Source organism: Heteronotia binoei, chromosome 7, assembly GCF_032191835.1.
Source record: "Heteronotia binoei isolate CCM8104 ecotype False Entrance Well chromosome 7, APGP_CSIRO_Hbin_v1, whole genome shotgun sequence".
Lineage (NCBI taxonomy): Eukaryota > Metazoa > Chordata > Lepidosauria > Squamata > Gekkonidae > Heteronotia > Heteronotia binoei.
In genome coordinates this window covers 49,413,949-49,486,037 of record NC_083229.1, presented here as the reverse complement: position 1 = coordinate 49,486,037, position 72,089 = coordinate 49,413,949, and the positions used below count along the sequence as shown (strand labels likewise).

The following is a 72,089-nucleotide window of genomic DNA, read 5'->3' as shown; positions in this document are numbered from 1 at the left end:
CTTCATTCAGAGTCTCTGAGAGGCTTACACACTTCCCCTCCCCACAACAGACACCTTGTGAGGTTGGTGGGGCTGAGAGAGCTCTTTTGAGAATGCTCTCAAGAGAACAGCTCTGAGAGAACTTGTGACTGACCCAAGCTCACACCAGCAGCTTTATAGGGTCACCACAATTTGACTATGACTTGATGGCACTTTACACACACAATGTGTAGAAGGACGCTTAAGGTCCTTGTGTGGAGGAGAAACTGTGAGGACTGTAACATGGGGGAAAGTATGGTGCAGAAAGAGATGCTGGTTGTTTACAGGCAGATGTTGGTATGAAGAGTGTATTTTGGGAGGAGGGACAACTGTTCTTTAAAATCCCCCTACTTTCACAGCTTTTTTAATGCATATTCAATTCAGTCCACTCCAGTTGCTTTCCCTTCTCCTGAACAGCCAATCACAGATGATTTACAGAAAGTGACAATGTAAAATAATGTCAAGACAGAGTGGAATCTTGATGCACCCTACTGAATAATTCATATGAGAAGCAGCAGCAGATATAATCTAACAGATTTGATGTCTTGACTACATCAGTAAAGCAAACAAAGCTAATTCATAATGAGGGAAACACTTTAGGTACCACATTGTTCTCATTCTGAATTGGTAGGGTAGGGCACTTGGAGAATGAATTGGTGCTGGAGAATGAGCTTGTCTGTTACAGGATACCCACCCACATCTCTTCCTTCTTCACCCTCACCCTTGTCTTCTATGTAATAGTCTCAACTGCACAATGGGCAATGTTTTTATTCCTGTAGAATTCATCACAATTCCCACTCTTCTTAGCTTGTGAACAGGGCTCTAAGATGAGGGCAAGTTTTCAAGTCATCCCTGGTATTAAGTGGCAAAGTGGAACCAATATGCTGTGGATGCAAAGTGGCAAAATGCACTCCATGATGCACTTCATGAAATGCATTGGTTTCCCAAGCAACCACAGGAAACAAAATGAAGAAATGTGATGCTAGCTGTTTAACGAAAATGTTTGTTTCACCAACAAGCCTGTATATTATAAGAGCCAAAACAACAAGATGTACATGTTGTCTATTCCTGTGCAGATCAATAATATTCAGGATGTTGTGGATTGTATTGTCAGAGGCATTCTAAGACATCTTGCCCAAGGACTAGCTGCTGCCATGATGTTATTCTGTTAATATCTAGCTGCCAGCATCCCTTTTGCATGAAAGGACTCCAGTGGTCACTATCCTGCTAAACAGGGGCATAACCAGGATTTTAAAAGTCAGGAAGCTCTTTAAAAAGTCAAGGGAGCACCCTTTCCCATCCACTGGTACTTCTCACAAGCTTTCTCTGGCAAAAAAAGGGAAAAGGCAGGCCACACCCCAAAGAGCCCTCTTGGAGTCAGGGGCCCCACAGATCCCCCTGTGGCTACAGGCCTGCTGCTAAAACCCATGGCCTTTTTATTTATTTATTCCTACCTTCCTAAATATGTCCATATGTATAGTCATATCAGTCATGCTTTGCAAGAAGCTCCATTAACTGTAGCCCTTCGTCTGCTACTCACTACTATTTCATTTTTATCGTGCATTTTTGAAATAAAAATACATTGCACAGATCATAAATAAAGAGAAAAATAGCCTAAATTAAGCCTGTTAATTTAAATATGTAAGGAAATTTATTATCAGCATTCTTCGCCCATTCATAAATTAATTTATCTATATAGCTGGCATATATTTATCCATGCACCTCTCTAGGATTACATAAGGAGTCTTCCTCCAATTTAAGTGGCTCTTCCTCCAATGAATTGGATTGGAAAAAGGCTTCAGCCAAAAGGAAAAGATGGAGTCAAATATTTTAATTAATAAATCAGTTTTACTCAGTAGAGAGGTAGGATGGGGGTAGAATCCACCCAGTGTATTCCTTAGTGAGTCCATAAAAACCAGTGAGATCCTATGTAGATTTATTCTAGTCTCAGAATAACTCTGCAAAAGATTACATTGAAGGATAAACTCTTTTTAGGCAAACTGGCCGGTAGAAGTTAGCAGAATAGTGTTTTAAAGGTTATTTCAGTTCCTTGTCTAACTCTGGACAGGGAGAACCTTCAAGCAGAATACTCACTAAAATATTTGGATGTATAGAACAAAATTGCAGGTTTTGCATAAGAAATCAGACTTTAAGACCAGTATTTTGACATAATGGGAGTGCTTAAAGGAGAATTAGGGCCAAAATATTTCAATAGTATAGAAACTGAAAGAGGGTTTTTTCCTCCTTCCTTGCATAGAAACCATGGTTATGAAATAGCTTTTAAATTAAAATGCCAATAATATAACAGAAAGAATATATGTAAAGGAACTGCAAACATATACTTAGTTTCAGTCAAGCTATTTATGTTAAACAGTCATAGAAAATGAAATTCAAAGGACTGCCATAATCAGCTATAAACAATTAAAGTCATGTTAAAATATAACAACAAAAAGAGAGTTGGAACAATTGTATAAATATCAGGAGATGCCTGACTTATATTTTCCTACTTTTCAATAGGAAGCATAAGGAAGCATCCCTAGAAAATGGAATACCCCACATCAGCCTCATAAAATCAGCCATGCAAAGTAGGATCATAGTACTTCCTTACAAACCTTTTGGATAAGCATAGGAATCCCAGTCCATTTAGCATGTGCAGAATGGATGCATTCAGTAAAGGCATCTGATTACTACAATAAGCCACAAAGCTGACTCAGCCCCAGGCCCGGCGCGTGGGAGTAGGCCAAGTAGGCAGCCACCTCGGGTGCCACTTGGCTTAGGGGTGGCATGAGGCGCCCCCTCTCCCTGCACCCACTGCCATCCCCTCCCCGCGGCTACCTACCGCCATCCGCCTCCTCACTGTTCATCCACTGCCTGCTGCCATCCCCTCCCTGCCATCCCCTGCTGTTCACCTCCCCACCCCCCACTACCGTCTCCTGCCTGCTGCTGCGATCCCTTCCCCACTGTCCCCTCCCCACAGCTGCCATTTGCCTCCTCACTGTTCACCTTTTCGCCATTTGTCCCCTGCCTACTGCCACCATCCCCTCCCTGTGTCTGCCATTCATTTCCTCACCATTCGCCTCCTCACCGTTTGTCCCCTGCCTGCTGACATCATCCCCTCCCTGCCCCCACAATCCCCTCCCCTCAGTCACCATTCACTGCCCCGCCCTCTGCCACCATCCCCTGCCTGGTGCCGCCGTCCTTTCCCCTCTCCTCCTGCACTGGCTGCTGGCTCAGCTCAGCAGTCGGGGGGGGGGGGGAGGTGGTGTGTGGCAGTGACATCATTATGATGTCATCGGGGTGCATGAGGAAGACATTGGGAGGGGTCGCAGGTAAGCCATCTGGACGAACCCCCCCTCCAAAAAAAGTTGACTTAGCCCAGCCAGGCAGATCAGAGGGAAGAATCTCTCCCCATGGTTCACCTGCCAACCTTTCCCACAGCCTCTCCACATCGTGCCTGATTCACCAGGCTGAGGGGGAGGAACTATGGCCACTCTGCTGGGCACAAATAGCTTGGCCACACATATCACACTCTTCCCCGCCCCCACAGGCCTGTGTGAACTGAATCACTAGGAAAAGAAAATGCATATTGGAACAAATGGAGCAAGATAAATGCACTATAAAGATTTCAAAGGAAAAAAATGAAATTATGCAATGCTGAGGCAGGCAATAAAACAACAGTACTATTTGAATATTTTAAAATGCCGTTTACTGACAGCCTAGTAATTAACGTAATTATTAGAAGGGACATTGTTAATTGACAATAGCCTAGAAATAACAGTGACTAACCATAAAACTACAAATTATAGCATGAACTCTTGGGATTAGAAAAAACTAGATCATTGGGGGGCTGAGTTATTCAATTATTATTAAATATTAATGGAATAGACAAAAAAAGTCTTCCCAACCTAATGGAACAATTCTATCTGAAGCAGATCAATACACATAGTTCTGTGGGCCTCCAGATCTTATCTTATTCTGATACAAACAACCCCTCATCCCAGCAAAAACATACAAATCTATGTTCTTTGTGTTCATGTCTCTTGTCTTTCTGTTCTGAATTGTCACAAGCTGTGCAATAAGTTAATATCACTCCTGAGATAATGAGGAATAGTTTCATGGGGAAAGCACATTTATTTTGATTTTCTACAGTGCCTAGCACAATGGGATCTCCCCCCCACAGTTAATTTTAAAGAATAAAATTCAGTCATTATTGTGGTCCGACTCTCATTATCCTGCCCAGTTATTTGAAGTTTTTGATTATCCACATTGACTCATGTATTAACATATAATGTAAATCTGTGTATTTAATGTAGCTGTTTCTCTGCTCCTATTTTTATCTGAACATACTGGGAATGTCTCAGAACATGGATACAGGCATATGGGGATGTTTTTTTCCACTGTACTTTACAATCAGTATATTTGTTTTGATGTTATTTTGTTCACTATACTGAGTAAATTATTGTAGAAATGCAGCTAAACAACTGAATAACTAAATAAGGGAAACCTATGCTGAATCAAATCAAGAGTCCACCTGATCCTGCATTCTGTCTCCAAAGTGATAAAGCAGATGTTCAATACTTTCAGCTCCCCCCCTTCACTGAATGAACCATAGGATTTGAACCCAGAATCCCAAGGTTGAAAGCAATTCTAAACCTGATCCACATATCTTGTGGAGAGGCAGTGTAATGTAGTGGTTAAGAGCAGCAGATTCTAATATGGAGAACCAGGTTTGTTTCCCCACTCTTCCATATAAAACTTGCTGGGGAACCTTGGGTCAGTCACAGTTCTCTCAGAACTCTCTCAGCCCCAAGGTACCTGTTGTGGGGAGAGGAAGGGAATATGGTTGTAAGCTGCTTTGAGACTCCTTCGGGTAAAGAAAAGCAGAATATAGAAACTGGCTCTTCATCATCATCTTCTGTATTAACTATATTACTACATGACCATTGAATTTGTTTCAGCCCTGTCAACCAAATGCTTCTGGTTTTCTGAACTTCTTACTTTCTATAAACTAATACTAACAAATACAAAGAGACATTCAAGGTAGTAAAGTAGATGATTAGATTCTTCAGTTCTATGATTTCTTTGACTGAAGAATGCAATACATACAATGTGTACCACACTTGTCAGCTTAAGTGTACTGATGAAGCATTTGGTGAGTTGAAGGCCATAACATATCGCTCCATTTGAAAAACATTTTTTAAAAGATATATTTCTATAAACATCAGCAACATACACAAAACCAGAGACATACATACCTGTACTTTAACACCCAAACAGATTAGTGCAGTCCTTCACCTCTTGGGAATCCTTGGCAAGGAATATGATAAAAGAGGCAATGGTAACATCCCATTCTGAAGTTTCATCTCTTTTTTGTGTACAAATTCACAGTTCAATACATGTGGGCCAAAGTGTTCCAAAGAGCGCCTGATAACTGCTCCCTGTAAAGAAATGGCTTGCCAAAGCTTTGACATGACATTGATTGTCATGTAATTTCTTGGAGCCCAGTTTTTGGTGATGGAAATTTCTGTGGCACTTAGACTACTTCTTCCACGCTCTCTCTAGAGACAGGTTGCTTCTTATGTGCCTGACAACTTAATGAGGTGCTCTGGAATTCTGCTGCATTTTCATTTCAAATTCATGGCAATTCAAGATCTGTGCAGCACCCCACAGAGAAAGCAACCCTCCCTTTTAAAGCTCAAATTTCCTTTTCTATTCCTTGAAGAGAAGTCTCATGGAAAAAAGGGGACGGTATATAATGCATATGTCTGACCTGAATAGCTCAGTCTCATCAGATCTCGGAAGCTAAGCAAGGTTGCTACTGGCTCGTATTTGAATGGAAGACCACCAATGAATATCAGGGTCACCACACAGAGGTAGGCAATAGCAAACCACCTCTGAATGTCTCTTGCCTTGAAAATCGACAAAGTCACTATTGTTTGTTTGTTTATGTGATTTCTTTCCCACCGTTCCCACCAAGGTGGACTCAGGGTAGGGTAGAGCATAAAATCATAATAGGAATACATAATCTAATAAATTATCTCAAAAAATCTAAAATTACATCAATTTAAAACTGGTAAGTAGCATTAAGAAGGCAAACATTCATTCTTTGGGTCTGGTCAAATGTTTATTAAAGTCAGTTCAGTAGTGGTTTAAGCAAACAATTTAGATAGACAGACTAAGGCAGTTTGAGAGGAGGCTGAAGTTGGTTCCTTATTTGCAGATCCTTATTCATTCCTTATTTGTGAATTCAACCAAAAACACTGAAGAAAGTTTGAAAGATCAGAACCCCAAAATAAGGTCTGGACCCCCATATATCACACACACCCTTGTTCAGGGGACTCTGCCCTTCGAGAAGACATGTGTTGCCTCATGGTCCAATGAGCGGTTCTTGTGCCACCTGATCCAAAGCAAGGTGCCCCCAGGACATTCAAACAGGCAGACACTGGCACCAGGCTGTCCCCCAAAACAATATTTGGATTACCCCAAGTGACACATCCCCACGCTCAGGACACTGTCCCCTGCAAGAAGGCATGCAGTACTGCCCGGTCCAAACTCTGGTTCTGGCACCACAAGCTTCTATTTGGAGTGCCACCTAGAAGCTTGTCTTTCATTGGAGATTTGAATAAGGAACTATTTTGATTGCTTGCCATCTACACCCCAAAAAGCAATATGGAACACCACATGCCATACACCCCCACGTTCAGGGGACTCTGCCCTTTGAGAGGACATGTGCTGGTTCCTGATCCAAAGAATGGTTCTCGTGCCAGATGCCAGCCACTCCAGAGCAAGGTGCCCCGAGGATACTCAGAAGCAGACACTGGGGCCAGGCTGTACAATGTTTGGACCACCTCAAGTGACACATCCCCACACTCGGGACACTGTCCTCTTCAAGAAGACATCCTGAGATACCTGGTCCACACATATGTTCTGGTGCCAAAAGCTTCTAATTGGGGTGCCACCTAAAAGGACAAACCCTCCGCCAAAGGATAAATGGACACGGATCTGACATCAGGAATTACAGAACTGAGAAATCTGTGGGGGAACACTTTAACCTTCCAATGCATTCAATGGGTGACCTCAAAGTAGCTGTTTTACAGCAAAAGAACTTCAAGAACAGAATGGAGAGAGAAATTGCTGAATTACAAATTATTATGAATCTTGGAGCAAACACCTCCCCAGAACTGAACAGGGATATTGGGTTTTTTATCTCATCACAGATGCTAAACCCACTCTCACATATAGCTGTGCATCCACAGTGTTCCAATGTATTTCTCTTTTAGAACAGTGTATCAGAATAATTATTTCATGGAATCATAGAGTTGGAAGGGACCTCTAGGGTCATCTAGTCCAACCCCCTACACAATGCAGGAAACTCACAAACAACTCCCCCTAAATTCACAGGATCTTCATTCAGATGGCCATCTAGCCTGTTTAAAAACCTCCAAGGAAGGAGAGCCCACCACCTCCCAAGAAAGCCTGTTCCACTGAGGAATCGCTCTAACAGTCAGGAAGTTCTTCCTAATGTTGAGCCGGAAACTCTTTTGATTTAATTTTAACCCACTGGTTCTGCTCCTACCTTCTGGGGCAACAGAAAACAATTCCACACCATCCTCTATATGATAGCCCTTCAAGTATTTGAAGATGGTGATCATATCACCTCTCAGCCGCCTCCTCTCCAGGCTAAACATCCCCAGCTCCTTCAACCTTTCCTCATAGGACTTGGTCTCCAGACCCCTCAACATCTTTGTGGCCCTCCTCTGGACCCGTTCCAACTTGTCTATATCATTCTTTAAATGTGGTGCCCAAAACTGAACACAATACTCCAGGTGAGGTTTTACCAGAGCAGAGTAAAGCGATACCATCACATCACGTGATCTGAACACTATGCTTCTGTTGATAAAGCCCAAAATTGTATTTGCCTTTTTAGTCACTGCATCACACTGTTGACTCATGTTCAGCATATGATCCACTAAGACCCCTAGATCCTTTTCGCACATACTACTGCTAAGACAAGTCTCCCCCATTCTATAACCATGCATTGGATTTTTCCTACCTAAATGCAGAACTTTACATTTATCCCTGTTAAAATTCATTTTATTGGTTTTAGCCCAGTTTTCCAGCCTGTCAAGGTCATCCTGTATCCTGTTTCTGTCTTCTTCTGTGTTTGCAACCCCACCCAATTTAGTATCATCTGCAAATTTAATAAGCATTCTCTCTATTCCTTCATCCAAATCATTGATAAAGATGTTGAACAAAACAGGTCCCAGGACAGATTCTTGAGGCACTCCACTTGTCACTCCTCTCCAAGAGGATGAGGAACCATTCACAAGCACTCTTTGGGTGCAATCTGTCAACCAGTTACAGATCCACCTAACAGTAATAGGCTCCAAACCACATTTTAGCAACTTGTCAACAAGGATAGTATGTGGAACCTTAACAAAAGCCTTACTGAAATCAAGATAAACGATGTCTACAGCATTCCCCCAATCTAGCAAGGTAGTCACTTTCTCAATAAAAGAGATCAGGTTAGTCTGACATGACTTGTTCTTGAGAAAACCATGCTGGCTCTTAGTTATCACATCCATTCTTTGTCAATATTCCAGGACCAACTGTTTGATGATTTTTTCTAATACTTTTCCAGGTATAGACGTCAAGCTGACGGGTCGGTAGTTACCCGGATCATCTTTTTCCCCCTTCTTGAAGATGGGGACAACATTTGCCCACCTCCAATCTTCCGGCACCTCTCCTATTCTCCAAGAATTTTCAAAAATAATAGCCAGAGGCTCAGAAATTACATCCGCAAGCTCTTTTAGAACCCTTGGATGCAATTCATCTGGCCCTGAGTGTCATGCCTGCCCCTGCTGACTCAGAGCAGGTGCCTGCTTCTGACCCCGCCCCTGCTGTGCAGATGCCTCTACCAACGTCGGACGTAAGTCCTGAAGGAGCAAGCCAGCAGCAGGGGCCACCTGAAACCGATCAGGCCACACCAGGCACTAGCTCATCGCCTCCAGAATCACCACCACCTGCAGAACGGCTACGCGAGAGGAGACGGCTAGAGTTCAGAAACAGGCATAGAGAAGCACGCAGGCGTGCTAGGAGAGATCTGAGCCCAGAGTTCTAACAAGCCAATTAGCCGGCACACTATATCTGGGATCCTGGCCTCAGGCCAAATTGTGCTGGCAACGAATGATCACCCTCCGACGTGACCGCGCCCTGCACCCCCTTGCCTGCTGAACGAACCTGTCTGCTTCCCGACCCGGCTTGACTTTGGACTGGAAACTGGACTCTGCTTTGGCTAAGTACTTTGTATACATTCGGCTTGCTTTCCCTGGTTGATGACCCTTCTGCATTCCTGAGACTCCGCGCTTCGCTACTCCCTTCGGCTGGCCTGATTTATGGTGCAGACCAATTAAGGACTGTAAAGATAACGCTCGTGCTGCCTTTGGAAACACCCCAGCCGACAGCCAGCGTCCTGGCCGATTGCCAGGGCAACAGAAGCTGCCCGTCGTTGTCTGCAGGTCTGGGTCCTGACACTGAGGACTTAGTTTCATTTAAAGAAACTAGGCGTTTATGTACTACCCCTACGCTGATCCTAGGTTGGAACTTCATACCCTCCTTATATGTTCTGTTTTTGCCATGTTGAGCACCGTTCCCCTCAGAAGAGAAGACTGAGGAAAAGTAGGAATTGAGAAGTTCAGCCCTCTCTTCATTACCTGTTACAATTTCACTTTCTTGCCCTCGCAGCTTGTACTGGCATAATCAAAATAGGGATATTGGCTGTTTATCTTATTACATATACTTAACCCATTTTCACCATATTTTATTGTATTTTTTCCTATGGCAAACTAGAATTATGTTTATATGTTAAAAAGTAAATTAGATGGCAAGAACATCACTATCCAATGTATTCCCCTTTTAGCTGTATTGACATACTCAAATAGGGATGTTGGATTTTTTTCCCATTACATATATTGAACCCATCTCCCACTCTATTTTAATGTATTTTTCTCCTATTGGCAAACTAAATGTATGTTACATGTTAAAAGGTATATTAGTTGGATGGGAAAGCTCCTGAGATAGAAATGCCTTCCTTTTGGCCCAGGAACAGACGTTCTCACATTTTAACATATTACTGTTTTATTGCTTCCACATGTTCATGCTACTCAGATCAAAGCTTTGCTCAATTTGTGAATTTTACTATTCTGTCATTGTATCTTAAATATCTACCATTTTGCACTCTGAGCCAATGCCTACCAGCTCTGTGTGACTCTGCTCACTGCACCGGATTCCTTGTTTGATATGCAAAGAGAGCACATGAAAGCTTATGTTCTGCATAAAACTAAGTTGGTCTTAAAGGTGCTACTTGACTCCTATCTTGTTCTACAACTTCAGACCACTACAGCTGCCCACTTGGACCTATGTCCTTTTGTAATTTACCTAGACTCACAGAAACACCAATTGGCAGGCAAGTTTTAATATGGCTATCCAGACCAAATGGTCTTCTAAATTGTCACACTGTTACACCAAACTGTGATCCCAGTTCTGTATCAGCTGGCCCTCTTCATCAACAAATTGCGTGTATTTCAGCCCACTGTACCTGGCCCCCTCATCTCAAGAAGAGAGCACAAGAGAGCTAAAAGGTGCAACTGACTCCTGCTTTGTTCAACTGCTTCAGACCAACACTGCTACCCACTTGGATCTAATCTCAAAGGTGTTACCCTGGACAGTTTTTGGATGTGATTGGTCAGTGACTTAGGACTAAGACAGATGTGAATTGTGCAAGTTTATGTGGGATGCTTTTGGTCCTTAAACAACGTACTTCACATAACCCACAGTGGTTGTTTAAGGTCAGTTTTTTCATACCTACTTAAGGAGCATACTGGATTTTTGTCTTTATATATTTGGTATGCTCTTCACATCATTGTGAGATCATAATGTATTTGTGGAAATGTCTTGGAAAGGCAGAAAAATGGATCTGCCTTTGAGGACAACATCGTAAATGCATTCCTACAACACTATCCTTTGCTGCAGAAGGAAGGCTATCGGAGGACTACTTCTATTTGGGGAAGGATAGCAAATGAGTTATATTCAAATACAATGCAGTTTAGGAAATGGCTATATAATTTTTGGCATGAAGACAGAAGGGAACTGAGAACCAAAACAATGTTAATGGTTCAAGCTGAAGAAACCCATGGTGACTGTAAGCAGCCTGAAGATTCATGTCCTTCTGTCATGTTTGATGAATGCATGGGTTTGTCTCCTGCAATAACATCTGAAGTCGCAAAACGAAATCTTGCTGCAAGTGGTGCTGTGGATTCACAAAGTGTGGTAGTTTCCCATAACAGTATCGAAAAGCATGTAAGTGCCAGTAAATGTTTCTCTGTGTTTTCTGAAAAGAAAGATGTGCTCAGTTCCAATGAGAAAAACCAGCAAGGAATTGTTGGTCATGGCAATCAGTTACTTGTGTCTGAAAACAATGAAATTATTCTTGGCAATAGAGAGCTAGAGGTCAGAAATTCCACCTTGCAACAAATGCTGCACACTGAGTTACCTGTTTCTGTAAGTGGGGAATGTTAATATATGGTAGCCTGCTGTGAAGCATGGTAGATCATGAACTGTCAGAATGACAGGTGTCACTTGACAGGAGTCACAAGACTACCCTGGCTGATGCAATAACTAGTAATAACTGGACGTGTCCAGAGAAGTCACAATGAGTCAGCAGAATTAGCTGATTGGTGGGCTGTACTATTTAGCCAGCAGAGTGCCTGAATGTTTTCTTCTCTCTATGCGTTTGGATTACTGGCGAAGCATTTTGTTACTCTGGACCACGTCTGTATATATCTTCACTGCTGTAAATATTTTGTGTAATACACCGTTTGTTATAAAAGCAACTGGTGTGTTGGCTCTTCATATCGACGTTCCTATTGCTAAGGCAACTTCCCGTTGTGGTCTACTTACACTCTGCACACGCTCTTGCAGTCAGGGAATTTAGAGCCACATGTTTACCTTCATTTACCATCAGTTTGAGTACAAATGAATGGAGACAGATATACTTGGGCAAATCACAACTTAGATTTCAGATTGGCTGGGCAACTGTCTTGGAGGAAAAAATTAAGGAGTATAACAACTTTTGTGTGTTCACTTTCATATACAACTGCATTAAAATGGAGAATTCAAGGAAAAGAAATTTCCTATTTAATTTAATGGATGCATTATGCTATACATGAGTATTAATGATATGCCAAAAAAGGAAAAGAGTTCTGTCACAATTAATATCACTGTAAAAGGATAAATACGTCATGAAGTTGGCCAATTTTACAAAAGACATACATGTAAACCCTATGGGGGTCTGCAAGCTGGCACATCATTGGGAGAGGTTCCTTTATCGAATGTACTATGAAAGACAGACCTTTACAGTGCTCCCCCAAAACAAAGTATGCAGTGCCATGCTTTTTAGAAGCAATCAAAACAGTGTTCTGGTGGCACCTTGCTCTGGAGCAGCTGGCACGAGAACCGCTCAATGGAACATCAGGGAATACATGTCTTCTTGAAGGGCAGAGTTCCCTGAACATGGGATTGTATGGCATGTCATGGTCCATGCTTTATCTTGGGGTGCAGAGGGCAAGCAATCAAAGCAGTTCCTTATTCAAATCTCCTTTGAAATACAGGCTTCTAGGTGGCACCCCAATTGGAAGCTTTTGGCGCTGGAATGAATGTTTGGACCAGGCACCTCAGCATGTCTTCTTGAAGAGGACAGTGTCCTGAGTGTGGGGATGTATCACTTGGGGTGGTCCAAACATTGTTTTGGGGTACAGCCTAGCCCCAGTGTCTGTCTCTTTGAGTGTCCTTGGGGCACCTTGCTCTGGAGCAGCTGGCACGAGAACTGCTCATTGGACCATCAGGGAGCACATGTCCTCTCAAAGGGCAGAGTCCTCTGAACATGGGGGTGTATGCAATGTGGTGGTCCATATTGCTTTTTGGGGTGTAGATGGCAAAAAATCAAAATAGTTCCTTATTCAAATCTCCAATGAAATACAGGTTTCTAGGTGGCACTCCAAATAGAAGCTTGTGGTGCCAGAACCAGAGTTTGGACTGGGCAGTACTGCATGTCTTCTTGCAGGGGACAGTGTCCCGAGCATGGGGATGTGTCACTTCAAGTGGTCCAAACATTGTTTTGGGGTACAGCTTGTTGCCAGTGTCTGCCTGTTTGAGTGTCCTGGGGGCACCTTGCTTTGGAGCAGTTGGCACAAGAGCCATTCTTTGCATCAGGAACCAGCACATGTCTCTCAAAGGGCAGAGTCCCCTGAACGTGTGGGTGTATGGCATGTGGTGGTTCATGTTGCTTTTTGGGGTGTAGAGGGCAATCAATCAAAATAATTCCTTATTCAAATCTCCAATGAAAGACAAGCTTCTAGGTGGCACTCCAAATAGAAGCTTGTGGTGCCAGAACCAGAGTTTCGGCTGGGCAGTACTGCATGCCTTCTGGCAGGGGACAGTGTCCCGAACATGGGGATGTGTCACTTGGGGTGGTCTAGACATTGTTTTGGGGTACAGCCTGTCCCCAGTGTCTGTCTGTTTGAGTGTCTTGAGGGCACCTTGCTTTGGATCAGCTGGCACAAGAACCACTCATTGGACCATGAGGCAGTGCATGTCTTCTCAAATGGCAGTGTCTCCTGAACAAGGAGGTTTATGATATATGGGTGTCCAGACCTTATTTTGGGGTTCAGAGTTTTCAAACTCTCTTCAGTGTTTTTGGTTGAATTCACAAATACGGAATGAATAAGGATCTGCGAATAAGGAACCAACTTCAGACTCCTAAGTTTGTGCAGGTTTGAGCAGGAGGAGCCAATCTTATTGGACATCCACTGCCTCAACTAAAAACTTGCCAGAATAGCTCCATCTAACAGGCCCTGTGGTACTGTAACAAGTCCTACAGGACCCCAATCTCTATAGGAAGCTCATTCCACCAGGGCTGAAAAGGTGCTGGCTTTAGTCAAGGCTAAATGGACATCTTTGGGACTGGGAATTTCCAGTTCAGCTCATCGTAGGGCCCTTTGGGGTAACTTGAGAAGCTGTCCCACAGATCTGTTGGTCTCTTGTTGCTCAAAGCATTGAAGGTTAAAACCAACACCTTGAACTGCATTCAGAACTCTATCTGCAGCCAGTGCAGTCTGCAGAAGACCGACCAAATGTGTGCTTGCAGAGATGTCATAGACAGTGGGCATGCTGCTGCATTCTGCACTAGCTGTAGCTTCCAGATCAGATACAAGGGCAAGCCCATGTATGTAGAGTGAGTTACAATAGTCTGTAGAGAGAATGCAAAGGGAAGTGTGAAAAAGAAACAGACTTATAGACCTTTCTACTGGTGTATCAGTTTCAGCCTTGACTGCAGAGATGACTGTGTTGGTGGCAGAAACCTCTGGAGAAAGAAATGAATCTTTCAAATTCCCGACTGGCAGCAAGGTTGATCAATATGTTCTAGAGCCCTGGGCAGAAAATCCAATTGACACTCCCCCCAAAACACATATTTGTAGGGGCTACTGATTTGTAGGGGACAAAATCCTGCAGAAAGCTTTCTAGTGAAACCCTCATAGAACTCAGTGGGGCTGTCAAAGGAGTACACCATGGCTGTGTGTGTGCCACAGGCCAGCTCTGTCTTCCAAGAGATCAATATCTACCATCTGGGGTGCTCACACAATGTTATATCATAGTAGGACTGCCTCTCAGCAACAGGGAAAGACTAATCAAAGAGAAACAAACTTCATGGTATCAAGGACAGAGGGATGAATCTAATAGAAAAATTGCCTGTAAAAAACAAGTAGCTATTTACATGTTCTCCCTGATTAGGATTCAAAGCAGTTCTTTAACTCATCTATAAATAATATCAACTTCTCCCACCTTCTATGAGCCAGTTTGGTATAGTGGTTAAGTATGAGGACTCTAATCTAGGAGAACCAGGTTTGATTTCCCACTCCTCTACATGCACCTGCTGAGTAACCTTGGATCAGTCACTTTTCTTGAAAGAGCTGCTCTCTCAAGAGCAGTTATTGAAAGAGCTCTATCAGCCCCACCTACCTCACAGAGTGTCGGTTGTGAGGAGAGGAAGGGAAAGGAGATTGTAAGACACTTAGACTCTGCATGAGGCGTGGGGTATAAATCCAATCTCCTCCTTCTCCTCTTCTTATCAATTTTATTCAGGAGCTCAGTGGTAGAATATCTGCTTGGCATGCAGAAAGTCCCTGGTTCAGTCCCTGGCATCCCCAGTTGAAAGGACCAGGTTGGAGGTGATGCAGAAAACCTTTGCCTGAGACCCTGGAGAGCTGCTGCCAGTCTGAGTAGGCAATAGTGACCTTGGTGGACCCTGATAGACCAATGGTGTGATTCAGTATAAGACGGCTTCTGTTATGCAACCACTTTTCCCTCTGCACTAAGCTTGGCTTTTTTAAAAAAAATGGAGCAGTAAGAATGTAGACAAGGGATCACATATTGGTTTATAGCTTTACAGAGCATATAAAGAGTTACCTGAGAATTTAATTGAAATTAGAAGGAGGTGTCCTTGTTTGCAGTTTGTCCTTTCTCCATGCAATTTATCTCATGTTCCTAATACAGCTAAGTATGGCGAGTAAACCAGTCTTAATGCTTTGCAGCCAAACAGATTAGCGGTGGAGTGGAACTAGCTTCCAATACAGGCACGGGGTACCAAGAGTAGGTAGCTTTTTCATATTTTGACAAGGATTGGTGATGGTAAAATGAAGTAACACAAAAACATATGCTCTGATTCATTAGTTCCTTCCAAGCTTCTGTCATTACTGTGGTGAAGCAAGCTTTTTATGAGGAGTATCAGCAAAGTGTTCTGATCTGCTTTGCAACTGCAGAAAAATCTGCAGAGATTTTCAGCACCAGAGACAGCTCTGGCACTATATGCTTGCTGAGCATCGACTTCCCAAAGACCACATGCAATGTAGTAATACACTAGTAATTACATCAACAGAAATCCATGATGTTTTCTGGCTTCTTAAACAATTTGAACATTTCCATGCTTACATACACAGTCAAATATTTCCTTTCACCACTTCCCAGTGCTTTGCTTTAACTGACCTCAATGTTCTTTTTTCTACAATATGGTCAGTATTAATCAGACCACCTTTTTCTTTCATTTGATTCATAAAATTTTATTTTTTTCCCCATCTATCCAGGAAGTCCCTTGACTATGTAGAAACCCATATCTTATCTTTGGATGGGGCCTCGTTTTGCTGCTTGCATAACTGATAGGAGCCACCTGCTTTACTTCTATATTATAAGTAGTAGTTGTAATAGTAGTAGTTAAGCCCAAGCAGAACAGTCTAAACCAAACAGAAACTTCTCTCCCTCCACCTAAGTAATGTAAGCCGCCTTAATTTCTAAAATTCTTGCAAACCTAGAAATGTCTGTCAGTTGTAACTTAGTTTACCATCAAATGCACAACCTTAATACAGAGTGACACTTAAAATGAAGCACCCCTGGAAAATGCAATTCCCAACTCAAAACAGGCTCCTATGCATGACATGCCCTGACCTGGATATTCCAGGGTAGCCCAGTCCCATCAGATCTTTGTTGTTAAGCAGGGTTGGCCCTGGGCAGTATTGGGATGGGAGACCACCAAGGACTACCAGTGTTGTGAAGCACAGGCAGGCAGTGGCAAAACACCTTGGAACATTTCTTACCTTGAAAACCCCAAAGGGTTGCTGTAAGTCAGATGTGACTTGACAGCAAAAAGAATATGACATAAAGAGATAAGATGTGGTCTCTACAGAACTTGATTCTGATATTCTTAAGAATATCACAGCACCTTCAACTGCACTATAAACTTTAATTCTAAATAACATAAAAGAGACATTAAAATGCATCTCCAGTCACTTTCACCACTATCCCATACCTTTCCATTCATGAAGAATGGTGTACCATGGTGACTCTCAGAATGTACTACCACCCTCTGGGGCAACAGAATTCCATTACCGGCTCTTACAAGCTCACAGGCCTCTTAAGTAAGCCCTCATCCACCAGTTTTCATCTGAATGTTAAGTTCTATCCAAGGTCAAAATAGGAATTGATGGATTAGCTCTTTAAAGGAGAGTATTAAGGTCTGAAGTGATTCCTATTTTACACATGACCCATGTGGTGGTTCAATTAGCAATGGATGGACAGATGGATGGATGGTATGGATGGAGAACATGGCAGCAGAAACTACAGATGTTCAGTAACTGGAAATAATGAGAGAAATCATGGGCCAATCCAAATACATTATTCCTGGAAATACATTATTCCTTGTCATAATGATTTTTTTAAAACCCAATTGCTTATATTTACTTGTCCAGTTTCCAGTTCACTACTGCCAAGTTAGATGGGCCATGTTTGAAAGCTGTAATGCAGGAATTACTCTGTATTTTCTTTTCTTAAGATGCCAAATTACTGAAAGGCAATGGAGCACAGACAATTTCCCTTTTTAAACTAAGACTTCTACACATTCCTTCTGGCTAAGAGGTCTCCACACTAATGAAATAGGGACTCTGTTAATTAAAGGTGCAGCTAATTTTTCCAGTTACACATTTACATCACAATAAAGTTTTATCTTCCATTGTTGCCTCTCTGCACAAAATGAGCCACTTATTTTCAACCTACATTGGTTCACAAAAGAATGTTTCCTTTTCTTCCCTCAGCTTTGAGCACATGAACCCCTTTAAGATAGTACATGTTTATTTTCTGCTGTTTTTCCATTTTCCTTTATAATGAGGATGTCAGGATTTCAAATTTCCATTCTTATTATAGAGATGTATCATTTTGCTGCAATCATTGTCAGAAGCAGCTCCTTCGCTCATTCTCATATTGTATGACATGCATCACATCTAGACTTAGATAAGTAGATGATTGTAAAAACGGAAACCAAAATACTATGTCCCACGGGTTTAAACACACACACATATGTAACCTAAGTGTAGATACAAAATCATCTGTGCTGCCACACTGATTTTTGTTGTGGTGGTGGTTGTGGAAATATATCCAACATCTTTCAATCTCCCTCTCTCGCCTTCTCCTATTAGTACCATAAAACGTGTCCAATGCATTTCTGCATGTTTTACAGGTAGCAACAGCCAGAGACTTCAAGACCAATAGGCTTTTTCATGTAAGACATTAAACATTTGACATGGAATGTACTACCAAAAGAAAAGCGAAGGGGGGGAAAGAGCATCCAGGAGCTGTTTTCCCATTCAAACTGTGTGCTGGCACTTTGTACTCCAGCACCCCTGGCAAATCAATATTTGATGCTTGGAGATTCTAACTCTGCAGGAGTCATGTCAGGGGACCTCTGGAGCCAATCTGCTTGGGCAGAGGAGTGATAATTATTCATGGGCTCCTGCCTCTCTCCCCTTCTTTTGCACAGCCCCACTCTGCTGACTCAGTGCCTTAGTCTTCTCTCTCTCTTCACTGCTGTAGCTGGACCTCTTTGCCTTCACAACCTCTGAGCATCTGTACAACCCACAATGGCTAAAACTGCAATGGGTAAGAAAATAGCATCTCTTTTGCCTTCCTCCTGTATAAAAGAGTCCCTCTCCGAAAAGCTGCTGTCCTTGGTGCTTCGTTCGCGGCTACAAAAACCCGAAAATGTTGTTTATTATGATTGGTCTCTAGTTTCTTTTTCTAAAGGAGGGACCCGGGGAGCCAAGGCTTCCTTAGATGTCTTAGTCTGTGATTTATTTTCCACTTCGGTGATTTTACAGCTCCGAACCTCTTCGTTCCGAGCACTAATCTGATATAAACCGTAGTTGTCTCGTGCATTTTATTTAGTGGGTTCAGAGGCTGCTGTTCCGAATTGACTGTTAAGAGGCTGATGTGTGATTTGTTTAAAAAGGGAACTAAGTTATGCTGTGTGCTGTACTGAATTGTTTGCAGTCCCCACATCACGTTGTTATGATCGGGGTGTATTCAGAGAACCCAAGGGAGCGACTAACAGGGTACCCTCCCCCCCACACACACGCGCACCCCGTCCAGTGAACCTGACCAGTCTTCTTGGGCAGGTCGCGCCCTCGCCCTGGGATTTAGATACAGACGACATTCGGCACCCTGATCTTTACTGCAAAGGAGGAACAGGAAAAACCCAGCCCCGAGTCTGGGCTTCCTTCTGCTTTCTCTCGCGTCCAAGATGGAAGGATTTCCGTAGGGTGGGTGGCTGGGGACGTGGCCGCGCTGGGTTTCTTTGTGTGAGGTTCTCATTCAGCTGCTGCTCCGGGCGTTCCCGGCGAGAGCGCACCTGCAGAGTGCTTCAGCGCCACAGACTCCAGCCGCCCAGCAGCACAATGCAGAGCGACCCCACCCATGTCGCTGTTGCTGCTGCTGCTGCTGCTGGCGCGGTCTCCTCAAAGGCGCGATGGGGAAGCCTCCCCTCCTTTCTTGCTCCGCTGCTCAGAGCCTTTCGGGGAGGGATGGGAAGTCGTCAAATCAAATACTGTTTGTCCCTCTGCAATCTAATGCTTTCTGGGGGGAGAGGGGGACTTTTTAGCTCCCACGATCTGTTCCTGCAGTGCTCTTTTTTTTTTCCCCCTCTGCTCGGTCGCTTTGAGTTCTCTCAATAGATTAATTATGCAGTTCAGTTGTGCCCAAAAGTAGGTCACGGGATTATAAATCTCTTCCCTCCACAGCCCCCGAAATAACGCAGTGGCATGATCATTCGCACACACACCCCCATAACGCCTCCAGCGACTGTGTTTTTATTTTGTCTCATTAAAGCAAAAGCCCTTTTATTAGTGCAGACTCAACAAACCCCGGCCACGCCCCTGTGCCGCGCGGTCGCCTTCAGCCTCCGGGAAGCGGCGGCGACGGTCATTGCAGTGCTGTAATGTCCCTTCCAGAAGTCGGGGCTGCAGATCTGGGGTGGCATATGAAGATTTTCAAATGTTTATACCGAGAAAGTGTCCCCCATAATATAAATTCCTTGGTTTACTCTCACCGACAAGAAAGCAATCGCACGCACCCACACTCCTTCTTCCAAGTCTAGTCTCTTTTTAAAGTATGTGATTTTAAATAATAAATAGTTAAAAGCTGTTTTTATGGTGGAACCGGCTGGAGGAACCTGATATTGCAGTGAAAGATGCCACAGAGACTAGGAAATCTAGAAGAGAAAAGGGGACTGCCGGCTCACAGTCCTTGGAGGCTCGCAAAACACCGAGGTACTTTCTTCTCCTTTGGCAAAAGGAAATCCACAGTTCAAAATAGCGAAGGTTCCTTGGGCTGCAATCCTTAAAACACTTTCCTGGGAGTAAAATCCATTATATAAAAGGGATCTTCTGAGTAGACCCTCCTAGGATTGCAACCTTAGAAATCAAAATTTAAAAAGATGTATGTTTTCAGGCACACCCACTGTGAATTAAAGACTGGCCAATACTCCCTCCTCCCTGGCCAAACAAAGCTTGGTTATCAATGAGGTAATAATAATGATCATTTCTTGCATCTTTGCTCACTCTCCTGAAATCAATATGGATGTCAACCCTTTCTGGTGAAATCCTGTTTTCTTTTTGGCTTACAAAACCCCAGAGTGGCATGGAGCTTATTGATGGCAGAGGGCTTTGTTATTCCTAAGGGAAGGGCAGGAGACAGCTGTTTATGCAAATGCCACCAGCCAGGAACCATGGGAGTCTGGCCAGACCTGCAGCGCTGGGTTCACTCCCTCCTTCCACTCCCCACTGCAGCAATTGGGTGATCGGTATCGATAATTTGTAGCAGACTGATCGCTGCAGAAGGCCTCTGTGAAGAACCCCCTTGCCACCCTAGGAAAGGGCTCTCAAATTTGATTAATGCGTTCCTGCAGCTCACAGCTCACAAACGATAAGCTAAGAGCAGTGATGAAGTACAACCAGAGCCTTGCTAATAATTAAGGCAATCCCTGCTTTCCTATTTTTCAGGCTTTCACCATGGAACCTATTTTCTGTTTGTTTGGGAGCATAAGGAGATGTAACTGTTCATCCTTATTCTGCTGATCAGTTGCAGCACATTTTGAAGAATAGCCTTACCCCCTTTATTTTTAATATGCCTCATCTATTCATATTACTCATTTAAGGGGTTTTAGTAACTGAAAACACAACCCTACTGGTCTCTGGTTTTAGCTGACACCTCTTTCCTAGTACTGGGGGCGGGGGAGAGAGAGACTGCATTCAGTTCATCTGGCACACAATTGTTAAAGGTGTATAGCTTGTGGAAGCCAAAAGCCGTGGTGCTCCAGAGGAAATCCAGTTTCAGTCCTTTTTTGAGGAGGGGGATGGGACATGTATTGATTTATTTTATATCCTGCACTTCCTGCTAGTGGACTCAGGGGAGGTCATAAGAATAATTTTACAAAACCAATAAAACAATTATAACAAATAAATAATTTGAAAAAATTAAAAAGGCAGGTAATAAGGTTCAATAAATTTGATTTTCAGTTTACCAAGATTAATGGCAATTTTAAGCAAAATAATTGTGCTGCAGGAACTAGTTTTGGAGGAAAAGCATGAACTGATGAAGATCTAGACCCTAGGTTGAATTCAAAGGGTTCCCTTCCACCAAGTGAAGAATCTTCAGCTGGAAGATATTTCCTCTGCCAATAGAGGGAGTTTTCATTCAATGGAAGATGCCCCACTTTGCAGAAAAGGACCAATGAATCCATCCCAAAGATTTTGCAACTGAATGATATTAGCACGTCACAGGAAAGGCATACTTTGCATCATTCATGGGGCCCCAAAGTTAGAAGACCATATCTACAGCAAGTCTATGCATTTGGTTCTTGCAGCTCAGTAGAAAGTTCATTCCAGGGACCTAGGTCTAAAAAGAATGCCTGGAGAGAATAGGCACTAGAAAGTCTTGCCACAGATCTAAGAAAAGTTTACTGAGTGGTGAAGGAAAGCATTCTGCACATGCTTACAGTCACACTCTTGATTGAAATTTTATGTAAGAATTGCCTTGCTGAATCAAAGAAATATCTATCTAGTCCAGTATTCCATATTCGTGAAAGTTGGCCTGGTGCTTGTGGAAGTCCACCAGCTAGTATGTACAATAGTGAAGGAAATTCCTGACCATTTTTTCCACCATTTGCCACTTAGATGTCTGCTGCCTCTGAACATGAGGTTCTACTTAGCAAGTAAGTCATAGGGCCTTGCTGCTAAGTACATGAGGATAGGATTGCATCAGTTTTAAAAATATTTACTTATAGTTGACAACAGGAGGAAGAGTGCCTTTTCGGTGATGGCACTGATGCTGGAGAGCTTTCTTCCTATAAAAGCTGATCATTGCTCATCCACTGATGCCTTTTGGAGATAAACTAAAAATGGGTTTCCGGGGTATGGCTGAATATAAGATACAGCAAAATCACCAAAGCTAAGAGGGCCTGGATTGGAAATCTCCTCAGATCCCCATGTATATACAGCCTTGAATTCTATGATGGAAGAAAGGCAGGGCTTAAGTAAATAAAACGTTTCTGTGTAATCAACCTATCACTTTATCACCAAATAAATACTGATGTTAATTTGTTTTATTCACATTTTTATCATTGTGTATTGTATTTTCATGGACATGACAAACTGTAGAATTAGAACATTTTAAGTAAATAAACTCACTGCCTTCTAGAAATGTTGCCTATTTGATAAATAGCCATATGTCTTTTATGCTTGTCCCATGAGGTTTTTGCTGATGTTTAAGTCATATGTAAATGCTGTTTCCAGATTTGTTAAAATCTAAGTGCATATCCAATTGCATTTGTATTCAGTTTCCTTGCTGGTTATACATAGCTTTTATTTTAAATAAAATCTGAGTACATCAAACATATTTATTAACATGCATACAAAGGAGCATGATGCAGCAATGTGGAACACTACTAATTCCAGAAGAGAGATTGCTAGCATATACTTACCTCAGTCGTTAAATCAATGAATCTTTTAACTGTGGTTGGATTATTGTTACACAAATATGAAAACTTCAAGTAAACTAGGACAGAGAATTCAGATAACCATATAACAAAGATTAGAGAGGCCTGAACAGATCAACTGTATTCTGTCCCATCTCTTGCCTTATGAAACTATGAGACCTATTGTGGGGAAATATTTGATACCATAACCACCATAACCCTTTTAATAATATCTGATTTCAACATTATAAAATATTTTCTTAATTTGACCTAAGGGGACTAGCTGTGCAATCATTAAGAGATACATAATTCTAACTCTGTTGAAGTTAACAGATGTAGAAGGATTTAACTCTATTTAGGATGATAGTGTAATAGTTCTATGTATGCTTGCTTGGAAGTTACTTCCAAGTAAATACTTGTAAGTTATGAGAAATACCCAGGATAGAAACCAAATAAACATGTATAAAATTAGACTACAATATATACTTGGGAGTAAGTCCTATTGAATACAATGGAATTTACAAGTAAACTGCACTGCCACAAACTTTTTTTCACCCAGGGTGCCAGGTCTACCTTGGCCACCAGCAGAGGATGGGGGGGTGGGGGTGGGTTAGGGTTGCTAGATCCAGGCTGGGAAACTTCTGGAGATCTGGGGATGGAGCCTACAGAGACCTCAGTGAGGTGTGATGTCATAAAGTCCACCCACCAAAGCATCAATTTGCTCCAGGAGAACTGTTCTCCATAGTATGGAAATTAGCTGTAATTCCAGAAGATCCCCAGGTCCCATCTGGAGGCTGGAATCCCTGTTTTCCCTACAGAGTGCCCATTTAGTGCTCAGGCATATTCAATTTATCTTGGTTTTATAAATGTTCCTCTTTATTTAGATATCACCAATAAGCACTGCATGATTTTGCAGATACAGGCACCTGAAATAATCATCCGGGTTCAGAAAAGATTTCTCAGAATCATTGCCTATGTAATGCTTCATGTTTTAGAATTAAAAAATAAAACATATGTGCATTCTCTCATTTCTGACCTGTACTCCTCTGTAGTCAACCTACAGTCTAGCAGTTGCATGATAAGCTTCAGCTGCCCTGTTGTAATTCTTTAAAATTAATGTTGGTGTCTAGACTCTTTAATGTTTCCTCAGTTTTATACACAGTTGGCTCCAAAAATGAAGCCTTGAAGAATGAAGTTTAGGGAAGAGAGGTACTTTGGTAGGGTATAATGCCATGCAGTTCACCTTCCAATAAGCCATTTTCTTCAGGAGAAATGGAAAACATGCTTTAAATTAAGATAAACATACAAATAAGCAATTTATGTAGTCTGGAGAGTGGCTGTAAGAGAGAGAGCCAGTTTGGTGTAGTGGTTAAGTGTGCAGACTCTTATCTGGGAGAACCAGGTTTGATTCCCCTCCCCACTCCTCCACTTGCACCTGCTGGAATGGCCTTGGGTCAGCCATAGCTCTGGCAGAGGTTGTCCTTGAAAGGGCAGCTGCTGTGAGAGCCCTCTCCAGCCCCACCCACCTCACAGGGTGTCTGTTGTGAGGGGAGAAGACATAGGAGATTGTAAGCCGCTCTGAGTCTCTGATTCAGGGAGAAGGGCGGGATATAAATCTGCAATTCTTCTTCTTCTGTAATTCCAGGAGATCTCTAGCCCAATGTAAGGGGTCAGCAAACCTAGTTGGCAACGGATGCTAGTTGCACCCCTTGCCCTGGCTTACCTCCTTGTTGTCTTTTCACCCTCCAGCTGTATTTTTACCCTTATCTGAACTGGGATATTGAAAATAAAATAAGGGGGGAAATGGGATTGTGGATGAACACTGTGGAGAGATGAGCAGCACCCCTTACCCATGTGGCTCTTTTATATTTCTGTTTAAATCAGAAATACACACACTGTATCTCTCTCAGTGCAATCCTAAATAGAGTTTCACCCTTCTAAATCCATTCACTCCAGGGACCTCCAAAGGAACATTACAACAAGGTCAATTGACTTCAATGTCAATGTGAACAGTGGACTTATCAATGTAGTAAATAGAGAAAGAAACCTATTCTTCTATTACCACCCTATCTAGTTTGAACCACAGCGATTAGCCCAATGTCATGCCCTTCACATTTCAGGGATTTGAACACGGGTCTTGGCAGCTTAAGCCCCACATTCCATCTATGTGACTACAGAAATTCTTCATCACTCTGTCCAGAATTACTATTATTCCCAGATGTCTTTATTATAAAGTCTATTACAGAAGAAAAAAAAAATTACCAGTGCTGGTACATGCAACTGAAGCACTCCATTTCCAACCAAATCAAAGCTACTGAAGCAATATTGTGAACAAAATTTACATTGCTATTGTCATTATAATATGACAGGCATTATTATGAAAATAGTTATACTTACTATATACAAGAATATTAATAAATCTAGCACAGCTTCTAGTTTTTGAAATCAATTACCCCATCTCTATTCTCCAGTATCTTAAAACATTTTAGCAACTATTTAAAAAGTTTAAATTATAAGGTTTTTAAGGTTTATTGGATTTATATCCCGCCCTCCCCGCCGAAGCAGGCTTAGGGCAACCCACAACCAGTAAATTCATAACAATTGAACAATTAAATAGTTAAACAATTAAAGCAAATTAAACAGTTAATAACAATTAAAACAGTCTGGTGCTAATCATATTTGATGTTTTCTTGCTTCAGATGGTGTTCAGTATATATTAGATGTATATCAATCACACCATATCAGTCCTTCCATGTTAATTAAAGACCTGCCGGAATAGAGTTGTCTTACAGGCCTTGCGGAACTGGGCGAGCTCCCGCAAGGCCCTAACTTCTTCCGGCAGTTGATTCCACAAATAGGGGGCAGTGATCAAGAAGGCCCTCTCTCTGGTGGACTTTAATCTAGCCTCTCTCAGCCCGGGGATCGCTAACAGATTTTTCATCCCAGATCTAAGTATCCTCTGGGGAACATGTGGGGAGAGACGGTCCCTAAAGTAAGCAGGTCCTCGGCCATATAGGGCTTTAAAGGTAATAATCAGCACCTTGTAGCGAATCCGGTATACTACTGGCAGCCAGTGCAGTTCCCACAGCCCTGGCTGCATGTGCTCCCATTTGGGGAGCCCCAATAACAGCCTGGGCGCCGCTTTCTGAACTAGCTGCAGTTTCTGGGTTCGAGACAGGGCAGCCCCATGTAGAGGGCATTACAGCAGTCCAATCTCGAGGTGACCATTGCATGGATCACCACTGTCAAGTCACCGTGCTCAAGGAAGGAAACCAACTGCCTCACCTGCCTGAAATGGAAAAAGTTGGATTTGGCAGTGGCTGCTATTTGGGCCTCCATTGTCAAGGAAGGCTCCAGCAGCACCCCGAAGCTCCTGACCCTGGACACCATTGTCAGCGGCACCCCATCAAAAGCTGGTAAGGGAATTTCCCTGCCCGGACCGCTGCGACCAAGGCAAAGGACTTCTGTCTTCGTCGGATTCAGCTTCAGTCGAATCACCCTGAGTCATCCCGCCACAGCTTGCAGTGCCAGGTCCAAATTTTCTGGGACACAGCTGGACCAGCTGTCCATCAGTAGATAGAGCTGGGTGTCATCAGCATATTGATGGCAACCCAGCCCATACCTCCAGGCAATCTGAGCAAGGGGGCATATGAAGATGTTAAACAACATTGGGGAGAGCACCGCCCCCTGAGGCCCACCACAATTAAGTGAGTGTCTCTGGGATGACTGTCACCTGATTGCCACCCTTTGTCCCCAACCATAAAGGAAAGAGGAAAACCATTGCAAGGCCAAGCCCTGAATCCCTGCGTCGGCAAGACAGTGGGTCAGCAACTGATGGTCAACCATATCGAATGCAGTCGATAGATCTAACATCAGTACCGCCAAACCACCTCGGTCCAATCATTAAGACCTTAGTTGCTTTTTTTAAATATCCATTTTTAAAAGAGCCTGTTTTTTTTGCTGTGCCTCTATAGCTACGTTACTTCCATATGGTTTTTCTCATAGCACTCACACATAAATCAGACATTGCCTAAACCACAGAATAGCCCAAATTACACACGGCAATAAGAGATCTGGGAACATAAAATGTGGGTCTGCCCCAGTCACATGTTAGAGCACAGGGACTAGGGTCCAGTTTAATGAGTAGAATACGCTTGTGGGTAAGTAATACTGAACCTACTCCATACCTTCTTGTTTCTAGACATCACTTTTCCATAGGATTGCCAACAACCAGAAAAGGAAAAAAATGCATTTTCCTTTAACAGAAGCTTAAATAGCCTGGATAGGCCATCAAGTTCCCCTTTATATTCCTTGCAGAGAAATTCCACAGAATAAAAGGGAATGGTATAGAAGGTATATGCCCTGACCTGGCTAGCCTAGGCTACTCCAATCTTGTCAGATCTCAGAAGTTACAGTGTCAGTTCTGGCTAGTATTTGGATGGACGACCTCAAGGAATACCAGGAGTGTGACTTAGAGGCAGGCAATGGCAAACCATCTCTGAATGTCTCTTGCCTTGAAAACCCCCTCGGGTCACCATAAGTCAGCTGTGACTTGATGGCAAAAAAAACCACCCCAACAAAAATGTGTGGAAATGGGCAGCTAAAACCTTTTTTAAGGGGGCGGAGGTAAATAATATCCCAGCAAACCTTTATTGAGAGAACATAATATTTTTTTTCTCCTGATGGTTGGCAACCCTACTTTTCCATGAGCTGGGCTTCGTTGCAGATGACAGGAAAGTGCCTGTGAGATAGGGGTCCCAACTCCCCCACCCTGGCGGGGGCCCCCAGATATAGAAGCCTCCTCCCCCGCCCTCCCAAAATTCGGAACCGGGGGGGAAATGGCGCCATTTTGGTGCCACTCGCTCTTGGGGCATTTGGAGGCAGGGCGGCCTTTTGCAAAAAGCAATGGCAAAAAAAAAAGTGCCAGGGAGGCCTTGCGAAGAACAACCCACCCCCGCCTGGCGCCCCTTTTGGAACAGCCTTGAGCCTTTGCGCTTCCTTACCTTCCCTTCCCTTCCCCGCTCTGCGATTCTTCTTCCCACCTTTAGAAAGAACTACAACTCCCAGCATGCCTAGCACGGCAGCTTTCCAGGCTTGTAGTTCTCTGGGCCGCTCGCCTCCCATTGGCTTGTGGGGCTGAGCTCCGGACGGGGAGCTATGCTTCCCGCCATGCCCCGCAGCAGGACCCGGGCTTCTGTGAGTCGTCTTCGTTCCCACATGGGGAACAGCTGAGGGAGAAGCGGAAAATGGCTGCAGGCGGCGGGGCGGCTGATGTGGGGCGGGGGGCGAAGGCGAGCGAGCTGGGAGGAGACGGCAGGTAAGAGAGACCCCCCCCCCCCGTCCAGTAGGGAAGGGGCAGTGGGGCTGGATCTCGCCCCCCAGTTGCAAAAGGGGAGAGAGAGAGGGAGGCGTGGGAATGCCAGAGGGTGAACGGGGATTGTGCATGTTGCTGCGCTTCTCCCGTGCCCTTGAGGGCGACGCGTGAAAAAAGCACGTAGGAAGAGTTCAGGGTCCCCAACGGCCCGCCCCAAGCCGGTACACCTGAGCGTGGAGGTGCTACTGCTGATTGGGTTGCCAATCCCCAGGTGTTTAATTATGCTTGTCACAGCCTTGATCTTGGCTCCACCCCTAATGTCTCCTGGCTCCACCCCCAAAGTCTCCTGGCTCCACCCCCAAAGTCCCCAGATATTTCTTGAATTGGACTTGGCAACCCTACTGTGAGAAGGGACAGTTAGATGAAGATGGAAGAAGCTTCCTTTTTCTCTTAAATTGGACTGTACCCCACTTTACATGTGATTGAGGCAGGCCTACATTTAAAGATATATCAGCTACTGTTATATACTGTATGGATCTCACATCAGGGTGCTTAACAAGGGTTATAGATCAAGGTTAAACCAAAAGATGATTGGCAGGAAGTTCATGAAGATTACAAGGTTGTTTCAATTAACCAAGTGGAAATCTAGAAAAGATTTATTGACCTTTAAGTCCAAAGTGTGCTTAAGCTCTTGGTACCACTACATGGAAAAATGTACATGTAAAAGAGAAAAGAATTTCAATATAAATCCTGATAACAGTACTGATAATGTAAACCCAGCAAAGTAATTGGGAGTCAGTCTGCCACTGCCACAGCTATATTTTTTTAAATGAAAAGAGACAAAGAAATGAAGCTTTATATATTGGTACTTGGAAGAAAATGCATCATTGGGAAATCTTTAATAGGGAAGCAAAGTAATACATAGCAATACAACCTAGAATCAGATTCTTTATATATATATAAAAACTCCTGCCAGAGAGTTTTACCATTGACAAAAATAATGTACTCCCTTCTTGTACTGAGCAGAAATTTAAGTAGGCTCTTTGCTACATATACCCAGTAGGTATTACATTCTAGTTCGTTCTTCATTATGTTACTACAAATCTTTGTCTCATGCCCCACTAAAATACTGAATGATGTCAAGTTTTATCTTGTCTTAACTAGCATGGCTTCTCACAAAGAATCCGGGGAACATACTGAAATAGGGATACTAGCTGTTTATCTCATTACATATACTAACCCATTTTCCATTATATTTTAATGTATTCTTTTTTCTAATGGCAAACTAGAATTATGTTTATATGTGTATTACATGTTTAAATCAAACCTCTGAAAAACCTATGCCCTCATTTTAACCCAGAGCTAACATTACAACAGAATCTCATTTATTGCACTTCACACCCAGGATACTTAATGGGTTTAGTACACGGACATTAATCTACTGTTCCAACAATTACCCTTCATTGTTAATTAAGCCCTGTTAACATAAACTAACAAACACCAGACCCCAATTGGTGACTCTTGTAATCTGCTAAAAAACATTTCCATGACTGCATATTAACTCTCAGCCCACTTTCTCTATATTTAGGACGGCTTGCCATTCCGTTCTATTGTCTGATGAAGTGTGCTTCTAGCACATGAAAACTTACATTATGAAAAAACTTTGTTGGTCTTAAAGGTGCCATTTGAATCTTGCTTTGTTCTACTGCTTCAGACCAACATGGCTGCCCACCTGGATCAATACAAGAAACTATAGTTGGATGAGATGCTGACACTGCTCTGCTAGACCTCCCTAATAGGTCCCTCACTAAATCATAATCCACAGAGTTCCCTGAGAAAAGGTAATGACTGATATATTAATTGAAGTCCATAATGTGGATATTTCCACATTCATTCTGAAACTATAGATTATAGACAGCAAAGTACATGAACAAAGAGCTTTTGGCCCAGGTGGGATTTGAAATCAGAATTCCAGGTTTCATGTTATTGTCCAGCACTCTGTTACCTAGACCACAATATGCTTACATCAAATGATAAAAATGTTTTGCCTGATGTATTTGTTTTACTTAATACTGACCCAAGTTCATAGACATAGCCCATATTTATCATCTCACAACATACATGACATCGTTTCAAGAGCAAGTCGTCAATTACAATGTGATGCATCTTTGCAAAAAAAAAAGTGTGAGCTATATAATACTGGAATCCTATTTTAAAAAGAATTGAACAACAAGCACATAGACTACAAAATATCAGGCTCCTCACTTTGATCTTCCGCTTGCTCCATTTATTTCCTGTTGGACAACACATGTATTTGTAAAACAACAGTATTGTGATAATGTTTTTCATTAGCAAAACAAGAACTCAGTGAAATTGTCTTTGCATTTCCATTGGGTTTCATTTAAGGAATTTTCTTTTAGAATGCATATTGTAATGACGAGAGCACTGCATGATTCCAGTCCACTAATAAATTCCAGAGGTTATCAGCAACAAATCATTATTAAATCAGTATTGAAAGAAATCCTAGTTTATACATCAGGTACAAGATTAGGAACCAGATCACATTATCTTTTGTACTAGAAGTCATTAAAGACTGTGATCCTAAGCACACTTATATGAAAGTAAGGCTTATTTAAATCAATAAAGCCTTAATCTAATTAAATGTGTTTAGGACTGGGCTGTTAATCTCACTTGTATAAACAGCAGTTAATGAAGAAGCTTTGAGATAAGGTGACTGGACTTGTTCTGTAAACTGTAAACACCCCCACCCCACAGTCTACAGATCAATATGGCAGTGTACCTTCAAATTCGGGGCTGACTCGAAATTAAAACGGGCCATGGTGCTGCAACCCAAAGATCATTTAGCATGTGCTCAGCCAAGGAAGCCAGCAATGAGTACCCATTGCCTTTAACTGGCAGTGCTGCAGAAAGACGCTGCTGATCAACTGACACTAATTGTCACTGATGCTGAGCCAAGTGGCCTGTACTCAGGGGTTGTTTTGTAGAAAAATAGGTGGTGGAGCTCATTAGCATAACTCATTAACATATGCTGCCACCCCCCAGCCAAAAGCAATCTGATGCAAAAAGGGAGAACCCCAGGTGAGCGAAGCCTGCTTGGCCTGGCTAGAGATCCAACCAGCCCAAGCAGGCTTCACTCACCTGGGGCTCTCCTTGGCTACCCCCCCACATACACACACAGTCAAAAGGCCAGCAAACCATCTGCCACCCAAAATCACATAAGAAGTGGAGAAAGGTGGTGCGGGCTTCTCCAGGGATTAATGAGGGCTGTGTGGGGTGTGGCAAAACTCTTGGTGGCTGGCTAGAACATAAGAGAAGCAATGTTGGATCAGGCCAATGGCCCATACAGTCCAACACGCTGTGCCATATATATATTAGGATATATACATAAAGACACACACACACATACTGTGGCTAATAGCCACTGATGGACCTCTGCTTTTTTTATCCAATCCCCTCTTGAAGCTGGCTATGCTTTATCCAATCCCCTCTTGAAGCTGGCTATGCTTGTAGCCGCTGCCACCTCCTGTGGCAGTGAAGTCCACATGTTAATCATCCTTATAAATTGGCTAGCTTCCAACTCTCCTAATCCATGGATTGTTATGCAGCTGCACCTACTAATCAATGGACAAGGTAGGTGTAGAGGAGGAGGAGGAGGGGCTTCAGAAAGGTTCAGGAGCTGTGCTCCTGTGAGCTCATGCTGAATTCAAGGTCTGCCTGTATTGCACCAAGTTGCCATTTTGCTCTATCATCATGGTACAATAGCAGTCATCAGTAACTTCACTGGCTTGTTCGCAATAATGTGTTTGTGAGTAATCACTATAATGCAGCAATAGTGTAACAGACCCAATGATGTGTGGATACAACACTGGTAGAACTGTAGATGTTGGCTCTGCCTTCTTTGGGTTGCCATCAGCCCTCCAGAACAGAAGCATGTAGGGAACTTTCCTGGTAAGTTTAATGACCAGTCTAGTCTGGTTTCTAATGCTTTTAAATTTCATATATATTTGCTATGACAGCTTGACTAATCATATGTGATTTTAATGTTAAATGAACAAATCTGCCAAATGTTAAAAGCATTTAAGTCTCACTGGTTTTAGTGGGAAAAGCATAAAGCATGTAGCTGAAATAATAAGGCATAATTTATGTCTAATTCTGGCTGCCTGTGTGCCTAAATATTTAGTTTTTAGGATAATTAAATACATACAAGAAAGCTCCATGGTGCCTGTGATTACACATGTTCATTTTGATGCCCACAGTGGGCATTAGAAAAAAAATTTTTAATCAGTTGGAATGGGTTTTGAAGATTTTTGAAAAAAACTAAAATAGTAAAGAGGGAGAATCCATGGAAACACACGCCCCAGCCCACCCCATCTCTTTATATTCTTTGATTGAACAAATTTCACAGATTCTGTGAACCTTTTGACAAAATGACCATATGTATCCATGTGCTAAAATACCACCATCATACTGCCTTCAAATCTCTGAAAACATGCAAAATCTGTGAACAAGTGAAAATGAAGTAAGCATGCCACAAAGAATAATAAATGGCTCTATCATGCAACTTTGAATTCTCTGGAAAACACCTCTTTATACTTAGTACACAGCCTTAGATTAGAGTGACCTTGTGTATGTTAAGAGCTGTCAAGTCACTTCTGATTTATGGGGACCCTATGAATTAATGATCTCCAAAACATCCTGTCATTAACAACCTTGCTCAGGTTTTGCAAACTGGCTAAATGGCAAACACCATATTTCAAATGAATTATCTTTATTCCTGAAATACTTCTTCACTGTCCAGCTTCCACAGCCATACATAGTGATGGGGAATGCAACAGTATGAATTAGCTTAATCACCAGCAACACACCCTTACTCTTAAGGATCTTTTCTCTTCATGGCTGCCCTTCCCAGTCTATATCTCTTTCTGACTGCTTAGTTGCCGTCTCCCTTTTGGTTGATGATTAGGCCAAGGGATGGAAAATCTTTAACAAGGTCAATTTCTTCATTGTCAGTCTTAAAGTTGTGTTATTCTCAGTAGTCATTATTTGTGTCTTTTCGATGTTTACCTGTAATCTTGCTTTGACACTTTCTGCTTTAACCTTCAGCACTATTTTCTGCCAGTAATGTGGTATTATCTGAATATCTCAAATTGCTAATATTCCTTTCATCAGTTTTCACTCTACCTTCATCTAAATCTAATCCAGATTTCCTTGAGATTGTTCTACATATAGATTGAATAGGCAGGGAGATAAAATATATCCTTATCTGACACCACTGCCAATTGGAAACCATTTATGTTTCTCCAATCTGATTCCATCCTAACAGTAGCCTCTTGTTCAGAGTATAGTTGCTCATCAAAACAATCAGATGTTGTGGTGCACCAACTTCTTTTAAAACCACATAGTCAAAAGCTTTGCTGTAATCTGTGAAACACAAGATAAATTTCTTCTGAAATTTTCTCAAATGCTCCAGTAACAAATGTAAATATGCTATATGATCTCTGGTGCTTTTGCCTTTTCTGAAACCAGCTCAAACATCTGGCATTTCTTGATCCATATATGATAACAGTCTTTGCTGCTTTGAACATTACATGAGAATTTAATGTGATGGTTTGACAACTGCTTTAGTCTTTGACATCTCCTTTTTTGAAACTAGAATTGAAATGACCTTGTACTATAGATGTAACTACTATTATTATATCATCACAGCAACCCTGTGAAATACAATAGTCTAAGAGAGTAAGTAGGCTAAATTCACCCAGCAGTTTTCAACAGTTGTATAACAATCTTAGACTTCCAGGACATTTTCTGAGCTGCCACATTCTGCACAGTTATAATACATTAATATGCGTTACATGACAGTCAAAAGCAAATTCATACCTTTTAACACAACTCTTTTTAGGTTGATAATAAACGTTTTTAGTTAGGATATCTACAGAGAAACCAAAAATCTAAAGGAAAAAAATGTGTCCTGTTTGTCTTTTTTTTATTGTCACCCTAAGCCAACTCTTCTTACATTTTATGCTTAGTGAATAGTGTCAAAATACAGGAACATTTGTGAAATAGAAATGTGGGGTTGGAGATGGATATTTTGAGGCTTGCATTGAAATTTTCATACAGTATGCTAAAAATTACCTTCAGAGGTTGTCATATGATGAGAATTATTTTCTTAAAATGAGTAGCTCTTCCAGGATAATCTGGGTTTTAATGGCACTTTACAATATGAGCCTTTTAGTTGATTTATATAGCTTAGCCTGTAAAGACTGCTTTTAGGAGTTTAATACCAATCATCCATCACAAAAATGGATTTTTGAGGTAATTATAATGCATGAACGATAGCAAGAAGGTTGGACTCCATCAGATTGCTCAGAATACTAAAATCCTTTCTGTGACTCATGAGTAAAAATGACAAGGCTGTCCTTGCTCCACCTTGTGCAACGAGGCATACTATAATTACTTCTTTTGTCTAGAATGCACATACCTATACCCCACATATTGCAATTGCACCTAAATATTTGTTGTCAAGATGAAACTGAACCCTTTCAGTGGTTGCCAGAAGCCACCATTTAAGGTCTTTTCAGGCACACTGAGTTGGATCCACGCTAGTGTTTTCAAGGGAGCAAGAACTTGTGCTTGCAGAGCATCCTACCCCAGTGACAGCTCAAAACTCCTCTATCCTCTGCAATCCTGTTCCTGGAACAGGATTTCAGGGGGCATATTGGGTTGCTGGAGGTGTGATAAGGTGGGGAAATTGTGCTTTGCAGACACAAGGACTTGATCCAGCAGAACCCTGGATCCAAGCCCTTACTCCCACTATAATGCATCCTTCTCTGTTTCCTTCTCCTTCCCACTGATGTTGCTACTACATTCAGTAATTATCTTCTGGAGTGGTCAGTTGCTATGTTTCCTCGTACTGTGTATACCTAAATCAATATGTTGTCACTTATGCAGACTACCATTCTCATTTACATGCTTTTACTTACTAGTGGCCACATTTTGGGGTGAGCGTCCAAAATGTTAGACTTTTCCATTTGGCTATGTGCTATAGTGGTATTCATCACCATTACCATATAGTGGCCCACTTTAGGATTTAGTGGTCCATTTGGGAGACCCTGAAGCATAGCCATTTTGAAATACTGAAATACAATATCAAAGCAAACTAACCACTCAATGACTATTCCATGAATAGATGAGTACACAGAAGATATCAAGTCAATATGAAAAATTTGCAGAAAATTTTGGAAAACAAATTAATTTCAGGTTCACAATAGAGCAATGTTTGCTCTATGGTAGGGGTTTGTTTTGGCATCCACAATAATAGTAATAATCATAATAATAATTTACAATTATTTACACAATTTAATTTTATATCATGTCATGCCCATGAATTATGATATGCTAGAAGAACCAAATAAAATTCAGTTGCTTTTCAAATGCAGTTTGATCATAAGGATTCCATTGCTCTAGCTGCTTGTATATGGCCAACCCAAAACTCCTAGGTTAAGATTAATAATACAGCACCTAGGTTAAGATTAACATGGCATTATGAAAAGCAAGATGACAAGGAATTTTCTGTAAGAACAGTTCTTGGGATGTATTAATAGAGGTAATCCTAGAAAAAAAGGCTGAGTTGAGTTTTAGGGATACCATTTTGTAAACTAATCCACAGGCTATAGCAATAGTATAAAGCCTCACTACAATAGGGTAATTGAAACCCACCTTGAGTTCGAAAAGATAAGATGGGATATAAATGTTTTAAATAAATAAATAAAATCCAGCAAACATTGTGAATGTCTTCTCTGGACCTCAGCATCAGTTTAAAAACTGTTTTTTACCGTGTATTTGACTCTGACCTATTCATAAAAACCACATTAAAGGCGTATGCTTGTTTAATAGTAATTCCTAATTCCGTCTGACATTAGTTGGAATTTCTAACTGAAAATTCTCAGCATGTTTATTAAATTTCAGTTCTCGCAATTCTTTGAGGAAGCCACAATGTTATGGAACATGTGCATATGCAAAAATAGCCACAGTGTTCCATGCCAGTTGTCTTCAAGATAATGCTACAGTTTGTAAAATCAAACTAACATATTAGCCAGAAATGTATGATCTTTCTTTTTTCTTTTTGCTAAGCAAACTACTGCAAGTAATTAACATTCTCACATTTAGTTGATTTCTTTATTTAATTTATATTTACTGAATCCCTAGTTAGGAATAGGATTATGCCAGAATTTGGATTTAGTTTACCGCAGGCTATAATTAATCTGTTCCTTGCATAGAAAACTAACATTCATATTTCTCTGCACAAGACATGCTTAGCAAGATTTTTATTTCAAATCAAAACATGCGTAAATATAGTAACCTTGGGTTGCCAATATCCCTGGAGAAAAATGTTCTCTCCCTTTAGTAGAAGTTTACTGAACAATCTTATTTTTAGATATTAAGATTTTTAAAGAATTTGCATAGTTCAGTATTCCCCCAGTGGGGACCCAGAGTTGTTTACAACACCATTCTCCTCTACCTTCACAGTAACAACTCTGTGAGTTAGTTAAGACTGAGAGGTTGCGGCTGGCCCATGATCACCCAGTGAGCCTCTATGACATACTGAAGATTCAAATCTGGGTCTCCTAGACTCCAACCAAATATTCTAACCATTACACTGCACTGGCTGGTAACTGTCATAAACCTAAATGGTACATTTTGTACCAACATTTGGGGTGGGATGGTGGCTCAGTGGTAGAGCATCTGCTTGGCAAGCAGAAGGTCCCAGGTTCAATCCCTGGCATCTCCAAAAAAGGGTCCAGGCAAAAAGTTGTGAAAAACCTCAGCTTAAGACCCTGGAGAGCCACTGCCAGTCTGAGTAGACAATACTGACATTGATGGACCAAGGGGCTGATTCAGTATAAGGCAGCTTCATATGTTCATATGTTCAACTAAAGTTCCAAGCCATGTTCAAAGGCAGGGCTAGACAGAATGTGTTACAGTAACCTAACTAGGGTTGCCAAGTCCTTCCTGGCAACCAGTGGGGTATGGGGGAATATATCTGGAGCATCAGGGAGGCCTGATGTACAGCGATGTGTCCATATCACTGCTCACATGACCAGAAGTAATGTCATCATGTTCAGGATATCAGAGTGATGCTCTTGTATTTGGACAAAAACTCTTGATAAATTTGGCTTATACCATAGAGTTTTTGCCCAAATACAAGAGAGTTGCCCTGATGTCTCAGGTGTGATTATGTCACTTTCAGGTCATTTGGGCAGTAGTGTAGTCATGTTGCAGCATGTCAGATGAATCTCCCTCTTTTTTTATGTACGTCCCCCTTCCCAGGCAGCAAGATGATTGGTGGTGGAGAAGTGAGGCCTGGCAGTGAAGGGACCCTTGCCTTCTCTGACATGGGAAATGCTAAGGTTATTTCAGGCTGAGTCCACATAAGAAGAACTTTATTCTCATTGAATTCCATTTAAGATCAAGCAGAAAGATACACAAGATGTTTTTAAAGTTGGATACATCTGAGGTATGTTGCTGAACCTTTCATGGAGGAGACTCCCCTTAGGAAGCTTAATAGAGCTTTGTTACTGTGCATCTGAGAATCGTTGTTGAACTGTTTAGGGGAATTGATTCCCACAACTTAGAGACTTTAACTGAGATTGTGTATCTGAGTATTGCTGTTGAACTTTTCAAGGGAAGAGACACCCAGTTTAAAGTGCTGAATGCTACCAGCCTATATGTGGCTCTATGACTTGTTGCCAATGATGTGGATTGTGGTTTTGATCTAATTTGATAATTTTGTAATTATGATATTGTTTAGCTTGGATGTGGTTCATTAATTTTGCTGTAAGCTGCCCTTGCAGGATAAGGCGGGGTATAAATTAAAAAAAATTAAATCGGGGTATAAATCGAAAAATTAAACTAAAGTCTTCAACTGAGATGTAATTTCCAGCTCCCAGCCATGGACGGTGCCACATTGGTGCCAGCCCAGCAGGTGAAGAGCTTGGGAGTGATCTTGGATGCCTCCCTTTCTATTGAGGCCCAGATCATGATGGTTGCCAGGTCTGCCTTTTGCTATCTTCGACAGATCCGGCAACTACCACCATATCTATCCCCCAGGACCTGGCTACAGTGATCTATGCAATGGTCACTTCCAGACAAGAATGCTGTAACTCGCTCTGTGCTGGCTTGCCCTTGAGACTGATCCAGAAACTGCACCTGGTGCAGAATGCAGCAGCTCACCTGCTGACTTCATCACCTCTATGGGTGGGCATTCGGCCGGCACTCTGCAGTCTGCCCTGGCTGCCTACTGAGTACCGGGTCTGCTTCAAGGTTTTAGTTTTAACATTCAAAGCCTTACGCAGCCTGGGACCAACATACCTGTGGGACCATCTCCTCCCATATATGCCCGGGAGGTCATTACGTTTGGCCTCCCAACATCTGCTAGTGGTCCCCGGCCCATGAGATGCCTGCCTTGCCTCAACTAGGGCCTGGGCTTTTTTAGTCCTGGCCTGACCTGGTGGAATCAGCTCCTTACAGAGATCCGGGCCCTACTTGGTCTATTAGCCTTTCGTAGGGCCTGTAAAATGGAGCTGTTCCACCAGGCTTTTAGTTGAGGCTGCAGGCGTCTATTCTTGATCTAATCTTGATTTGGCCTCTCCTGTCGGCATTGTCATCTCTGCTATAAAATGGAATAATATCTTGTCATGATGTGAGAGGCCAGGCTGGGCAATGTTGTGATGATATGGAAAATTTTCTGAGTGCTGTTGAGTTGTTCGTTTATAAAATGTTTTTATTGTATTGTTTTATTATATGTTGTACTTCGCCCTGAGTCCTATAGGTAATGGGCGGAATAGAAATATACTAAATAAATAAAATAATTTTATACTGCTGCATAGCACTGCTGTATATGTATGTGTGGAATTGTTACTTACAGTATTTAGTGTTCTACCTTTGATCTTTGACCATGGACTACTTATGATATTATAAAATAATAATACAATTTGTGTTTGCACTTTATTAGGCAATACAAAGGCATTTATTCTGAGTTTATGATTGATGGTCTACTGTTCAGTGTAATTTTTTACTCTGTTCCTTTAACACTGAGTACCCCAATTTGTTGTTATCCATGGGGGATCTGGCAACCCTAAAGCTAACTAGGATGTGATTTCAGCAGGGATAGCCAAGGCCAAAACTACCCCTTAAAACTTCCCCTTAAAGAAGAATCGCAGCTGGCTAAGCCACCCAAACTTGTAAAAGGTGCTATGTACATCAGAGAGGATCTGTGCCTGGATTGTACATGGAACAGCCTACAGTTCAAAATGGATACAAAATGGATCTTGAAATCCAGAAGAAGTGCAGAGGCATAATCCTTTTAGCCTCCTTCTTGGAATATAGTTGGATGAAATAGGGAAATAAGCTCCTTTAAAAATCAGACCTGCTTATGCTTCCATCTTGGTACAGATCACTGACAGCTTGTACACTGTGGGTTTCAGTCATATCTATCACAGCGGTTGAGACTTTCCCTTCCTGTAACAGAAACTAAAAGCCACCATTAAAATTTCATTTTACCAAAGTGTTTCCATTAGCTCAGTAAAATTATCCCATTAACTCATATTCAAAGTGACCATAATAATTATGATTCTATAAGTGGCTTTTTGTAGCATGTTTTAGCAGAATTCCATGAATGAAAATACTGTAAAATGGTAATTTCAGGCCTTCTAGGTTATTGCACTCTTGGCACCTACTAGGGAACAATCAATATTCTTTGCACCTTAATACGCATCTTAAGAACAAATCATATAAATGCAATATAATTCAATTTAGGCAATGAACCTATTTAAATTTCCAATTCTTTTGTATATTGGTCAGATCTCAGTCCAGTGTTTGTATACATATGCAAAAAAGAAAAGAATGCAGATCCATTTCTGCTTATTTTTGAGGGTTAGCATACATCATAAATGTAACCTCTTACTAATTCAGGGTGTAAAATCCTGAAAGAGAAGTATCTGCTTGTCTAGCACTGATTTCTCTTAGCACTTTTTTCAATTTGCATGCAGTAAAATGTATACCAGGCAGCTCTGCTGTGCATCAATATGAAGGCTGGTCTACAAATTCCTGCCTCTACTTAAACTCTACCTAAGGCATAAAGCTGCAGAGAAATCGCTGCCCAGTGACATGCTTAGATCTATCGAAAGTACTTAAAGCCTTGATAATAGCTGTGCTTAACAACAGCCAACAGTGGTAAGTACATGGTGAAAGTCAGAAATCTAAGGTTAGATGTTGGATCAGGACGCAGCAGGTGCTAAAGGGTAGGCAGGCAGGTGTGTTGTTTCAGCTCTGGACAAAAATCTAACAATAAATCTGCTGAATCAGGGAAATGTGTTCTTGAATCCAATTTGACAGAATAAGATCTATGTCTATTTATTTATTTACATTATGTATTATCTGCTTTTTCTCACTGGAACTCAAAGCAGATTACACAGAGTGAGTCAATAAAATTAACAGAATGTGACATTCAGTAAACAATGAGATAGGATTTGGGTTGTAGAAACAACTACAACTACAAAAACAGAACTGAAGCAATGCAAATAGTTAGCATGACACATTAAATGAAGCAGTATTACATAGCATGGGTACCCCAGCATGGCTGCAGAGCATATAGTGGAGCAGAGCTGTAACTAGTTGGCTGCTGGGGTGTGGGTGGTCATGTGGCCATCACTATCCTTTTTCACTGATGTGTGAGCTTGGGTTCAACTTTCCTCCAGCTGGGCTGCTCCAGCTCCTGAACACTCCCTAGGCTCTATCTCTTTCCCCTCTACTGCTGCTCTCTCCCCCCACTCAATATACCAGGGCTCAAGTTGGTCCCCTCTGTTACGTAGCAGCTCGAGGTGGTCAGGCCTCTTGCAGCACCCCCCACTCTAGTCTCCAGGGCTCTGGATCAGCCACCTGTCCCCAGATGGTTGGGCCACTCACCCCCACCACCTTCTCATTTATTTGCACCAGCCAGCATCAGTTGGCCATGGAGTCAGGGATGATCAGCCACCTCTGAGGTTACTTCTCAGTGGGGGTGGCTCACAGCCACTTCTCCTTTGTGCCTGGTGGAGACATAGGCCTTCTGCCCTCCTTGACCAGCCCTCATCAGGGAGTGCAGCAGGGCAGCCTGCTCCTTTCATGGGCAACCAGTCAGGGGCCAGAGAGGCAGCACTCTCATAAACCTCCCAGTTTAGGAACAATTTTAAAAAGAAAAAATAGGAAGGAAAGTCAAAGGAAGTGACTTGGACATAAGGGGAAGCTGTTCCTTGTGTGTGTGTGTGGTTTTTTTTGGAGGGGGGGGTCACCTAGGTGGCATAATCTCTGCCTGTAGGAAAAAATTATTCATGCTGATGACATCCAGTTCTATATATCTGTATCCCATTTTCCTGGGGATATATTTGAGTTCTTGAGCCATTGCATGCCTGCTGGGATTAAATACAACAGAGTTCGGGTAGCACAAACAAATACCGTATATTCAGTTTTGACACATCTATATCGGGTATCCTCTGTTCTTACCAAATATTGCTGTGGTTAAATGGCAGCAAGTAAACACACTGAACCTTACAAAATGAAGGCCATGCTGGCTGGGAAATCCTTTTCGATCTCAGAAGGACACTGTGTTTTCCAATTTTCATAGGGTTCAGCTGACTTAGTAGAGAACCTAGGGATTACACTGGCTCTAGCTTTACTACTGGAGATGTAAAGTAATGTAGCTGGAAAAAAATGCTTTCTTTCGACTTAGTTTAGCCTGGAAGATGCTCCACTCAGCTAATCTGGCCACCTGGATCCATTCCATAATAATATCAAGACTAGACAACAATAATATACCCTCTATAGGTCTCCCTCAAAATCAAGTCAGAACCTCCAGTTAGTACAGAATACAACAGCTCAGCTATTATCAAGAGCTAAGCAGTGTATTACCAGGAGGAAGGCAGCATGGTATGGCCTGCCTAAAAAGACTGGGAAGGTGCTCACACTTTTGGTTTTCCACAAACTATATAAAGCCAGAATTGTTCAAGAGGGCATTTTTATAAAGGAATGGGGCTGCATTATAATGGAATGACTCAAGAAGTCATTTCAATAGAGGGAACCCCGCTAATATGTGATATCTGCTGCTATATGCTTTTATCTTGCTTTCACTTAATCATACTTCTACTTATGTAATACTATTTCTTACATTGTTTAACACATCATTAATACTTACATGCAGGGGACCTACAAGGTCTTGTGAGGGCGTCTAATTCTCCTTTCTTCTTTCCCTTCCCAGAAAGGCTTCTTAGCTTCTCATGTTTTCCTGCCTCTTTCTCTTCTTGCCACTCACCAGCTAGCCTACCTTTTCCTCCCCAACCTTTACTTTTCCCTCCTTCCCTACCCCTGGCAGTCTCTCCCTGAGAAAAGTTTGACTGGATTGCTGCTGGGTCAGGCCAAATTGCACAGTGGGGAACCCGCAAGGACTCAGTTTCCCTTGTGTCCCTTTCCCTACATGATTTCTTTCCCTCATCCTGGCAACCCTTTATTGTTTATTATATTTTACCCCCCCCCCCCCCAATTTTCTCCACAATCCAAAGCAGCTTACATCATTGCCTTCCATTTTATCTTCACAGCAAACCAGGTTAGGGTGAGAGTGACTGACTGGCCCAAGGTCACTCAGCAAACTTCCACGGCACAAGTGCAGGTATCCCAGATTCTGTTCTGGAGCTCTAATCACTACATCACACTGGCTTTCATACAGTGATTGCTGTTGAACAGTAGCAAGCAGCCAGGCCGGGTAGCAACAGGAGAGGTCACCTGTTGTGAGGCTTGACTCTGATGAGTCCATCTTGGAAAGAGCCCTGTCCTCTCCCTTTTGCCAAGGATTCAACAGGCATTACTATTGTGGTCACAGGGGGCATTTGTTTTTAAAGCTTAAAACCCCAGTATTTTTTCTTTTAAGATTTAAGATTTTTCTGGAGACCTGGGGTTTTCCTTAGTCTATTCATGGCTCCAGTCTCAGGATTTAAGTATGATCAGGTGTGGTGATATTGAGAATTAGATATAGTTATATCTTGTTTCAGATGTCTGCAATCCTCATCCTATTATATTGTTTATTAGAGGTCTCCTTATCCTATAAATTGTAGTGACTCACATTTAGTAGTCTGCCAAGAGTCTCAATGAGAAATACCAACTATGGTGGTGATGGAAAATGCTGCCAAGTTATGGCCAACTTATGGTGACCCTGTAGGATTTTTAAGAAAAGGAACAAACAGAGGCAGTTTGCCTGCCTCTGCATAAAAACTCTTAATTCCTTGGTGGTTGCCCATCCAAGTACTAACCAGGGCCAACCATGCTTAGTTTTTGAGATTTGCCAAGATTGGGCTAGCCTGAGCCATCTAAGCCAGGTGATATAAGCTAAAAACAAATAAACAATAGAAAAGACAGAATGTATATATAATAACTCTGCATATCACATTAATCAAGATGTGTTTTTGGAGTAGAAATCAGTCCTGGAGGTTGTGGATGGTCCTGACCTTGGATAAGTAACATCAAGTAACATCAAGGTTAAGTCCTATTACTGCCATGGGGATATTGGATAGGATTGAGCAAAACTTTGATCTTAAAACCTACTATTTGTTTGATACATTATAATTGTATCTTTCTTCACAATGCAGTTACTACTTACAACCCATTTTGTTAATTATATAAATGCTAAATTGCATTTATTAATCACTATATCAATCCTCAACTTGGGCCAATTGTGGATACTTAAATCTGGTGACTGGAGCCATGAACATACATGACATAGCTTTTTTACATATCTGAAGAATAACTCCAGGTTTGCAGAAAAATCTGAAATCTTTAAAAAATACATGAAGGGTTAACTCCACCCCCCCCCCCCGCCAAAAAAAAAATAGAATCAGCACCTGTACTTTTAAAAAATGAATGTGCTTTGCGGTGGTCTTTGTGGGAGTTGCTAAGGAACCACAACAGTACTGCCAGTCTTCAAGTGTTGGTTTTTGTCAGGGCCCTTCCAGAGCTGCTTTGGCTTTTGAGGAAGAAATCACTGAAGTGACGTATTACTATGCAATGCTAATGACTCACTCAGGCCTGGCTCCAAAGCAGCCATTTTCTCCAAGGAAACAGATCTCAGTAGTCTGGAGATCACTTGTAATTCTGAAAGATCCCCAGGCCCATTCTGAAAGCTGGCAATCCTGAGTTAAAGTTACAGATCAAGATCTTGGAGACCCAAGTTTGAATCCCCATTATGCCATGGAAGTTCACTTGGGGACTTTGGGTGAACCACATGTTCTCTTAAGGTTGCCAGCCCCCAGGTCCCAGTGGAGGCATCTCCCGGTTTCAGAGGCTCCTCTCGGCTATGAACCATCTGGCTGGTGGACGAAACCCCTCCCCTAAACAAGGACATGACATCCCTGATGTGAAGGCATCATCCCTGGCACAATGACATCACTTCTGGATGGTGTCATCACATCAGGCAATACAATATCCAAACAAAAATAACACAGACACTAGGCAATTTTATTAATTGATTGTTAATATTAATTTCTTTAGCCTAACCACTGTTGAAGATTTGAAAAAAAAAACTGAAATGGAGAAATTAAAGCACCTGGATCTTTGTTTGGAGAACTTGGGCTAAGACATTATCCATGTGGGACTTCATTTCCATTTTTTGATTGCCTAGTGTCTATGTTATTTTTGTTTTGGATATTGTATTGCACTATTACAGACACTTCATATTGTTTTGGAATACTATTGTCATCACATCAGGAACATCATACAATGTCCCTGCCCACCCCTGGAACGCACCCAACCCCCCTGCCAGATGGGCAAGAGTTAGACCTCTGCCTACCTCAAGGTGTTGTTGGGGGGTTAAAATGGAAGAGAGGCGAATGATGTGAGCTGCTTTGGGTCTGCAGCATTATAGAGAAACACAGGGTATAAATGAAATAAACAAATATCAATATAGTCAGAGATGGAAGTGCAGATAAATGGTAGGTTGATTGGTAGATGGGAACGGAGAGAAAGAAGCAGTGAAATGTGAGAATATGGAAGTTACCAGGAGAGAAGCAGGAAATAATGTGGGGATGGGGATGTAGAGAAAAATGAGTTACCCTCTGAAAATCCTTTTGGGTTTACACCACACAATACAGCCTGGCAGCCACCACTGTGTGATTGGACCATAGTTTGCCCAGGCAGAGGCTGCAAAAGGAGAAGGAAAGATGGAAAACTGATAAATAGGTTGGCTGTGAGTTGGGAAGGGAAAAAAGAAACAGGAGTAGAGGAGAAGGTATGGGGGTTGCTAGGGAAGGGAAAGTGGAAATACTGAAGCAGGTTAAATGAGATGCCCACAGAAGTCATTTGGATTGTTAATAGTAATCATAATTATATTGCACTTGTGAATATAAATATGCCCTTTCTATTCTGTTACTTCTGTTCATAGTATTTGAACACAATTACTTCAATAATCATTTTTCCACTGTGCTTGATCAGACAAGTGTGGATATCCTATGACAAATTACCAAAAAACAGTGTATGTGTGTGTTTAGGGAGGAGGGGGGCTGGGGCTCAGTGGAAGAGCCTCTGCTTGCATGAAAAAGGTCCAGTCCCTGGCATCTCCAGTTAAAAGGACCAGGCAGCAGATGATGTGAAAGACCTCCATCCAAGAATCTGGAGAGCCACTGCTAGTCTGAAAAGGCAATACTGTCTATGATGGACCAATGGTTTGATCCTATATAAGGCAGGTTCATTTGTGTCTGTGTGTGGGACAGTGACACCAAAAGAAAAATAAAAGCTTTGTGGACTGGCAGCATACTTAATATAAACCTGTGAACACCCAGCATATCCATATCAGTTGGTTTTCAACATTCAAGAGAAGATTTTCACGGATGAGGTCATTGTGAGATCAGTGTAAATACCGTTTTTGTGTTCTAAAGAAATATCACCCTTCTATGGCCTGCATTTCATGCTCCATCTCATTTGAATCTTTTATCTTCCATTCCTGTGGTTTGTTTCTCACAGTCGAAAATGAAATTGGATTCAGGGTCAGGAACTCAAATTCATATGGAAAGCCAGCCTGACTAAACAATTAAAACTTTTACAGTGAATATGAAAGAGGAACTGTGCCAGTCAGATTAGTTGGCACTTTGGTTGCGCTAAGATGAACCACTAAAGAATTAGGTATCTGTCTGTCTGCAGCTAGTGAAGCTACAAAAATATCCAGTGAACAAATTATATAGGCAAAGTCAACAATGCAAATTTGTTTATGTATTAAATTTAAGAAGGGATGCAATAGTATCATGTTCATTATCATGAATTATATAGCTCTTTTAATAGCTCTGTAAAAGAGTTTCTCTCAGCTCATCAAAAAGATACTTGTACTAATGAATGTCATAAACTGATACTGCTTTCAACCAGACCTAGTCTTATAGGCCATGGGGCCACTTCAACAGCATAAAAAAAAAGCTATAACCAGGAGTGGGGTGTATGATAATGGTTTATAAAATTATGCTTACTATGGAGGAAATATATAAAAAGATGGAGTTCTTTGTTTTTAAGACAGAATTCTTTGTTTTTTTCCTCCCCCCACCTGGGTATTGGCAACCCTAAATGCAAGGGGAGCTTTTGGTGTATCAGGATGATGGATTAGATAAACTATTGGTCTGATTCTGTACGGCTGATCTTATATTCTTATTACTGTAGGGATCTAAATAGGGGAGCCATGATACTCAGTTTTCTTTTCACTGAAGGTTCAGTTGCCATGGATTTTAAGCAAGTTGCTTAACCCCACAAAAAAAAGAAGCAAAAAAGCCAAAGCATGTAGCCAAAGAAACAGGGCAGTGATTCCCCCGCTGAGTGCACACAGTTGCCCTATGAATTGTGCAGTTATGAGCAAGAGAGAATGTTGACTGCGTGTGAAAAAACAGCCCCCACCCATGTGGTTGCATCATTCGCATATAGCCATAGGGGGCTGCACCACAGGGATAGGGAGTGAATTGCTACAGACCTAAAGAAGGGAAGAGAAAGTTTCAGTTTCATGTCCTGCTCATCAGTGTGAGTACTTGTCATGGCATTTCATCACACACTCAGATTTCAGTTATTGGGGTATTTTTATCATTTATACCACACCCTTACGCCCAACAGACTTTCCTAGGCAGTTTAACATAAAACAGCCTAAGCAATTAAAAGAACCAAGCAATGTAACTAAAATGGTAGTTAACAATTAGAACATAAACATCCAACACTCTAATTAAAGACCTCTAATTTCTGTTCATCAATAGCAGTTGACATTAGCCACATGAGTCCTGGCTTCAAAGGCCTTCTGAAATTAAAATGTGAGAATAAAACAACAGAGAGAGGGGGAAGGAATTCCTTAACCTGGAGTACCACCCGTGAAAAAGCTGTGGTATGAAAGACACCTAAAATAGACTATCGGCAGATAAGCTAAACAGGGCCCTATTGCAGATGACCATTTGAAGTAAATAATACGGTCTCTTAAACAGTGGCTGCATTTAGACATGATGATAAACTGTACTTAAACAGGTCTGTTGGTAATGGGCATCAGCACAGTTTGTTTGCTATACTTATGCACCCTTGTACCTCCTTCCAAACCTCTCTTCCTGTACGGGACAATTCAGTTGAAAGCTTGCAGGTTTAATCAAGCTCAGATTCACCATGCTGACAGAATGCAAGACTCCAGCAAAATTTGTTTATTCCTCACAAGCCAGAATTCTAAACTGCATTTTAATCCCCATTTAGAATACCAGTTTGTGGGAGAATAAACAAACTCTGCCCTGTAGGGCCTTGGGGGGTGGAGCCAGGAGCAAGGTTGTGACAAGCCATCACATTTAAAGGGACTGAACACCTTTTAAATGCCTTCTCTCCATTGGAAATAATGATGTATAGGGGCACCTTCTTTTGGGGTTTATAGAATTGGACCCCCTGGTTCAATCTTTTTTAAACTTGGAGGGTGTTTTGAAGAGAGGCACAGATGCTACACTGAAAATTTGGTGCCTCTACCTCAAAAAACAGCCCCCCCCCCAGAGCCCCACAGATCAATTATCCATTATATCCTATGGGAATTGGTCTCCATAGGGAAGAACAGAGTACCCAGCAGACAGTTCTCTTCTCCCCCCTGCTTTCTGATGATCCTGAAGTGGGGGGAGAGCCTCCAAACCAGGGGATCCTCTGTCCCCATCTGGTGATTGGCAACCCTACTGCCCTGATCTGGATAGCCCACACTAGCCCCATCTCATCAGATCTCAGAAACTAAGCAGGGTTGGTCCTGGTTAGTACTTGTATGGGAAACCACCCCAGAAATCCAGGGTTGATACACAGAGCAGGCAGTGGCAAACTGCCTCTGTTTGTCCCTTGCATTGAAAATCCGATAAGTTCACCAAAAGTCAGCTGAGATTTGACAGCAGTTTCCATCATCAAACAAGCTCCAGTTTGCCAAAGTAAATTCAGACATCACAGCAAACAGGAGCTGAATCAAACATAAGTTTTTCATCTAGGTCCCATTTGCTAAAGAGGACAGAGGTGCCCGTACTGGTTGTCCAGCTGACAAATGAGACCCTTACAATGGAAAATAGCTGATCAATTTGAATTTTTCTCTATGTAGCCTCTGATGAGAAGCAGAATGGAAAAATAGACTAGTTTCTCTTACCAATGGAAAACTTGCACTCCTCCCTCTAATGAGGTAGGCTGTATTTACTAAAGAAACATAGTTTAGAAGAGAAGAAATTGAATTTATACCCCACCCTTCACTATCCGAAGGAGTCTTAGAGCAGCTTACGATCTCTTTTCCCTTTCCCTCCTCACAACAGACACCCTGTGAAATAGGTGGAGCTGAGAGAGCTCTGACAGAAACTGCTCTTGAGAGGAACAGCTCTGTGAGAACTTGTGACTGACACAAGGTCACATCAGCAGGTGCATGGGAGGAATCAAACCTGGTTCTCCCAGATAAGAGTCTGCACACTACACCAAGCTAAGTAAGACATTAACAGTACAATCCTAGGTATAATTACTCCAGTGTAAACTGAAACTAGATTAAATCTGCGTAGAGTTGTAGTGTAACTCTGTGGAGGTAGTATCCCCAAGACTGATTTACATCATTCTGACTCCTGAAGTCCCTTGTAGTGGAATTGTTCAAAGAAATATGTTATGATAACATTCAAAGCCAGAATGGTATAGCAGTTAAGAGTATCAGGCATGAAGCTATGGAGTCTCATGACCAAAACCACGCATCTCACAAGAGTTGATTCTTGGCCAGTTTGTCTTCTTTTCAGACGTACCTCACAGGATTCTTATGAGAATAAAATGAAAGAAGAGAGAACTATGTTGACCTATGCTCTGTGGGAAAATGACAGGATTAATGGGTAACAGAAGCATAGCAAAAATGGTGGCATGACACCTGTGGACAAGATGGATTAATTACAGACACCCACAAAGCTAGGGCATGGCAACCAATATTCACATAAACCCTTGGGAGGAAACAGGGTGCTTTGCCTCACAGTGTTACTTTTTTTTCAGAGCTGAAAATATTTAAATCCCAATTGTGACTTCAAACTTGTGGGAGGAAAAAAAAGAACAAGAATGGCTATTCAACATGGTACACATAAGTGGCCCTCTGTGGGTCTTACAAAAGTGGTTCATTATGTCATCTCTTGTAGTTTATGTAGAAGCTGTTCTACGTCTTCCATCAATATTGTATCCATCTCTGGAATTTAGCAGAATTATTCATGCCAAAGAGCAAATATGGTTGAAGAAATTTCTAGGTCAAAAAATGATTGAATCATAATGGATAAGGAGCCGGCAGCTGATAAAGCATCCCAACTCTCTCATTGTTCACAGTGAAAAAGCACAAGCACAATCAAGGTGTTGTGCTGCGAGCACAGGATAAAGGAAAATTAAAGAGGTTTTATTTGCCTTAGTTACACCATGCATATCTAATGGACAGAAGTCCCATAAAATGCCCATATACATTTTATATTAGTGAATTAACATTCACAAATAGATAATTTGGATTAATTTTGTCAAGCATATGAACAAATGCTGTTCTTTCTTCTGAGTAATAATTTGGAGGCATCTTGTAAGAGTTTGCATCCTTTATTGTTTGCCAAAGCTTTAGACGGTCTACCTTTCAGCTCTTGTGACAATCTCCCTCACTTGTAAGTCTAGAGAAAGCTCGATTATTATCATATCAAAACACTCTGTAATTAACAGTTCACGTTATCTATGCAGTGCATTTCAGATGCCTTGTGTAAATTGATCCCTGTATAAATAGCCCTCTTAATCTGCAAATATGTTCTCAGGTGCGCTGTGTATTCTTCAGAGTTTACTGCATTCAAATTGAAGGCCTGGTTCTAAAGAACCACATAATTAGTAGTACATACTCAAGAGGGCTTTGGACTTGGGCTTTTTATTGAACGACAGTCCCACCCTTCCCTTCCTACTGGGAAATTCTTTTTGAATCTTAAGACACCAATTGTGAAATGGCCCTGGGGGCCAGCAACTCAAAAGGGGGAAAAAATCACAATTTCCACTGATCACACAGAAGCCTGTGACAGAGCTAAACCAGCCTTTTGAATCCTGACCAAATAGAGCTTTCCCTGTTGCATAGAGATGACCTATTGAGGAACTTCAAGGCAGACAAAGGCTTGAAACCACTTCATATCATAAAGCGGGAAAAGCACAATGTTCACAAATTGATCTTTTTAAAAAAATGTTAGAGGTTGGCATGACAATGGTTAAGTTTTAAACACTGCTAGACACATGTGAGTCCTGTGCATTCCCAACTTCCCTTCAATTGTGCCAGTAGCAGATCAGACAATTATTTGCTCCTTTGTTTGTTTTTTTAAAAAGTGCATCTCTTGCCCATCCAATGTTTTGATACAGCTTGATTAAAACACAATCAAATATACAATCAAAACATTTAAAAATCACCAAAATGAAGCACCACCTGAAGTAAAACCAAAAAAGATTGCCATAACCAACAATAATTCAATCTGGATATGCCTTTTGAAATACCGCTGTCACTCACAGTTTTTAACACCTAGGCAGCAAACGGGCTTCCTGTACTTCTGCTAGCAAGCTGTTCCAGGGAACTGGCACCACAACTGAAAAGAATAGGGACCTTGCCATGGAAATCTGAACCTGGCAGAATGATAGTACTTCAAGCAACATGCTGGAGGAGGGTTGATACAGGCAGATGTGTTCCTTCAGTTATGCAGGTCCTGGGACATTGTAAGCCAAAATGCCCTCAAAATGAGGTTGGGGAATTGACAGGTGGGCACCTGGCTTAAAAGGGATCTTTTAATCTATGTATACAGGATACACGTACAGAAATTATTGCTTAAATTTACCAAGGACACTAATTAAGTAAAAACAATTAAAATTTATTCCAGAAAAATATAGGCATACATACAAGACAATAAACTCATAAAACATACATAGAGTCCTAAGAAAAATAGAGAGAGATTCAGAGATAACACAAGGATGGACAAACAGGGTGATAATTACCAATCGTAGTCTTTAAGGAAGGCTCCAATGGTGACGGGACCCTCAACTGATCAGGAATCGGGGATGTATCTAGACAGTGGAACTGGGGTACTGCTAGATGCACACCTGTGAGGAGCTGGGTCACAGGTTATAAGGACTACCTTGAGCCCTTAGGGGGATGGGGGGTACAGGGGCGGATGACAGTGGTCAGCTGGTACATGACCTCAGAAAAAGGGGAGGCTCTGCAATGACCATAAGGGCTGGACTTGTGCAGTAGCCAATAGCCAGTTAATTGGTGATCCCTGATTGGATGCTCATAGCTAGCCAATGAGCAGACTTGGGCTTAGTTACCTGATTGGACTTCCAGGTAACAATGGGCCAAGGGGGAGGCTCCAGGATGACCATTAAGGGAAAGAATGGGAAAAATTATTAAAGTGGGGGGTACTTAAGTCTATCAAACTTATCTAAAAAGGTGACAATAGATGGCCAAATTGCTGCCTAGGTAACACCCGGTCTATACAAAGAAACTTGGCTCTGAGTGAAGATGTTCTTCCTCCTCTTCGATGCGGTTCAATGTGGCCAAGTGCAAAGTAATGCACATTGGGGCCAAGAATCCCAGCTACAAATACAAGTTGATGGGGTGTGAACTGGCAGAGACTGACCAAGAGAGAGATCTTGGGGTTGTGGTAGATAACTCACTGAAAATGTCAAGACAGTGTGCGTTTGCAATAAAAAAGGCCAACGCCATGCTGGGAATTATTAGGAAAGGAATTGAAAACAAATCAGCCAGTATCATAATGCCCCCGTATAAATCGATGGTGCGGTCTCATTTGGAGTACTGTGTGCAGTTCTGGTCGCCGCACCTCAAAAAGGATATTATAGCATTGGAGAAAGTCCAGAAAAGGGCAACTAGAATGATTAAAGGGCTGGAACACTTTCCCTATGAAGAAAGGTTGAAACGCTTGGGACTCTTTAGCTTGGAGAAACGTCGACTGCAGGGTGACATGATAGAGGTTTACAAGATAATGCATGGTATGGAGAAAGCAGAGAAAGAAGTACTTTTCTCCCTTTCTCACAATACAAGAACTCGTGGGCATTCGATGAAATTGCTGAGCAGACAGGTTAAAATGGATAAAAGGAAGTACTTCTTCACCCAAAGGGTGATTAACATGTGGAATTCACTGCCACAGGAGGTGGTGGCGGCCACTAGCATAGCCACCTTCAAGAGGGGTTTAGATAAAAATATGGAGCAGAGGTCCATCAGTGGCTATTAGCCACAGTGTGTGTATATATATAAATTTTTTTGCCACTGTGTGACACAGAGTGTTGGACTGGATGGGCCATTGGCCTGATCCAACATGGCTTCTCTTATGTTCTTATGCTCTTCCATTGGCACCAGTCTTTGTCTTGAGTTCCGTTAGACAAAGGCTCAGGCAGTCTGGCAGGATCGACGCCTAAGATAAGCTTGATGGCTTTTTGCATAGATGACATCTGTTGAGTACGTGAGCCTCCCGCTTTGCTGTTATGGAGTCTGGCACTGCAGGAAGATAGCTACTGGTGGTGTTAGCCTCCCAAAGTGGATTCTATGGTCGAGGCTGGAAATCACTTGCCTGGACAGTTCCTGGCGGCGCACCTTCTTCCGTTACAAGGCCAAGATGGGGATCACACGGAGCGAATTGAAACCATCTTTTCTCCTGGTTAGCACTCCTACAGAGACACGGAGCGCTGCTGCAACATTATGGCTGTTAGTACTCATAAGTCCCTTCCAGTTTGGTAGACACAACCCACGTCCTCCTGGCAGATGTGTGTGAGTTGGGTCTCCAGGCACCCTGGCAACCAAGCAGGTGACTACGATGTTCTGGAAATAGGGGTATTTTCCTCACAACATGAAAGGCTTTAAAGAACAAGGTCTACTACACACTAACACAATAGCCAGTATGATGATGATGATGAAGAAGAAGAAGAGGAGGAAGAAGAAGAAGGACCATAAACCACGCCATGGGGTGCGGTCCCAGTCTGTCAGGAGCAGCGTCCTGAAAGGGCGGTCCCGCTGCTGTTGACTACTCCCCTCCCCACTTCCTGGATCGAGAGGAGTCAGCTCAGCAGCAGCGGGACCGCCCTTTCAGGACGCTGCTCCTGACAGACTGGGAGCGAGGCTCCTGACAGACTGGGAGCATGGCAGCGGCCCCGTTTTTCCAATCTCGGGGGGCGGGGTGAAATTAGCATGCAGTGGCCCACCGGTGGGGAAGGGAGGAAGGAGAAGGAGGCGGGGAGAATTTAGATAGCCAGAATGCAGCACTAGAACCCGTTCCGGCTTTGAAATTAACATGCTGTGGGGAAGGGAGGGAGGAGGCAGAGGCACGGGGGGAGGGGGCCGTGAAGTGTGGGGGGGAGGCACCAGGCAGCAAGTCGGCCTAGAGCACCATGGAGTGTTGGGCTGCCCGTGCCAGTGAGGTAGGTGGGGCTGAGAGAGCTCTCACAGAAGCTGCCCTCAAGGCCATTCCAGCTGCTGTAAGTGGAGGAGTGAGGAGTGGGGAATCAAACCCGGTTCTCCCAGATAAGAGTCTGCACACTTAACCACTACACCAAACTGGCTGGACTCTGGGGCAGGCTTCCTCTCTTTTCTTCCCTTCTTGTTCCCACTGCCTTAAAACTTTAATGGGAAATTATTTTCTATGGCTGGTAGATCTGGCCTCCAGAGTCCAAGTTTTCCACCCACAGAAAATAAGAGCTCTTTAAAAAGGGAAAGCACTTTAAAAATATTGTTTTAATTTCCTTTTACTTGAGAAAGGGCATGATTATGGTTTTCACTAAACAGGGTATATTGTTCCAATATTTATTAAAATGGAAATTTTCCCCAGCACAGCTTTCCAGAATGATAACAATCTCCAGATATTTAATACAAATTATAATCAGGCAATTCCTGTCTTTCCAATATGGAATTAAAACAATAATTTTTGAAGTGTATATCCCTAGCAGATTTTACCAGAACCCTTCCTTAGCCTGGAAACCTGTCCTTTCCTTTTCTTTACTTACTTTTTCTCTACTGTAATGTTTCAATTTGCCTCAACAGAAAAAAGAGGGGAAAACCCTTTGAAGGGCTGGAAAGAACGGGAATGTGAAATTTAGCTCCATCCCACACATTGGCTACAGGGAAGCTTCTGACTGAATAACTTAAAAACCATGCATGGATGATAAAAAAAAACCTCTCATGGCAAATACATCAGTCTGATCTTTCACAGAAAAGGCTGGGTCCAGGAGAATTCCCAAACTTCAAGCCTAGTTTGGCACCCATCTGGCTAATGGTATTTGATTGGAGCTATCGCTATTACTTCTTTCTTGTCTGGATTAAGTTTCAACTTGTTTCCCCTCCTCCACATCCAGACATTTGTTCAGAACACAGACAGCTGCATCTGGAGGCTTAGTTTTTACACCCTCTCACTCAAATGTGGATGACAGCCATTGCCAAAGTTTTGGATGATCTTATAAATGATCTTATGCAACTATCAGAGGATCCTAAATGAGAAACTATCCCTGCTATTTCCAATGAGTATAAGGACAGAGGATGAAGTGGGACTTCATTCTGCTAGTTTTAAGAGGGGGAAGGTCACCAGAGCCTTAGAGAGAAAACCAAAGCCACTATTCTATCCCTCTTCTCTGGAAATATTATGGTTTTCACTAAACAGGGTATATTGTTCCAATATCCAACAATGTCTCTGCTTCTGGGCAGTCTTACCATTTATAGAGCATGTGATGAAAGGGGGAAAAGGGGTTATAAATTAAAGGTTTGGCCTGTGGTCTATTAAATATTCTTATATAACAAGAAATGATAAGAAAATTTAGGAGAAACCTTTCACATTCTGAGATATCCCCTGCCAAACTTATGAAAGCAATGAATTTTGCAGATGTGCCAGTAGCACTAATTACCATCTAAATTAAAAATTCTGCAAGACAAGTAACTAGAAAGCTGAAAGATTCTAATAAAGTATTCTTTTATTTCAGCCTACAAGGAAAAGATGAAGGAGCTCTCAATGCTTTCTTTGATCTGCTCCTGTTTTTATCCTGAGCCTCGCAACATCAATATATATACATATGATGGTGAGTAATTTTTAGTGTAACTATTTTGATAGCTAAAAGATTGCTTGGACTGTCCTGGAAAATGATATTCCCTCAGTTTTCCTACTTTGCAACTTCTTAGATTATGTAGCCATTTTTCTGGATATTATTTATTTTATTATATTTAGAAAAGCCATTTCTCACCTCTTCCTAAACCTATTAGATCTTACTAACTGCCTAAATTTTATCACAATGAATACATCTCATTATTACCGCTAGTGCAAGCTGATTCATCACAAATTCAAACTAAAAATAGATACAAATACTTTTTTAAAAACATAGTTATGCTGGTATTCAGCCTGACATCTTTCACATGGTATAGGTCTGTTTTTTAAAATATTACTGTCATTTATTGTATTACAAGTTTGCATACATTTCATTTTTATTAGACAACTTCCATGGATGACAGTAGCTAACCTGCACCCCCCGTTGAAAAAAAAATTTTAATAACAACTTTTCAAATTATTAGAAACCCTAAAATGTAGAATTAATGCAAGCTTTTTTAACATGGAAACATATGTAGGATAAGAACATAGAGCACCATACACATTACTATTTCATTGCAGACAACTTTAATAGCCTATTTCCATAAATTTTCTCAGAACTCCATTACTGATTATTTTGGTATAGCAAGTTTAACTTTGCCTTCACAGATATGGAAGTTAAGCAAATCAATAAACGTGCTTCTGGCCAAGCTTTTGAATTGATCTTAAAGCCACCATCTCCCGTCTCAGAAGCACCACGAACTTTAGCTTCTCCAAAGAAGAAAGATGTGTCCCTTGATGAGATCCAGAAAAAACTGGAAGCTGCAGAGGAAAGGAGAAAGGTATGTAGTCACTACAGGAGGTGTGTAAAAGAACAACATTTCAATGTAATAACTTTCTTAACAGCATTATTACTATTGAAAATTACGACATACCACTTGAGATGTTTGCATTGCATGTCTGACATTGACTAGAGGTTAAGAAAGAATTGTCAGGTGATTGTTGTTTTTTTTTTGGGGGGGGGGGTTGTGTGTGTGTCTGCACCTGGAAGTCATGGTGACTTCTTGTGACTGACCCCTAGTTGGGCATGGAGGATACTCAGTGAGGTGGCTGAATGAGGCCTGCCCCTGTCCTCCCAACTACTGGTATTTCAAGGAGGTCTCCCATCCAATTACTTACCAGAGTCAACCCTGCTTTGCTTTCAAGATCTAACAAGATTGGGCTTGCCTGGGCTATCCAGGCTAGGGAAGGTGGTTGTCATTTTTAATGGTCAACTTTGTGAATGCTCAGAATTGGTTCGGTTACATTTGACTTTGTTCCAGATGTGCATCTTGAGATCTGTGTCTGAAACAAATGAAACTGTCACTTAAGATTGGTCAGACACATGTTTGTTTCACTGATAGGGCACATATTCAGCTTGAGAGTGCAAAGAACCTCATGTCTGCCCTAGTGATTAGGGAAGCCATTAAGTTTCTGTTTAGGGCTCCCATGTGACTTACAAGTTAACAGGTTTGTTGCATCATGAGGTTTTATGGATAGGGTCTGCACCACAATATATCTGTTAGGCTTGGGTCCATTGGAGAATTTCTACATGCACCTGGGTCCTTGGTGCAAGAAGAAGTGTGGGAAAAATCTCACATTTCCTCCTTACACTAAATTAAACACAGCATATCCTGAGCTGTGTTCCCACTTTTGCAAGACCTTGTGCAGGGATGCTACGAGATGTTGCAAAGGATAGTACTAGGTGTTGCATAAGATCTTGTGCAAGCAGAGCTGCACTAAGTCTGTCTGGATTTCTGCTAGTTTTTAAGCCAACAGAATGTTTTTGGACTTTTAACATACTGCCCTCAAAGGCTAGGGTAGGTAATAACAACAAAAATCAGCACATAAGGAGAGCTGATGTAAATTAGGATTGCCAGATCCCCACTGCCTCCAGATTAGAAAACTCCTGGAGATCTGGGGATGAAGGCTGGGGACGACAGGGACCTCAATGGGGTACAATGCCACAGAGCCCACCCACTGAAGCATCCATTTTCTCCAGGGGAACTGATCTCTTGTAGTCCGGGATAAACTATAATTCTGGGAGATCCCCACATCCCACCTGATGAAGAGCATGATGCTCACCTGATGAAGAGCATGCACAGATGAAGAGCATGCTTTTAAAGTTCGAAGGTATTCCATACTCAGCTATGAATTCACTGTGCAGCCTTATTCCAGTTCTCCCTACTTTATACTGGTCATAATCAATACTCCCTCTAAACTGTGGAGCCTTGTGAGGAAAAATTCTACATGAGCGACTGGCATTAAAGTTGTGAGCTACTGCAAATTAGCTTGTTCTTAGGCCATTTTTCCTCAGCTAAGACAAAAATATGTGAGTCGGAGCTTAAAAACTGTGAGTTAGCTACACTAACTCAGCTTAGAGGGAACACTGGTCATAAGTGCTGTCAAAGATCACAGCTCCAGCCATCTGTATGATGGGAAAGACCGTTCATCATGCAGAAAGGCCTTTGCATTGGGGTTAGCATTTGCAAACAACTCTCATTCAGATACATTCCAGAATTAGAATGCCTCTTCAAATACATTTTAATTAAAAGCAATCACAGCTTATCAAAGAAAATTGCTTTTAAAAATGTTAATTGATTTCACACTATCTTTGAATGAAACCATCCTCTATTAATTAGATTAACATTTATTAGAAATTGCCAGCCTCTTGTGAAAGTGTCAACAGCAGATCATGCAAATTAGAGCCCATTTTTAAGATGCTGGTTCTCCAGCTATTTATCAGTCTCCTAGTTAAATATTTCAGCCTCCCTTTCTCACTTGCTCCCTGATTTATTTCCATCAAAACTCATGGAAATATTAAAAGTGAAATATTTCAGCCTCCCTGGAATGAAATAATAATTAGCTTGCAATAATGCTATGCAGAATATTGTGTTTATAATGGATACATACTTTGAAAACTGGGATTCTCAAGTAAGGAAAAGGCCACACATTCACCCACATCACTGTTCAGGGCCACCTTTTCTCCCTCTGCTCAGCATAATATGCTTTCTGCTGAAGCTAGGGAGGAGGATGGAGAATCCTCTCAGAAGGCTATCCTTGGTAGGCATTCCAAGCATAGCACAACACAGATAAAAATCAGCCCTTCTCCTGAGCTTGATAGAGCTGGGACAGAAGATCATCCTGACCTCAGACATACCTCAGACGACCTCAGAATTGAAAATAGTTGCTAAGGCTTGTGACCTCAAGATATACTTAGGATGGAAAGTATGAGTGCCAAGGGCTCATGTTTCAATTTAGACAAACAGTTATCTGTTTTGTTTTTTTCATTCAGGTGGCCTTCTGTCCTACTTGTTTCATATTCTACCTGAAATATAGGAATTTACTCAGGGTTTTCTGGCTAGGGCAAAGAAATAGGTTTTTTAAAACTACTGTTAACTACATTTGTAGAAACGAATACTCTAAGGAAGAAAAATCCTATGTGTGCATTCATTTCAACATACACAAGGAGCTGTCCCTATGCTAAAATAAACAGAGAATCTCCTATGTGCAGAGAAGGTCTGGGCACACATCAAACTACAATCTCTATCTTAGTAATACTCAGTGATATGGAACCCACAAGTGGCTCATTAACATGCCACCTGTAGCACTTCTGAGCACAGCTCTCAAATGTGGCATCCACCGCATGTTTCAAGAAAGTGGTCAAGGCCATTTCCTAGTAGGCTTGTGATTGGCAGGTGGTACACACATTCAGAGGAACTGGGGAATACGTAAGCTTAAGCCTTCCTGTAGTGTGAGCCACATACCAGGAATGGAAGGGTAAAGGGACTGTCCTTTCCAACACCTCACCCTTCTCTGCATCCTCTACACTCTCACCCAGCAACCAGGTGGCTCCCAGGAAAAGAGCAAGCTGGCCACCATGTGGTGGTGGTAATTCTACTCCACAGCTAGCTTGCTTTCCTCTAGGTACCTTGGCCGTCTTACTCACCAGTCTGAGCTGTTGAGTTTGATGCTGAGAAAAAAGTGGAGTGCTGCACAGGGAATATACAGTTGTCATGTGGCTCTTTGGGTTGATTGCAATTGTAAATGGGCTACCTGTGAGCCACCAAGTGAGCACTACTGCTCTGCCTCTTCAACACACTCTGAAAAATCACTCTGCTTTTCAAGTTATGCATATCAATATTGCACTCAAAGTGCAATCCTAAATGGAGTTACATCCTCCTAAACCCATTGACTTCAATGGGCTTAGAAGGGTGTGACACTGTTTAGGATGACACTGGAAATTCATCTGAAAACTAAAGAGCTATGTGAAATTTGTAGCAGGCAGCTGCAGTAACAAGAACAATAATAAAGTTATTTCTTGGATGCCACAATACTTTCGGTATTATTTTGCAGGGATGGTACCACATTAGCAAACTTTGCTATTAGCAAATTAAGCAGTTGCCTGCAGTGCCACTGTACAGTGATGTGGCATTTTACTACTATTTCCAGTTAGAGTATCAGAATCACAAAAATAACCCTTCTGAATAAAAAAAAAGTTCTCAGTGCAGCATGAAAATGGTAACAGAAAACAGACTGAACAGACAGTTACTACTTACCCACCACAGCAACTTCCAAAAGGCTCACAATCCAAGGCTGAGTTGCACAATAGGATCTCTTTTTATCACTAATAGGAAAATGATATTCCAACAGGATGTGTATTCCTACTGTTTTTTGGATTACAGCACATAAATTAGATGTGATCCTATTACTGGCTTTGCATTGTGTGAAATGTAATTGGACAGGTCCCTGCTGTTTAAAACCACATTGAATGGAGAATAACAATCGCCCCTTTAAACAGTTGTGCTGTCACAGCTATTCAGTGAAAGCCATGTGTCTTTTACTGATTAATGTCATTTACCATAATAATTGCACTAGAAAGAAGTTTCTATCGGGTCATAAGTAAATTCTTTTCATGTGAGATGCGCTGACTTCTTCCCCATCCCCCCATTTCCTCTAGTTTGCAGATGCTTAATCTAAATAAATCAATATGTTAAAAAGGGGGGGTCAGGAAGTCAGCCTTTGTACAAAACCGGTGAAGCTTGCCTATATAAACTGCTAATTCCTTTAGCTAATTCCTTTTTATCTTCGGGCTGGCTATGGCACTCCAAAGTCTCACAAAAAAACCTGTTTCCCCTCAGCACCTTCTGACCTGAGACCCTCTGACCAGCAATCCCAGGAAATGTGCCTCTTCATATAAAGCACATGCTCTGCCTCTGAGCCACATCCTCTCACCTAAAAACTTTTCTAATAATCATCTTCTTTTCTTGTTGGTTTCCCATGTGAACCAGACATCTCTGCAGAAATGGAAGTGTGACATCATCCCCAATGATCCTCCTTTCAGATTAGGTTTATATCAAATTTAGTTGGCCCAAATTTAGACTCCTCCCACTTTCCTTACTATATTCAATAACACAGATATCTATGGCCAGACTCATTTTGACTCATAGTGATGGGACCTCCCTATGCTTTGCAGGGGGAATATTTATTGGTTTGTTGGGGGGGGGGGGGTGCACATTACTTTCTTCAAAGCTTTTTCCTTTCTACAAGCATGTACACTTTGAAGTCTGATATGACCTTTTCCCTGTTCTTCCATTTGATCCACTTGGCCCCAAGCCACCAGTGAAATTAGCCACACATCTTACTTTTATATTTGCTTTGTCTTGAAAAGAGCTCCATCTATGTCCAGATCTCCTAATCACCTAAACTGCAATACATCTAAATTAAAACTATTCCTACAGCAAAAATATCATGCATATATTCCAATCTGATCTTCCCTAAGGCATACAAGGAATCATGGAAATCACCACATGCATTAATTCTCTTTCAGTGTAAGGCAATTGTGTTTTGCTGTAACCTTGCACAGAATGTGGAACACTAGCAGTGCAATCCTATACAGAGCTGTATTATTCTCGGTCCATAGACTTTAAAAGGTTGTGAATCCATTTAGGATAGAACTGCAGTTTACCTTCAAAATGGTTTCTAGTGGTATAAAAACAATCTAGTCCTATGAGTTTTTCCATACTGATGGAAAACCAAGCAATTAATATATGCCTAATTTCAGGCAAGTATCCTACCATCACCTCTGAAAATTTGGCCATCTGCATATTCTACCTTCATAATTTTTTAAATTTTTATTTTATTTATTATTAGATTTAAGTATCACCCATTCCTGCTATAGCAGGGCTCTGGGAGATGTACAATTTAAATATTTGTAGTGAAAGTACACAAAGCAGGCCCATAACCAGGGATTTATTTATTTTTTTTGCAGGGGAGCATTTAGGAATGTTCAGGGGCAGTCACTAATTAAACCAAAGATAATCTGATGATCTTCATTCAATTACTGTCCCAGCTAGGGTTGCCAAGTCCAATTCAAGAAATATCTGGGGACTTTGGGAGTGGAGCCAGGAGACATTGGGGTGGAGCCAAGATCAAGGCTGTGACAAGCATAATTGAACTCCAAAGGGAGTTCTGGCCATCACATTTAAAGGGACGGCACACCTTTTCAATGCCTTCCTTCCATAGGAAATAATGAAGGATACGGTCACCATCTTTTGGGGCTTATAGAATTGGACCCCCTGGTCCAATCTTTTTGAAACTTGGGGGGTATTTTGGGGAGAGGCACTAGATGCTATGCTGAAAATTTAGTGCCTCCACCTCAAAAAACAGCCCCCCCCCAGAGTCCCAGATACCCATGGATCAATTCTCCATTATTTTCTATGGGAATAAATCTCCCTAGGGAATAAGAGTTCCCAGCAGACATTTCCCTCCCCTCCCCCCGCTTTCTGATGACCCTGAAGCAGGGGGAAGGCCTCCAAACCGGGGGGTCCCCTGCCTCCACCTGGGGATTGGCAACCCTAGTCCCAGCAGATTTCTCTTTGACTTTTCAAAGACTACAGAGAAGTAATCTCAAATAGTTTGCCAGGGCCCTTCCCCCACCATGTCATGGGAGTGGAAGTCACTTCGTGTTAAGACAATAAACTATTTGATACCCAGTCTGTGGGTACATGCGATACATTCAAATCCAATGGCATCTTAAAGACCAACAAGATTTCCAGGGTGAAATCAAACACAAGAAAGAAAAGGTATGTGTGTTAAAGTTAAAGGGGAAGGTGAAAAGATCAACCACAAGATAAAAGTAAAGTAAAAAAAACAACAGAAGGCATACAACAATTGAGAAGGAATGAAAACCCTCCATGCTTCCCTCAAAAACACTAGATAAGTTGCAGAAATACATCTGGGATTTAACAGCTGTATATCTCTATAGCATGACCACCCATGCTAAAACAGAATATATTTCATAAAAGGTGTTTTCAATAATCCCCAAAATGTCCAGTTTTTCCATTTGAAATACTGAAGAAAAATAGACCTGGGGGGTATACTTTTTTCTGAATGTTTCTGTTTCCACTCCCCCACAGACCTTCACATCTCTACAGCTGTTTAAATTTTTCTTCCTGCACTGTTTTCTGCTGAGACAAAAAGCCCCACAAAGCTCCTTTTGCCCCCCCCCCTCCACTGGGGAAATACTCATAAACTGACCAGCTGCTCCCCACCATGCTGTTTTTCCAGTTCAAAAAATAGCCGTAATTGCTCAATTTGGGAGGGAAAACATTTTTAAATGCTCAAAGAAATAAATGAAGGATTGTTAAACAGCCACATCTTGTAAATGGGCCATCAGCATGGCCTTCACAGGCAATACCTTTTTGTCCTCTTGTCTTTCCCTCAGCACTCACTTTGTGAAACATCCCCATCTCAATATCATCAGTCACTTGGTGAGACTGCTCTGCAGTTCAGGAAATGGCCAGAAGATGTCTCAGTCATGAACCTCGTTGAGGGTTGGGGAGAAGGTTGAGTTGGGTTTTGGTGGTCAACGAGTTGGGGAGAGATGGTGGCTCAGTGGTAGAGCATCTGCTTGGGAAGCAGAAGGTCCCAGGTTCAATCCCTGGCATCTCCAAAAAAGGGTCCAGGCAAATAGGTGTGAAAAACCTCAGCTTGAGACTCTGGAGAGCCGCTGCCAGTCTGAGAAGACATTACTGACTTTGATGGACTGAGGGTCTGATTCAGTATAAGGCAGCTTCATATGTTCATCCACTCCATTAAACTAGAAAGTGACTTTGCTACTGTGTGACTTTGTGGAAAGGAACTGCGCTACTATAAAAAAAGTGCAAAATTTAGAAACATTCTAGTTGTTTAATTTAGAAAAATAATTTTGACTAAATCTATGTTGAAAAATGAGACTTTTGAAACCCAAAATAAAACATTGAGGTATACTGAAACAAACTGTCATTTTAAGCTAATGTTAATTTATAATGTATAAAGATGTAAAGAAGCATGCTTTACAAAATAAATTTGGACTTAATATGAATACATGGTTTTTACCAAATGTCATTTTAAAACATCCAGTAACCACTACCTACAATCCACATAAAATATTAAGAAAAATCAAAGATCATAAATATTTGAGGGACCTTTAAGCAATGACAACATTATTCAGATATCAATTTTTCAGAGATTTCTATGCTCAAAGTTCCTGATTTTTCTCATTAACATTTCTTATATACAAGCACATGAAAATCACCATTATTGGAACTGATTTTGTTTGTAATACTGTCTTTGAAAACATAATATTTCCTGAAAGTTCATCAGGTTTCTACTACCACATAGTGGTTGCACATATTTATTAGACTGGGTCTAACATCCTTTTGTACTACAGAAAGACACTTCTGCTTGTATAAGAGGGCGAATGATCCCCATTTTCTACTTGATACCACTCCCATATCACAGCCCATTTTTTTTAAGGTCCCCTGACCCATAGGTGCCACTTTTGGGGAGCATACGTATCTGCAGCAGGAAGGGAGTGGCAGAAAAGATAGGTTCCTTGAACTGAGGTCTGGCCCTTTATATTCAACCTGCTTTAAAATAGTAATCAAAATAATTGTCTAATTTTTATGCCACCCACTGACAAATTTTGCAAGGGAGATGTGACTATAGTGATCAGACGCAAACTTTTGCCACAGCCGCTGAAAATCTCTTTTTATAGTTCTTTCAAATTTACATGAATGTTTGTGAAGTTGATTGCACCACTAGATCTTTGATTTTTCCCCCTCAAGTCCCAGGAGGCTCAAGTGCTGAAACAGCTGGCAGAAAAGAGAGAACATGAGCGAGAGGTCCTTCAGAAGGCTTTGGAGGAGAACAATAACTTCAGCAAAATGGCAGAGGAAAAACTGATACAGAAAATGGAACAGATCAAAGAAAACCGTGAAGCTAATCTAGCTGCTCTTATTGATCGCCTTCAAGAGAAGGTAATTGGCCTGTGATTATCAGAGTATGAGTATCATTTTGGCTCTAGCATGCATACACAAAGTACAACAGACACAATTAGGGTACTCCAAAGGTGCACTTCTGGGCATAACAAACTTGGAAAAGTAACATCTACCACCCATTTCCTGAAAAAGGAATAGAATAGAATCCAGAGGCAGCAGACATGCTCATGAACATGCTTCTGTTTAGACAGCTCCTGATAGCTTGAATATGACTGATAAAATTCTAAAGGTGCGGAGATAATGGACAATACAAAAGCAGGATCACCTCCCTTTGCCGATCCCACAACTAGCGCTCATGTCCTTCCTGAGTCTTATAATAATAATAATAATAATAATAATAATAATAATAAATTTTATTTATATCCCGCCCTCCCCGCCGAAGCAGGCTCAGGGCGGCTAACAGGACATGGTGTGTACCATGATTATTAAACAATTCAATTCATATGGTAAGATACAGTTAAAAATACAGTTTAAAACAGTTAAAATTTTAAAAACCACAATAAATTAAAGGTGCTACATTCAGTGGGATGTATATCCAGATGGCTAGATGTCACTTTCAGGGTTCCTTATAGGCTTGCTGAAAGAGGGTAGTTTTGCAAGCCCTGCGGAACTGGTTAAAGTCCCGCAGGGCTCGCACTTCCTCCGGTAGCTGATTCCACCAGTGGGGAGCCATTATTGAGAAGGCTTGCTCCCTCGTTACTTTCAGTTTGGCCTCCTTTGGTCCAGGGATTTTCTGGATGTTGGCACAAATGTGGGAATGACTACAAAATCCAAGCTTACACACATTGTATGCACACATGTATAATTCTTTGCAGCCCATTACATCCACCATATGAAAGTCCAGCAGGTAGAGTTATCAGCTCTGGGTTGGGAAATAGCTGGAAATTTGGGGGGTGGGTAGGGTTTGGGGAGAAACTACAGTAGAGTCAACCTTCCAAAGTGGCAAAAGTGGCTGATATTAAAAATATTCTATTGGGAGAAAGGTCAAAAGTTTACTATTTGCCATCTTTTTGTTCCTCCCCAGGAAAGGCATGCTGCTGAGGTCCGCAGAAACAAGGAGCTCCAGGTGGAACTGTCTGGCTGAGCCCAGCAGTGGAGAGGATGGGATTGCTCCCCACCACTCCCTAAACTCCCCTGCCTATATTATTACAGATCATGAGATATTAGTATGGGAAATGTATGACATGGTTTAAAAAAAAAAAGAATCAACTCAATAAAAAAAACAATGCAGTCTTTACAGAATGGTTTGCTTGATGTTTAAAAATAAAACTTGGATCTTATTTTGTAAATACTTACATTTTTGTTAAAAAATACAAGTATTGCATTATGCAAGTTATTTCATAATCTTTACATGTCCTGTAACAGGCTTTTGATGTTGTCTATTTCCATTCAGTTGAATTTGTTAGATCTGTTCCTCTGAAGGTCTCTGCAGCAAAATCCCTCCCTCCCTGGCTGTTTTCATTTCAACTGAGCAACCAAGTCAATTGAAAGTCTATGGTGCTAGAATCCAGTGATTGCCTAATTACCTAGAACGCTTTGCAATCAATAACCTTTATTAAGACAGTAAGGAGATTACAGGCATCATGAAGTGATGTAATGGTCCTGGTAACACGCTCCTTGAACACTGCACAATCATAACATAGTTACTATCTCCACAATCTGCTATATAACAAATCAGAAACTAAAATGATATTCACAGTAATTATTAACTCTCCCTTCAGAAGAAAACATCTGATTTTGAAAGATAAATGTCATCAATGAGAAAGCGAGTGGAAGCAATACTGGGCCATATTTTTTAAAAGGATATTAAATGCAGCGGAGAGTGAGTGTGCAGTGTGTAAATTTGATACTGGGGGAAGCATTTTGAATTCCAAACTGCATCTGATTGCTTTAATTTTAAATGAATCCTTAATTGGAACCAATGAGCTTTTAGGCCTAGATGCTGTGATCTGTTTTATTTTAGGCCATAATCCTGCTTATGGTTGCTGAAATCACTTGGACAAGTGGTGCATTTTTACAGACAGGATCTCAGTGTTAAGACACTTCTGTTTCATCACAGTACAAGATGCTCTTTGGGATGTATTTCACCAGACTCAGTAAACTAGTTGTTAATCCAGCCATCTTCTGCACTTCAGCATTAGACTGTCCTGCCTATTTTAAAAGATGCCTACTAGAAGGAAGAAGGCTGACATGGCAGAGGTGACCAGCTTGGGTGTTTGTACCAAGCATAGCATCACTCAGCCAACATACATAACTCCTCCTCTCCAGATAGCTGCCAGTTTAAAATTGTCCCTGATCCCCTTGGAAATTGCTGCCTGCATATTCAATTCTTCATTAGTGCTATTTTTCCTGTATGTCATTGTGTGCAAGCTGTGATTAATAAATTGGGGTTCTGTGAACTGAAAGTAGGACTAGTCTGTAGTCTCATTCTGCCCCTTCTTCCAACAGTGGGGTGTCAAAGATAGCAAAAATTGTTGGATTGGTTACTTCTCTCCCAAGCTGATCTGCCATTTTAACCTTTTCTGCCTTTTCAAGCAGCTCATTGTTAGAAACTATTCAGATTCAGGATGAACACACCAATCAAGAGTCTGAAAGTGAAAATAATGTGTCAGACTTTATGGACCTGATCTATGTATTATTATGGACAGCAGCTAGTGATATGTTTCAATCTCATGGACTTAAATGTAGATCTACTTGCATTTTTTTTAAAAATCCAGCCAAATCAATAGAGCTTAGATAAGAACTGTGATAACAAATCTGGATCCAGTTGAATATTAGAGTGCCAAGACATGCAGTGTGTTCTGCTTGTGTGAATCAGATGTTTGTAGCCTCGTAATAATAGTATCAGAGCCTGCCCTAAAATGGGAATGGTCTGCAGAGCCTTGACAACTGTATCAAGTGGGAAGTATCTGAAGAAAGAGAACATGGGACTCAGAGGCTGCAGCAACCTGCCCTTTAGATCAGTAATCATCAACCTTTCGAGACTTAGAACGCATCAAGCATGGGACCACTGTGCTGCAATATAAGTGATAGGAAGTCATGTGCTGAGAAGAGGGGGGAGCCAGAGTTGTGAATTTGCTTGTTTGCAGGCTAGAATTGTGAGTTAACAGATCAAAAGAGCCAGAAACAGGAAACAGGAGCCAAACACTAGAAGAGGTACTATAGTGAAGAAGAAGCAAAAGGTGAGACCCAAGAAAGAAGTCTCACCTTCACTGTGTGACCTCACCTTGCCATATTAAGAACGTAAGAGAAGCCAGGTTGGATCAGGCCAATGGTCCACCCAGTCCAACACTGTCACACAGTGGCCAAAAAACCCCAAGTGCTATCAGGAGGTCCACCAGTGGGGCCAGGATACTAGAAGCCCTCCCACTGTGCCCCCCAAGCACCAAGAATGCAGAGCATCACTGCCCCAGACAGAGAGTTCCAACGATAAGCTGTGGCTAATAGCCACTGATGGACCTCAGCTCCATATGCTTATCCAATCCCCTCTTGAAACTGCCTATGTTTGTAACCGCCACCACCTCCTGTGGCAGTGAATTCCATGTGTTAATCACCTTTTGGATGAAGAAGTACTTCCTTTTATCAGTTCTAACAGTTTATTGCTGCTCCTCTTGGTGTACATTCAAAGAAAGGCTCAAGGAATGATACCATGTTCTTTACTCATGCACACAAGCAGCAGATCCTTCCAGAAAGCAACAAAAATGGTCGCTAGAGGCTCAGAACCCAGACCTATGGCTAGATTCAGCTGGGTAGCCATGTTGGCCTGAAGAAGTAGAACAATAAGTCCAGTGGCACCTTTAAGACCAACAAAGTTTTATTTGCTAAATGAGCTTTTGTGTGCATGCACACTACCTCAGATACAGTGAAATGGATTTTAAGCAGTAAATTAACATGCAACTTAATGAAAATATTTATCAGATTCAGGAATAACAAGCTTGGTTTATATTGTTACTTTTTAACATAATGAAGATGTTTTAACAGATGCATAGATCAAACAGAGCTAACAAGTTAAGTCCACATGGTCACCAGTTGTTTGGATTCAATTTCACGGGAAAACACCGAGACATAAATAAATTTATTTATTTATTTATTTATCTGGGATTTATATCCCGCCCTTCCCACCGAGTGGCTCAGGGCGGCTTACAACATATATAAAACTAACATAAATATGTCAGACTTGGAGACTGATGTGTAAATGTATCATTCTTAATTGTGAAATGCTAAACAGTAATCAACTTAGACCCTGTGCTATGCTTGAGAGGAGACAAATGTCCTTACACCCCATCCTTTCAACAGAGGAGACCAAACTTGACAAAAGTTAACCAACCTAATCCTTCTGGTAAGAGAGGCCTCAAACCCACATTGGAGCTTTTGTGAGTAGAGGCAGATGGGATTTAAGGGTACTGACAGAATGTGAAATGGCAACAGGAATGGCAAAATCCTAAATTCAAGTTATCTATTCAAGTAATCAATATTTTTAAATAAATTCATTTGTATAATTATTTTATACCTTCAAAAGTAAGTTCCCAAGGGCTTACATTCATCGCTTATTGCTTTTTCACTTATTTCTTATTACTTTCACTTATTGCCCAGAACACTAAGGCTGATTACAGACCGGCTCTTTGGGTTAACTCAGAGATGCCTCTGAAGTTGACCCAAAAAAACCTTCCAGATGGCAACATCTGGCAGCCGTCCTGATCGCATACTCACCCGTCCTCAAGGCCTCTCCACCCACCTCAAAAAGGCACCATGGCAAAATAGGTGCCTTTTCACTGGGGCAGCTCTGAGGCGGCTCCCAACTGTCTGGAAGGCTGGGGAGCACCTGAAGAGCACCTGAGGAGCTGCAAACATTCCAGATGCTCCTCGGGCACCCACGGCCCGTCCCTTTTTCAAGCACCATCCAGAAGCTCTGGGGCGCTCTATTTTTGGCCAGCTTTATTCGGGGCGGCTGCAAGCCGCTCCAAACTGGCCATCTGTTATCAGCCTAAGTGCCAGGAATGCATTTGCTTCTTACTGTTTGGGTAGAATACTGTTTGTGCTCTTTTCCTTTCTTACTCAGATTGCTGAACTAGAATTCATTAGCAAGTTCAGGACAATGGACCCCATACCCACCTCGACTGAATAGAGTCAAGGGATTGTTATTTTATTACAGACTTTTCTGCATTTTCCATCACTATGCATATCTCCTTCTTCTAATCAAGTTAATTATGCTTTGCATTTTACTTCTGCATCCCAATGCTGACTGAACCTTCTTTAATACCCCTCTCACCTTTTGACCTGGATATAAGTGCTGATGAATTTTTGTATTCATTTGTATAGAAGGGAATGAGTTTTGATTAGTGGAAGTTTGTACCTTGCAAAACTTTGTTGGCATGGGATACCTCCAAGGAATTCCAAGGTTGCTACACAGAAGAACACAATAGCAAAAAATCTCTTGCCTTGAAAACCCTATGGGGTTGCCATAAATCAGTTCTAACACAATGATGTTTTACGCACTCATGGTGCTACTGGGCTCAAATTTTGTTTAATGCTACAGACAAACTCAGTTACTCAACTGAAATTACATTTTTCCTTCTAGGGTTGCCAATCCCCAGGTGGGGGCAGGGGATCCCCCAGTTTGGAGACCCTCCCCCTGTTTCAGGGTTATCAGAAAAAGGGGGGAAGGGAAATGTCTGCTGGGTATTTCATTATACCCTATGGAGACCAGTTCCCATATGGTATAATTGACAATTTATTTGTGGGTATCTGGGGCTCTATGGGGGCTGTTTTTTGAGGTAGAGGCACCAAATTTTCAGCATAGCATCTTGTGCATCTCCTTGAAACATCCTCAATGTTTCAAAAAGATTGGACCAGGGGGTCCAGTTCTATGAACCTTAAAAGGAGGTGCCCCTATACTTCATTATTTTCAAAAGGAGATAAAGCATTTTAAAAGAGTGCAGTCCCTTTAAATGTGATTGCCAGAACTCCCTTCGGAGTTCAATCATGTTTGTCACATCCTTGCTCCTGGCTCCACCCCCAAAGTCCCCAGATATTTCTTGAGTCAGACTTGGCGACCCTTCTTATGTTCCAATAAATCAACAAACCTGACACACTTTTTTAAAAGACTAAAAATAAGGGAAGGGGATTGAAATATCCAAGGGGATTGGGATATCAGGTTTTCTACATAAACAAAGAGATGCACACAGTGGCTACAGTCCAGTCAAATTCTAGTGATTCATAATCAAAACTCCTTTACTGTTCCCTTCACTCCTCCATACTTGTGTTGATTTGGTCTCCTTAAACTTCAAAAATCTCAACTCTCATTTAGACCAAATTCTCATGAATAACTGATGTGGCAAGCCTGTGTCAGGAAGCAGATTTATACATAGGAAGTTAATATGTCCATCAAAAGAATTATATAGAAGCTTTCCACCAACATGCAAGAAATTTTGTATATGTTTGGAGAAATATTCAACCACGTGAACCACACCCACTGCATTCTGAAGTGGTATATTACTAGTACAGGTTTACCACTTCCTTCACTATGAGGACTAGGCCTTTGTGTTCCAACATTGTGACCTGTTTTACAGGTCCCCTGAACTCTAGAAGCTGTGTTTGGGAGGGAATGGAAGCTACAGCAGAAGGTGATGTGGGAAAGGTCTGTTCTGTAAGTTCTCATGGTTCTTGTTGGATACAAGCCTTCAAATGTGATTTCTTCAGGCAAATGTACAGCAATGTTAACACAGTGTGCCATAACCATCTAAGCCATTTCTTCACCAGCACTTCAAGGGGGAAAGCAAAACTGATGGGTTAAATTGCTGCCAGCTAACCATTTAAACCTAACAGCTAATCAGCAGACTATGCACCATTCAGCC

General features: G+C 41.7%; 1 protein-coding gene and 1 non-coding gene across 2 annotated transcripts; both read left to right on the top strand.

The window, feature by feature from the left end:
• Window positions 1-18,310: 18,310 nt before the first annotated feature.
• STMN2 (stathmin 2) lies at window positions 18,311-67,035 on the top strand. Its single transcript, XM_060243606.1, has 5 exons — window positions 18,311-18,555; window positions 55,776-55,871; window positions 56,543-56,715; window positions 65,023-65,214; window positions 66,260-67,035. The coding sequence occupies exons 1-5, from the start codon at window positions 18,537-18,539 to the stop codon at window positions 66,317-66,319; spliced, it is 540 nt and encodes a 179-aa protein (XP_060099589.1). The 5' UTR covers window positions 18,311-18,536; the 3' UTR covers window positions 66,320-67,035.
• Window positions 36,981-37,047, top strand: TRNAA-GGC (transfer RNA alanine (anticodon GGC)). Its single transcript has one exon. It is a non-coding gene; the product is annotated as a tRNA-Ala (tRNA).
• Window positions 67,036-72,089: the final 5,054 nt, after the last annotated feature.

Bases quoted from the DNA above. Each gene is read 5' to 3' on its own strand.
- STMN2 (XM_060243606.1), top strand. The intron at 55,872-56,542 runs GTGAGTAATTTT...TTGCCTTCACAG, and splicing joins CAATATATATACATATGATG to ATATGGAAGTTAAGCAAATC. The intron at 56,716-65,022 runs GTATGTAGTCAC...TTCCCCCTCAAG, and splicing joins CTGCAGAGGAAAGGAGAAAG to TCCCAGGAGGCTCAAGTGCT.